This window comes from Octopus sinensis, linkage group LG6 (genome assembly GCF_006345805.1).
Source record: "Octopus sinensis linkage group LG6, ASM634580v1, whole genome shotgun sequence".
NCBI lineage: Eukaryota > Metazoa > Mollusca > Cephalopoda > Octopoda > Octopodidae > Octopus > Octopus sinensis.
The window spans coordinates 23,751,234-23,823,322 of NC_043002.1; the positions used below are offsets into that span (position 1 = coordinate 23,751,234).

General features: G+C 37.5%; 1 long non-coding RNA gene across 1 annotated transcript; it reads right to left on the bottom strand.

Annotated features, from left to right (window-relative positions):
* Window positions 1–17,020: 17,020 nt before the first annotated feature.
* On the bottom strand, window positions 17,021–51,543 carry LOC115213039. Its single transcript, XR_003881783.1, has 3 exons — window positions 51,506–51,543; window positions 29,414–29,685; window positions 17,021–17,475 (listed from the first exon to the last, which is right to left on the bottom strand). It is a non-coding gene; the product is annotated as an uncharacterized LOC115213039 (long non-coding RNA).
* Between the last annotated feature and the right edge of the window lie 20,546 nt (window positions 51,544–72,089).

Consider the following 72,089-nt stretch of genomic DNA (forward strand, 5'->3'; position numbering starts at 1 on the left):
GATGGTGTTGGAGATATATTGAGACCTATCTATAGAGAATAGCAGTGGGGAGTATAAGTAGTACAGAGGAGATAGAGGGGTATGTTTGATAATAAATGTGAAGGGAAAGGTTTAGAGATGGGCAAGACATGACTGTTGCAAATGATGGTGACAGAAAATGAAGTGGCTGAGAGGAGGTTGTGGTAGATGTGTCAGAGCATGGAGAGTGTGTGGATATACTCTTTACTCTTTTATGTGTTTCAGTCATTTGACTGCGGCCATGCTGGAGCACCACCTTTAGTTGAGCAAATCAACCCCAGGACTTATTCTTTGTAAATCTAGTACTTATTCTATCGGTCTCTTTTGCTCAACTGCTAAGTTACAGGTATGTAAACACACCAGCATCAGTTGTCAAGTGATGGTGGGGAGACAAACAGACACACAAACATATACATACACATACATATATATATACATATATACGTTGGGCTTCTTTCAGTTTCTGTCTACCAAATCTACTCACATGGCTTTAGTCGGCCCAAGGCTATAGTAGAAGACACTTGCCCAAGGTGCCACGCTGTGGGAATGAACCTGGAACCATGTGGTTGGTAAGCAAGCTACTTACCACACTGCTACTCCTGCACCTATATATAATATATATATATATATATATATAATATATATATATATATATATATATGACACTGGAGTAAGACGTGGTCCTCTGACCCATTGGATCCCATCAAAACACTCAACCCATGAGAACATGGCAAGTGATGATTGGGTATAAAATGATGATGATGATATGGGTGTTTTTTAAAAAGTGTCCAAATATATGTCTGGTTTAATGGTGTAAAGGTAGATGAAAGATAAAATATCCTCCTGGATAGGACACCAGTCTACTATAGGTAGCATACTTAAACTTTTTGCTCTTTCCAGCTCATAGGAGGCCATTGACAACTTTTCTTCATTGTTCTTTACTTTAAGCCATCTTTTCTGGTTCTCTCCAGTTGGACCCATGCTTTTTCAGCTCTTTGGCCTTGCAGCTCCTTTTTGAATTTTGCTGCACCATGTCATATGTTTCCCCAAGGTAAGGACTTCCTCTCTCAGGTCTTGTTAGTTTTGAATTGTCGTTGATGCTTCTGCAACTTTGCTTTTTCTAGGTAGAGGTGTCGATCCTACACAAACCCTTATGGCCTCTATTCTTTGACCTACACAGCATGGGAAGCCCAACCAAAAGTTTGAGCTCTTCTGGAATAGTTCTCAGCGTCATTCCACTGCACCACGATAAAGTCAGCCTTGTTTTGTACTTGAATTAGAAACGATTATTTCTTTGAATAAAAGAGCACAGTAAAGTTGACTCTTTGCCAATATGGGTGAATCGCATTGACATACAGAACAACAATTATGATTGGAAGAAGGAAAGAGATAAAACCCATACATTTAGAGGTTCCCTCGTATTGATGACATTGATACAGATAGTTATTCAAGATAACAACAGCTGTTGTGTCTCCTTAGACAAGATGTGCTACTTCATCATCGTCCCTCTAACTCTATAATAGGTACTACCACCTTTATTGGTTTTATCCATTGTGTCAAGTCACCTTAGACAAGACCCTTTACTTCACTGCACCTACTTAGATGTATCTCCACTTCCTGCTGTAGTTTCCTTTTACAAGACACTCTACTTTTACAAACTGTATAATATCTACCGTTACTTGAAAACAGGTTTGAAATGAAGGCATATGAACTAAGCAGTCCAAAACGTTATATATTTGACTACATTCTCTCTGCATTGAAGTTGGGTGGAAGTGGGGGTGGGAGAGAAAATAGAGATGATGACAATGATGATGATGTAGTTTGAGTAATATGTCAAGAAGTCACTCTCCTGTTACTGAACTCACATCTATCTGTCAGACTTGCTATTGTATTCATACTCTCAATCTGATTACATACAATATGGCGATACTCTATTCTGTATATGTGTTACTGCACCAAAATCTGTCTTTGGATTTACTTGTTGCATTCTGGGCAATGATGTCTCTTCTATTATTCTAATCCTTTTTTTTTTAAAACCTAGGCACAGCAAAAAAAAAAAATGCTTTGTTTCTTTTACCAGGATATAAAGGAAACTTTGCAAGTGAGAAGTATCAACTCCTGATCAACTAATCCTATAACAAACAGTCACTCTCTACCAAATGGATTTGTTAGCTACAAGAAAATCTACAATGACAGCAGTATTATTAAAAGGGGCATGGTGGGAAGAGGGAAAGGAAGAAAAAAACTATGACTCATATGTTACTACAGTAGGAAGCTACTCATCAATGTATTGACTTATTCTCAAACCAGAAAACAGTTTCAAATATTTTTTTACACCTGAGTGAACTCTGCTGAATACATCTCTGACAAAGTCCTGGTGGTGATGTTGACAATGACCTCAGATTAAGGTTATAATGATGCAGACTGTGACTTCCATATTAAAGGTGATGATGATGGTAGCAGCCATGATCTCTTTACTTTTTTATTTGTTCCAGTCATTTGAGAGCAACTATGCTGGAGCACCTCCTTTAGTCAAACAAATCGACCCCAGGACCCATTCTTTGTAAGCCTGGTACTTATTCTATCGGTCTCTATTACCAAACTGCTAAGTTACAGGGATGTAACCACACCAGCATCAGTTGTCAAGTGATAGTGGGGCAACAAACACAGACACACATACACACACACACACACACGACAGGCTTCTTTCAGCTTCCGTTTACCAAATCCACTCACAAGGCTTTGGTTGGCCCAAAGCTATAGTAGAAGACACTTGCCCAAGGTGCCAGAGTTTACTTCAATTGACTAAGTCTTCTTCCTAAGAAATTTTTGACCTTGAAGAAATCACTATTTTTGGACATGTTATTTGCAAAATACAATCAATATACCAATGCTGTAAATTCCTTATAATATCCACTACATTCTTGATTCAAATCCCATATGGAGTTCATTTTTCCTTACCTCTTTCCTAGGTGGAACAGGCATGGCTGTGTCGTTAAGAAGCTTATCCCTCAACCATGTAGTTTTTGGTTTGGCCCCACTCCATGGCATTTTTGACAAGTGTCATATATATATATTTGTAGAGATGCATGTGTTTATGTATACCCATGTCTAGATATCACATGATGGTTGTAAATAAGTATTACAGCCATACAAGTGAGGTTCTTCATTTCCAGTCTTCTGTAAAAAAAAAAAGGACACATCTAGCTATGGTGAAATTATTACTTTGCTTGGAAACATTTGAAAGTTGTAACAAGAAGAGCATTCAGCTGTAGAAAATCTACCTCAGCAAATTCCATCTCACCTATGCAACCATGAAAATGCTAATGCTAGTTGATGATGATGGTGGTGGTGGTGGTAGTTGTGATGATGATGATGATGAGGAGGAGGAGGAGGAGGACCAGTTAAGTACTGGTGTCAATTCAACTTTAAACCTTTCGCTACCAACCTGGCTGAAACTGGCTCTGGCTCTGAGTACAAATGTCTTGTTTTCATAAGTTCTTAATTAAAATTTTCCACCAAACCTATATCACAATTAATGTTCCTAACACTAGCTTAATGATAACTAAGTTATTTTACTAAATTCTTTGTTATATTTAAAGTAATTGAAAGAAACACAGTGCATCTCAAAATAAATACAGTAATGAAAGGGTTAAGCAGAATTCTTAGAATGTTGAACAAAATCTTTGTGGTACTTAGTTACACCTCTGTACATTCTGAATTTAAATCTTGCCAAGTTCAACTTGGCTTTTCATCTGTGTGTGTGGTTGATCAAATAAAGTACTAGGCAAATACTGAAGTTAATTTGTTTTCTTATAAGGCATCTGAGTTATGAATGGAACTATAACTGTAAGATGTACTTCCCATCATCCTGAAAATTCGTTCAGTTGTGTCTAGGGAACTCTCTATCACCATCTTATTTTTCCTCTGGTATATGATATTAATTCCTTTTAACCCTTTCGTTACCAACCTGGCTGAAACTGGCTCTGGCTCTGTAGTACAAATCTTTTGTTTTCAGAAGTTTTGAATTAAAATCTTCCACCAAACCTTTTCTCACAATTTATGTTCCTAACACTTACTTAATGATAACTAAGTTACTTTACTAAATTGTTTGTTATATTTAAAGTAACTGAAAGAAACACACAGCATCTCAAAATAGATACGGTAACAAAAAGGTTAAGCTTTCTGTCAATTGATATCTTTTGAATTTGGAGGCCTCTTGTTTTCTATTTTTAGATTAACTCTAGATTGGCCCTAATTAAGCAGATTTCTGATGGAAAGCATTCCAGTTATGACCAGCAAGTCCAAAGCGTCTTTTTTGTTAGGAGAGTAGGATGTAATTTGAGGGAGATTTAGCTGCTATTTCTATTAAGATGTGCAATGGACGGCAGAATTAGCAAGGCAACTGGCAAACAATATGCTTTGTGGCATTTAACTATATACATTTGTGTTCTGAGTTCAAAGCACACAAGACTCTACAAGGTGAGTACCAGTCATATACTTGGTCAGTCATTCAGTTATATACTCTTTCCCCTACAAACCTGAGACATTGTGAGAAATTATTATTGAAGGACAGTAGTTGTGGTTACACAGAAACACTACAGGAATGGCCTAAATGCTTTGCAATATTTACTTTGGACAAGTGTCCTTTACCATCATGTTGGTTAGACCCTTCTGAATGAAACAGGATTGATGGAAACTGTGTGGAAGCAGCTCAAATGAATTGTGCCTGTTCTTGGTTGGTAAACTTAGTCTGTCACCATGCTTAACACCACCACCACCTTGAGCCTTTGGGCACCTATAGCTAAGTTCATTCTGTTACAAGCATTCAGACTTTGTTCCAGTCTGAATACAACTTCCACTCTTAGAAGTCTTGGAGGCCTTTCAAGAAAGTCATAGGCCACTTCCCTTCCTCTTTTAATTAAACCATAGAGTACCATTATCTCATTAACATGTTTTAATGCATGAGATTTATTCAAAGGTTTTATAGATCAGCCTTTGTTTAGTTGAACGATGTCCAAAGGGGTTTCCACTATCATCATCCAGTCATTTTTATCAGTTATACAACAACAACAACAACAAAAAGATTTTAGTTTTTAGAAGGTTTAAGGAGTCTTGAAGATGATCCAAGGTCTAGACATCCTGCAACTGCCACTACCAACAAAAACATTGATTGTATTCACGACATACAGATGAATGACAGACAATTAACAACAAATCAAATAGCCAGTGCAATTAGCATATCCAGTGAGAGAGTTCAGAATATTCTACACAATGAACTTGATATGATGAATGTTTCTGCTCAGTGAGTGCTTATATGTATGTATGTTTGGATGTATCTGTTTTTAATTTATATTTGATATATTCTCTCACCTCTGCCACTATTTGGCATATACAGGTGCTTACACTTATCAAGTATTCACTCTAAATTTACAGTGCCTACTTTATATATATATATATATACATGTGTATAAATGTATATATATACACATATATGTATATATATGCATATATATATACATACATACATACATGTGTATATATATATATATATATATATGTATGTATGTATGCATATATATATATACATACATACATATATATATACACATATGTGTATAAATGTATATATATACATATATATACACATATATGTATATATATATGCATATATATATACATACATACATGTATATATATATATGCATATATATATACATACATATATATATATGTGTGTGTGTATATATATATGTATATATATATATGTGTATATATATGTATATATATATATATATATGTGTAATATAATATATTATATATATGTGCATATATATATATATGTATATATATATATATATGTGTATATATATATGTATATATATCATCATCATCATCATCATCATTTAACGTCCGCTTTCCATGCTAGCATGGGTTGGACGGTTCAACTGGGGTCTGGGGAGCCCGAAAGCTGCACCAGTCCAGTCAGATCTGGCAGTGTTTCTACAGCTGGATGCCCTTCCTAATGCCAACCACTCCGAGAGTGTAGTGGGTGATTTTATGTGCCACCGACACAGGTGCCAGACGAGGCTGACAAACGGCCACGCTCGGATGGTGTTTTTATGTGCCACCGACACAGGTGCCAGACGAGGCTGGCAGACGGCCACGCTCGATGGTGTTTTTTATGTGCCACCGACACAGGTGCCAGACGAGGCTGGCAGACGGCCACGCTCGGATGGTGTTTTTATGTGCCACCGACACAGGTGCCAGACGAGGCTGGCAGACGCCACGCTCGGATGGTTTTTTATGTGCCACCGACACAGGTGCCAGATGAGGCTGGCAAACGGCCACGATCGGATGGTGCTTGTTACGTGCCCACAGCACGGGGGCCAGACGATGCGGTACTGGCTACGGCCACGTTCGGATGGTTTTCTTATGTGCCACGTGCCACCGGCACTGGTACCACAAAATATACAAATTCCATTGATGTTCATCTATTTTGATTTGTTTTGATTTGATTTGATTTTCACTTGCCTCAACAGGTCTTAAAAAGTGTCACAAGAAGGAAGGTATGCACAGGTGGACTGACTACGTCCCAGGTAGGGGCCATGGTTATGGCCTGACTAGTCTTGCCGGGTCTTCGGATGGTGTTTTTATGTGCCACCGACCAGGTGCTAGATGAGGCTGGCGAACGGCCACGATCGGATGGTGTTTGTCATGTGCCCACCGCACTGACTACGGCACTGATGGATTTCTTGTGTGCCACAGGCACTGGTACCACAAGATACAAATTCCATTGATGTTCATCTATTTTGTCTATTTTGATTTGATTTGATTTGATTTTCACTTGCCTCAACCGGTCTTCACAAGTGTCACAAGAAGGAAGGAAGGTATGCACAGGTGGACTGACTAGTCTTGCCGTGTCTTCGGAAGGTGTTTTTATGTGCCACCGACACAGTGCCAGATGAGGCTGGCGAATGGCCATGATCGGATGGTGTTTGTTACGTGCCACAGCACGGAGGCCGGTCGATGCGGAACTGGCTACGGCCACGTTCGGATATGTTCTCATGTGTGCCACCGGCACTGGTACCATATATATGTATATATATATGTATATATATATATGTGTATATATATATGTATATATGTATATATATATATATATATATATATATATATATACCACAACAATTATTCGGTAGCCATGTTGTCTTACCATTTTTATCTATATATATATACATACACACAGTGGCTTTCTTTGAGCTTCCGTCTTCCTAATGCACTCTCAATGGCTCGCTATAGTGGAAGGCATTTGCCCAAGTTACCATGCAGTGGGTCCAAACTCAGAACCACATGGGGTTGGCAAGCAAACTTCTTGCAACACAGTCCTGTTAGCACCTGTGTGTGTGTGCACGTGAGTGTGTGTGCGTGTGTATGAATATGGGTGTGTGTGTTTGTGTCTCTTGTCATGACATCTTGTGATAGCTGTAAAATTATTGTCACTGTCACACAAGCAATGTTATTCATTTCCAATATTCTGTGAGAACATACCTGGCCATGGGGAAATATTACCTTGCTTGGAAACAGATGAGGTTTGGCAATAAGCAGGGCATTCTACTATAGAAAATCTGATTCAAATAAACACTATTGAACCCATGTAAGCATACAAAAGTGGACATTTAAATGATGGTGCTGATGAAGTGTGTAATCTGAGAGCTATTTAGCTGCTGTTTCTAGCAGATCAAATGGCCACGTAGTAGTCCCCTTGATGATTTGGTACCAGTTATACACTAGGATCAATTCATTTATCTATAGTCTCCATCTACAAATGTTTCTCCTTATGTCGATATAAGAAATCGTTATTCTAGAAAACCTTGCTATGTCATGGTGTATTGTGTCTGAGAAAACAAATTCAGCTGATTTTTTTTGTTAATATATATCTGTCGCCATAGTGATGTCATCAACTTCAGTATCATCAGCATCATTATCAATATTCATCGATATCTACTTGGTATCTACAATTCGTATTTTATCATTAGTGAATCCACCCTTCCACCACATCTCATTTTCCTTACTCTCTCTCTCTCCCACTTTCTCTCTTACACACACATATAGTCTCTCTCTTTCTCTCTCTCTCTCTCCCTTAATTTCTCTTACACACCACATATGGTCTCTCTCTCCCTCACCCTTACTCTCTCTTATGTACACATACACATAAATCTCTCTCTCTCTTTCTTGACCCACCACTACCACCACCATTTACCATTGTAACCGAAGCACTGTGCAGCCTCATACTACTACCCATGACACTCTACTAAAATTATCACTTCTTACCACTACTACCACCTCTAGTAACTTTCCACACAGCTCCTGCCCTCCCCTGTTTGCACACCACACCATGGCTTATTCAATTAGTTCCACAGTTCGATCTACCCCATACCCTGCTATCCCACACAACCCAATTGCAAACCACATCACAAGACACCGCACTGCTCAATATCACAAGACACTGCACAACACCAAAGCACTGCAGAACACTCCACCTCACTAGAAATCACACTAACTCTATAACATTTCACATAACAAGATGCTACACAACACCACAACACTTCCCAGTGCCAGACATCAACTACCCTCACACTAGATGCCACATTATCCCACATCAGAAGACACTACACAATATCACATCACATCACATCACATCACGAAACACAACACTACCTCATATTATCCCACATTACTCTTCATCACAAAACACAACACTATCTCACAACACAAGGCACTGCATAAAATGTCACAACACTACATGTCACAAGACATGGCACTATTCCACATCACAAGATGTTGCATACGATACCACAATGCTACACATCACAAGACATGATGCTATCCCACAAGACACCACATCACAAGCTGCTATACACCTTACAACATCCCTCACCACAAGACACCATGCAATGCTCCACCACCCAATAATGCTTCACATCACAAAATATTACACACCTTGCACCTCACTATGTTCCAGATCATAAGATACTATACAATACCACAGTACCCTACAACACTCCATAAGGCACTACAGAACACCTCACTACCCAACAACACTCCACACCACACAACACCTCACAACCTCCAAAACACTCCAGGTCACAAGTTACTATACAATACCACACCACATACCATCAGACACTACACAACACCTTGCCATGGCACAGCACTCCAGATCACAATACTCTACTGCCCAATAAATCTCATCGTTACAAGACCCAACACAATACCTCACAGGTGTGGCTGTGTGGTAAGAAGGTTCCTTTGCAAACATGGTTCCGGGTTCACTCCGACTGTGTGACACCTTGGACAAGTGCCTTCTACTATAGCCTTGGGCCACCAAAGCCTTGAGTGGATTTGGTAGATGGACACTGAGAGAAGGCCATCATATATATATATATATATATATATATATATATATATATATATATATATATATATATATATATATATATATATATATCATCATCATCATCATCATCATTTAGCGTCCGCTTTCCATGCTAACATGGGTTGGACGGTTCAACTGGGGTCTGTGAAGCTGGAAGGCTTCGTCAGGCCCAGTCAGATCTGGCAGTGTTTCTACGGCTGGATGCCCTTCCTAACTCCAATATATATATACATATATATATAAAATTGGAGGATATGCTAATCTCATGGAGGGATGGTTGCATCCAAGGAAGTACTGGTTCAATACCTAGTATTGTTGGGAAATGAAATTCCCTTAAAACAATAAGTATATTAAGCATATAGTTTATATCCAGTTAAAAGAAGGGGGGAAAAATGGAGATAAGGAAGTTAACAATTATTTATTATTAACAAGTTGGTCATCTTCACTTCTTACAGCTGTTTCAATTAATACTCAATAATTTAATTGCAAATTTGTATATTAAATTTGCATTTATGTGACACGTGCATCATTTCATCAGAGAATAAAAGATTTACCTTGGGATGTTATATGAAATGAATTGATAGGTCCCACATATAACATCACAAGGTACATCTTTTTTACTGATGAAATTATGCTCATGTCACATAAATGCAAATTCAATGTACAAATTTGTAATTAAAATTATTGAGTATTAATTGAAATGGCTGTAAGAAGCGAAGATGACCAATTTGTTAATAATAAATAATTAACTTCCTTATCTCCACTTTCTTTTCTTTGTTTAACTTTACACACACACACACATACGTGTGTGTGTGTGTGTGTCTACCACTACTGCTTGACAACCGGTGTTGGTGAGTTTACGTCCTTGTAATTTAGCGGTTCAGCAAAAAGACTGATAGAATAAGTAGCAGGCTCAAAAATAAAAAAAAAGTACTGGAGTCAATTCCTTTGACTAAAAGTTTTTCAGAGCTGTGCCCCAGCATGGCTGCAGTCTAATGACTGAAACCAGCAGAGAATAAAAGAGAAAACCTTATAACGAGCAAGGTCACAAAATACCACAGCATCCCACAACACTTAGCATCAGGGGACATCATACACTACACAACAATACTGTATCACAAGAAATCACAGAGTAAAGTGATTGAACATGCTACAACATATTACACTACAGTACACATCACACCACAACCTATATGCTATATATAACCAAAACATAGACCACACAATACTTCTCACGGGCGTGAGGTAAGAAGTTTGCTGACAGCTTGTGGTAAGAAGTTTGCTTCCCAACCACGTGGTTCTGGGTTCAGTCCCACTGTATGGCACCTTGGGGGGAGTGTTTTCTACTATAGCCTTGGGCCCAACCAAAGCATTGTAATTGGATTTGGAAGACAGAAACTGAAAGAAGCCCGTCCTCGTCCTGTATATGTATGTGTGTGTGTGTGTGTGTGTAGTGATTGATGTATTGTTCAGATATTGTATATTGAAAAAAATACGAAGCAGTCGGAATTTGGCATAATCCTTTCTCTCTCTCTCTCTCTCTCTTTATATATATATATATGTATGTATGCCCGTGTGTGTTTATAGTTTGTGTTTGTCCCCCCCCACCTCTTGACGATCGCTGTTGGTTTGTTTTCCTCCCCGTAACTTAGCAGTTCCGCAAAAAAGACCGAAAGAATAAGTACCAGGCTTAAAAAAAGTACTAGTGTCGATTCGTTTGACTAAAAATTCTTGAAGGCCGTGCTCCAGCATGGCCGCGATCTAATGACTGAAGCAAATTAAAGATTATAATCGCATTATACAACACCGCATAACCGCACAACATAATACCGCATAATTACACAAGCCATCCTGAAAGCCTCTAAGTGGTCACTCGATACACTAGAAATAGTAGTGAAATAGTCTTCAGATGACACTCAACCTATACATACATATATATATATTGCTGAAAAACTAAAAGGCGAGATAGTCACAGCTGGAAACCCTTTGATCATATAAGGTTATTGGTTTATGACTGATCTGGAGTTAAACAACACTACCATCACTCACCATATAGCCCATTAAATGGCAACACTACATCTCACAACACACCACACAGCAACACTACAGTCTCAAACCTCACAACTCCCCCCCCCCCTACTACACTACAAACGAAGGTAGCGTGGTCACTAGACCTGCTAGAAAAAACAGCGAAATATTCGTCATATCAGTTATATTGGATAATGCATTTCTAGATAGTGTCTAAAAAAGAAAAGCAGGGATGGTCATAGTTGGAACACCTTTGATTATAGGTCCGCTGATTAAGGGCTGACCAGGGTTAAACGACACTAACACCACTATAACCCCTCCTCACAGCACAAATGCACAAGCTATGACAGTAACTCAATACGGGAATCTCCAGCCTACATTACCATAGCAACAGCAAGCTTCACTCCAACTGTTGCAGCAGATAAAATACTTTGTCCCTCGCCACTCATACTCCACCCTTTCACTCCACACATCATTACTCCCGTCTTGTTCACTCCGCCACTCCGTGTGCGGTCGTCATGGTTACTAGGTCATGTCATCTCTGACGTAGATACATGTGAGCGTGTGTGCGCATGAGTAGCGGGGCTTTGTACTGTCAGTCGTCCATTGACAGATTGATGGCGGGATGTGTGGAGCCGACGATGAACCCATGGATGATTGACAAATCTGCTGGTTTCGTTGTTTGTTTGATGGTCTTATAATGTGACCTGAGACAACAGTTGTCCATGTGTGTGTGTGTGTGTGCAAAGTTGATATATGCTTTTATGGGTGTATGTGGTACAGAGAACGTGTTTAGCTATCTAGTTCTCTCTGTCTTTATGTGTGAGTATGCATGTATGTAGAACATACATATACACATACTAGTGTGTGAGTACAATATTCACACGGGGTGGTAGATTGGCAGAATCGTCAAAGCGGTATTTAACTACATCCCTTTACGTTCTGAGTTCAAATCCTATCGCGGTTGACATTTATCCTTTATTCTAAGAGTCAATAAAATTCAAGTACTCAAGTACTTAATCGGCTTAAATTAATTATAGCCTCCACCATCCTCAAAATTCCACTTCTTGTACTAATATTAGAAGTCTTTATAATACTTACAGAGGCGATGGCGTATCACATTGATACGGAGTAATTAAATTCATTGCTTTACATTCCGTGTTCAAACCCCCAGAAGTCGACTTTGACTTTCGTTCTCTGAAGGTCAATAAGACAACATCAATCAATTATAGTCGATCCAATTCATGACACTCTTCCATACATTACCACCATTACCTAAATTACTGGCCTTGTACCTCTCAGAATTTAGGAAGCTGATCTGACCAAGCATTTCAAACCATGCTACCACGTATTTTTTATTATCGATCGTTGCGTTTCGGACTTCATTACCCAAAATATCTTTACTATTTTAAATAGATTTGAGGATAATTTGGTTGATATTTCTAGCACATCGAGTGACCACGTTGAGCAAATTATTATAAATGTAGTAGATAACAGAATGAGTAATTAAGTATATACGCATCCCTTCCGATGTGTAGCTTTCTATGTTATAATCTAAGCTCAAGGCTTAAATTATAACATAGGGTCGATTACACTGACACTTGAAAGGTATTTTTTGAGCTAAGTACAAAAGAGGCAAAGTTGATCTTGGCAGAATTTGATTTCAGCATGTAAATAGCCAGAGAAAATATCACAAAATACTCGACATAGTTGGAAAGCGAATTTTTGAACCACAATACCTACAAAGTCAAAAAGATTAAGAATCGCTGCTCTAAGCCATGCGTATGGTTTGCAAACTGTTCACAAAGGAAATCTATGTGCACAGGAAAAATTTTTATGCTTGTACAAAATGTTTGTTGCCTAAAATACTGGAGTAATTAATGGTTATTATAAAATTCGTTTTGACTGAGACTAAGGTTTGCCTGCAGCTTATTTAAATGGGCAAAACGAAACTAAGATTTGTTCTACTTTCAGTATCGTCAGTTTCTACAATATAATTCAAGTAAAGCTGACTCAAGGAGTAAGTTAAAGTAACTCAATCTCATAATACCATACTGTCACATCATAGCTGATCAGGATCAATATACAGCTAAAACTATTACACTTTATACATGAAGTATGATGATTGAGTTGAAGTACCTATTTTTTTTATTACCCACAAGGGGCTAAACATAGAAGGGACAAACAAGGACAGACAAACGGATTAAGTCGATTAGATTGACCCCCAGTGTGTAACTGGTACTTAATTTATCGACCCCGAAAGGATGAAAGGCAAAGTCGACCTCGGCGGAATTTGAACTCAGAACGTAACGACTGACGAAATACGGCTGCGCATTTCGCCCGGCGTGCTAACGTTTCTGCCAGCTCACCTGAGTTGAAGTACATGCTAATAACTTTTGAGAAGCTTCACATGAGGGCCTTTTAGGTGGTAGGTGTAATATGCTGCCAGTTGAACATCACCACCTTGTCCTTTATTTTAGTAGAGGTCACTCTATTGTAAGCATTCAAACCCATCTACTTCCCATGTTTTACCTGCATATGTTGATTCAGACATTTTCAGGTTGGTCATCATCCACAAGCATGGATATATGACCTTTCAAAGGTCATGTCACTGCTCATCCTTCTTTAATCAACTTATTTTAAAAATGACACTGCAAGCAGTTCATTGTGTTTCTGGGCAGAGCACTTTATTCTACTTCATCATTCACCATTTGATAATAATTTAGTGACCTCAGCTCCACTGTCTCATTCATCCCTTGTCATAGAATAAATTGTCAATCTACAGTGAAAATGCAACATTATTCTCTGATTCAGCTCATAAAACAATATACACTTCTCTAGTTTCTACATCAACATACACTTCTTCAGTTTCCATTTCAAATCCACTTCATGTCAACATAGACCCTCACTACTCTGCCACAAAGAAGCTTGTCTGTGACTGTTTGGTAAACTAGAAAACTGAGCGAAAGCATAAATCATATTTTGTTGCCCTTTAAAAAGAAGAAATGTCACTGTAGTCTGAGACACAGCTTCCGGATAGATGGGGTGGCCATGGTTAGAATAGCTTTAACCACAGGAACTTGCTAGATCAGGACTGAACAGGGGATAAACAACACCAACCCTACCAACTAGTGATTATATTTATTCACAAAAAAGTGAGTTTTTTATATTATTTTTAGATCCACTTTGTATCACAAATATATTTTTTTAACTATAAAACAATCCTGTCCAATGTGGAGTGCAATTTCCTCCTGACTGATGAAGGACTGGTGTTTTTTTTTTTTGTTATTTAGATATCAGCCCTGATCAAGCTGGCTTAGGATTAAGGATTCCAGTTACGACCATCTCCATTTTTTTTGTCAGACATCATGTTCTCGGGACTACATTATCAAATGTGCCCTTTATTTGAAAGGTGAATGGATAAGGTTTGAGAGAAGTGGAGGAGAAAGAACTGATTGCAGTTTCTAGTAGGCTGGTAACCATGTAAAGGCTCTCCTTTCTTGGTTCAACTGATGAAGAATTGACAGAGTTGAATTTCAAGTTAATCTGTAATATTGTTACCTGCAAGAAAAAAGGTGGACAAAGAGAAAGATCCAGAGATCATATGTCATCATCAAAAATTAAATAACTTTTCCAAAAAAGCTAGAGGGTCCTCTGTCTTTTAGGTCCATATGCTAGAAATAGTTATTAAATTCTATCAAATCATATTCTATAGTGTAAAAAAAAAAAGGATAAACTGGACATGTCATTCTAGGTGTACAAAAAGACAGATCAATTACAGCTGGAAAGCCCTTAATGATAGACAAACACCAGTGTCTTGGCACTAAATGAATGAATACTTCTTTGGCACCCTATTAACAACTAGATGTTTGCAATTTTAATTCTCATTGGAGTCATCTTCATGTTTTCATCCACCATACCATGTGTTTTCTTGGTCAGGTACTAACAAATACACCTTACATAGCAGCAAGTACAGTCAAATGGTTAAGAAGTTTGCTTCTCATGAAGTTTCAGATTTGATTCCCCCGCATGGTATCTTGGACAAATGTCACTTTGTAAAACTTTGGATCAGCTCATACACTGAGAGTGAAATTGATTCAATGGAAACTATATAAAGCCCACTGAATGGACTGTACCCGCAAATCAAAAGTCAACCATGTCTCACTGATTCTGTCAGAATTATATTCAAGCTAGACATATTTGTGAAATGCTCAGCCACTTAGATTCTAATTCAATAAATAGAAAATCCAGTTGACTGAACAATGGAAAGGTATGGAACATTTTGACACCACTCATTTCGCATTGCTGATTCTCTACTGACTTATTTGACATCAGACCTTTTAATATTTCTCTCTTTCTTCTTCATTCTCTCTAATTATGTGAGAATATACTTCTCTTCATATGCATGAGGAGAGGGAAAGTGTTTATGTCAAACATGTTTAATTAATAAATTGTAATGTCTTTCCTTCTCCCACTCTCTCTATCTGCACATGTATCTTTGTGTGCATGTACACTAGTGTATGTATGTGTGCGTGTTTACCTCCAGTGCCAAAAAGTACTCTTACCAGAACAGACTGAATGTCCACTCAGCCATGCCAAATCTTCAGTGTCACAACAGCAGCACCCAAACATCTCATTTCAACAAGAGAAACCTTTTTGTCAAAACCAATAGAAATCCATCCATCCATTCATAAAAATTTAGTTATTCAACTCTACATTTGGAAAGATCTTTCATGTGTTCTAACAATACTAGATGGTGGCCTTTATCTCCTACCTATGGCTTTTAATTCATTATTTATATTTTAGTTCTGATTTTTAAATGTTTGTTTTATTGTTTTTGTTTAACTTCAGGTCAAACCTGATCCCAGGTTAGTCCCATGATTGAAGGTGTTGCTTTTTTTATATATGCAGTGCATCTAGGACTATACAATTGTGTCGGTCCTTTTTAAAATAATATGTTGTAACTGGAAAATAGTATGGTATAATTGAGGGATATTTTGTTGCTATTTCTAACCAGTGGAGAGACTGCTTTGAGCTTTTCATGTTGGTTCATTCTAAATGCTGTTGTCGTTGAATGCAATGTCATGTACAAAATACAGAGAAGTTTTCAGGATTATGGTATGTTAATGTGTATATGGAATGCATTTTTGTCAAAAATTAGGTTAAAAAAATATGGAAGTTTCTTATACATGGATAGTATTATAATCCCTTACAAAACATATTTTTCCAAATTTTAAGATAAAAAAATTAGGGGTTCCTTCCATTCAAGGATGTAGATTATTCTAATTATGGGTAATAGATAAAGTCTATCCCCTAGTTAGCATCATCACCTGGCTCATGGGTGTCTTTAGTAGAGTTCACTTTATTCCTAGCATTCAGGCCAAGTTTCCGGTCTAAAGATAACTACCGCCTACAAATCTCAGAGGTCATAAAAAAGGTCCTGAATACTGTCCTCTTTTCCCTGATTAAGCTACAAGGAAGTAAAAAAAATAAACAAACAAGCAAAAAAAAAAAACCCCAGCATAAATCCACTGATGTAATTATAAAAATCCATTTATGTAATTATACACATTGTTCTAATTATATACATTTCAGGGGAATTATGTCATTCTCATTTTTAGTATGAAAAGAGAAAGTTAGAAGTCACTCTGGTTATTTTCAATAATGATGGTTGTGGAGATTGACATTTCTCACTTTCAGTGTCATTTTCATGGTACTTAGGTGTCTTCAGTAACATTTGGAAGTATTTGGAACAAGCTTCAAGATCCCTCCTTGCTTGATTCTAGTTTAAAAAAATTTTTTCTCTGTAGTCATTACCTTGTAGATGTCCATTTTGGTTATCACTCAAGGGCACTACTCCCTCTGCTCTTAACAGTTACAGATGGGAATCAACCTTAATTTTACCAGTCTGGAAGTGCCTGCAAAAGAAATGGACACTGCTCTCCTCTGCTCTTAACTTCAAGGAATAAGGGAAGTTTTTGTAACATTACCTAAAAAAAAAAAAAAAAAAAAATTTATTCATTAATTAATTAAAGAACATCAAAAAGTTCCAGATAAAATGATGTTATACAGTGAGGGAGAAGGATAGGAAAGGGGAAAGTTATTTTAAAAAATGATTTCGCCAGGAATGAGGCACAGGAGAATTCAAAGACCTAGTCTTCAGTGATGTGATAGTACTAAATATTTTAAAGAAAGAGTTAGGAGAAAATACAAAGAGAAAAAGGAAAAAAGAATCGGGAAAGTAGAGATTTTGAGAAAGAGAGAAAGTAAAAGATAGATAGATAGATAGATAGATAGATAGATAGATAGATAGATAGATAGATAGATAGATAGATAGATAGATAGATGGAGAGGAAGAGAGAGGCGGCACAGTAAAGAGAATAGGAAAGAAGGAAAGAAAGGGATAAGGAGATCAGGAAGAGCTGACATAAAGAAGAGAGGGAGATAAATAAGGAGCAAAGAGAGAGAGAGAGAGAGCAATGAAAAATAAGGAAATAAAAAGGTGGAGGGATAGAACGAATGAGAGAAAGAGAGAGAACAATAGGAGGAAACAGTAAAGATATAAGAAGGTACAAGGAGGGAGAATGATAGAAGAATGAAAGATAACAACGAAGAGAGAGAGAGAGAAAGAGATGAGGAGAATAAAGAAAAGGGAGATAACTTGAAGCATCAATGGTCAGTGAAAGCTGCTTAATGTCAGTGTTGTATAAACAATAGTGAAGCGAGATGAGTTTGCTCATCTGACGGATTATGTCAACACAGAACAGACACTCACTCACACACATATATGTGTGTATATATGTATATATATAGTGTGTGTGTTTTGTATTCACACACACACGTGTTATGCATTTTGTTTTATTTTGATTTTCACTATTAAGGTAACGCACCCTCAGTTGTTTGATCAACTACAATCTGAGCTTCGAACTGATTGAATTATTGTTGAGTATTTCACAGAATACTCAAAACACTTGCAAGCTAGCCTATGTGTGAGGTGGTAAGTAGGCTAGTGCATGTCTTTTCTCCTAGTATGCACAGCCTTTTCCACACCAAGACTCCTACCAAGCTTTGCTGTAGTTACACTCAGTAACCAAGTGCTTTGTGACCCTAGCTTATTTTGTAAGGGACCTTAATACAGTAGTTGGCTCCAGAGATATAGTATGTAGGGCTACTCTAGGAGGAATATGCTTTGATATTTACCAATAACTGTTATGCTGCCTTTTACAATACTAGCCAAATTTAACCCTTGATGCCAACCTGTGTGAGAATCCTGGTTCTATGATACAAGTGACTTGTTTTAAAATTATCTAAGTTAAATCTTTTCAATCAAAATTTCATGTAAATTTATGTTCCAATCACGAATTTAATAATGACCAAATTATTTTACTAAATTTTTCTTATATTTGAAATTAATTACAACAAAGCCGGTGTATTTCAATAAAAATATGGTAACAAATGAGTTAAAGTAAGTTCCATTAGAGTGGGTCTCTAGCAGCCTTCTACAGCTAAGGGAAGGTACAAATCATCTTGGGTCTTCCTTGTCATTGGTCCTATCTCCTTTTATAGTAAAGGGAAATGTGAACTACCAATGCTGCTATTTTCTGTAATATGAATCTCAGGAGGAGTCTTTTTCTTTGCTTGTCTGTAAAACACATCTATCTTCCAATCTTTGCAAATATATAGTGCCGTAATGATTTCACTATGCTTTACTGAAGAGGTCCAAAATGCAGAAACGTATCTAGAGTTGTCCTTGCATGATTAAAATTCAGACACTTCCCACTACATTCTATTCCATAATTAATTAATATTTATTAATTAAAATTTAACGGTTGTTTCTGCTGCCTTTTTTAGTGAGAATTAGTCATTTACATAAAGATTGCTCTCATTAGTAAAAATGTAATTTCAGTTCACTGAAATTTCTTTCTTACAACTGGGTGAATGAAGTCCTCTGGCTTGCCAGCTCCTGTCAAACTGTCTGACTCATGCCAGCATGGAAGGTGGACATTAAATGATGATAATGATGATGATGATGATGACAATGCTGATGACATCAAATATACTGACCCCCAATTTATATTCTAGTTTTCACGAAGTAGACATCCTTATTCTTTTACTCTTTTACTTGTTTCAGTCATTTGACTGTGGCTATGCTGAAGCACCGCCTTTAGTCGAGCAAATCAACCCCAGGACTTATTCTTTGTAAGCCTAGTACTTATTCTATCGGTCTCTTTTGCCGAACCGCTAAGTTACAGGGATGTAAACATACCAGCATCAGTTGTCAAGCGATGTTGGGGAGACAAACACAGACACACAAACATATATATATAGATATATATATATATATTACAGGCTTCATTCAGTTTCTGTCTACCAAATCCACTCACAAGGCTTTGGTTGACCCAAGGCGATAATAGAAGACACTTGCCCAAGGTGCCGCGCAGTGAGACTGAACCTGGAACCATGTGGTTCGTAAGCAAGCTACTTACCACACAGCCACTCAGTCATTCTTTTGTATATTTATATATGAAAGTGGTGAGTTGGTGAAGTCATTAAAGTATTGGATACAATGCTTTACAGTATTCCTTCCAGCTCTCTACATTTTGAGCTCAAATCCAGATGAGATCGACTTTACCTTTCATTTTTTTCTAGATCAATAAATGAAGTACTAATCAAATACTGAAGTTGAATTTTCTTTCTCCCCTGTGTATATATGTGTGTGCATCTGCATCTTTACGTTTGTGTTTGTCCCTTACTATTCCCTGGACAATGGATGTTGGTATGTTTATCCCTCCATAACTTAGTGGTTTAGCAAAAGAGACTGATAGAATAAGTACCAGACTTTAAATAAAGTACTGGGGTTGATCACTCAACAAAACCCTTCAAGGCAGAGTCCCAACATGGCTGCAGTTCACTGAATAGAACAAGAAAAATATAAAAGATAAGAAAAAAATATATGCATATAGTCAGGAAGAAGAGGAAGAAAATGAAAGACAAAGAAGTGAATTAGGAGGGAAGAGAGAGTTTGTTTTGCAGGTGTGTATATATATGTATATATATATATATATATATATATACACGTCTAAAGAGAGAGAAAATAAGACACTGTGATAAACTGAGCCACATATACAAACACATACATAGACAATCATACATGAATATATATGTGTGTATATACATGTGTGTGTGTGTGTGTATATGCATGCATATATTTATGTATTTATGTACATATACAGTTAAACCATTGTTCAGTTGCACTTGACCGATTTTCTGGAAGTTCATGGTGATGATGAATGTATGGCTCAGACAAGAGACTGTAGAGAGAATGATGAAGACATAAACATTTGTTGTATCTCTCTCTCTCTCTCTCCCTACTGTGGTTCTACAGTTATTCACTTGAAATTCCCCAGCTGGTCAGAAGCAATACACACACACACATGCATGCACATGCTGTTACCTGCAATATGCGCAATTTCACAACTGATGTCTTGAATGAAGCATTTAGAAGTATTCATTTCTCTTTACAATCAGTATCCATCAACTATTCTGTCTATGTATGTATGTATCTATCTCTCTATCCATCTAATCATCCATCTTTTAGCCATCTAATATGTTAATGTATGTATCTCTTTCCCCTTCCATCTATCTTATCCATCCATGCATTCACCTGTCCAATTATTTATTTACTCATCTATACAGCCTTGCATCCACCTGTTCATGTATCAATCCATCCATCTATTCATTCTCCTATCTATCCATCAAGTCATCCATCCACTTTCCCACTCACCCATATATCCATCCATCTTTCTACACATCTATCTATTTTCCATCCACCCACGTATCCATCCATCTATCTATGTAACCATTCACTTATCAGTTCATCCGTCCATTCACCCATTCATGATGTCATCCATACATTCCACCATCCATCTATCCATCCAACCATCAATCCATCTATTCAACCATCTGTCCAGCCATTTTCATCCACCCACCTGTATATCCATCCATCAGGTTAGTCAACTAGCCAGCCAGCCATTTTCATCCACCCACCTGTTTATGTATCAGTCCACCTGCCCACTCATCCATCCTGACATTGATCCATTGATCCTTCAATCGATCAATTGATCCAACCATCTGTTTATCCACATACCCATTCGTCCATGCTCCTTTCCATCCATCCATCTATCCAGTTAGTCAACCAACCAGCCAGCCAGCCAGCCATTTTCATCCACCCACCTATTTATGTATCAGTCCACCTGCCCACTCATCCATCCTGACGTTGATCCATTGATCCTTCAATCGATCAATTGATCCATCCATCTGTTTATCTGCACACCCATTCATCCATACTCCTTTCCATCCATACATCCATCCATCCATTCACCCACACATCATTGTGTAGATATAGACTGAAGATGTTATAATTCTCAAAATCAAGCTAATAAATAATATTTTTAACCCTTTCTCCTTCTCCCTCAAAACCTTTTTCTCCTCATCCTCATATTACATGGTTGTTTCATAATTTTTTCTTGTGTTGTTTGTTTACTTTTTAGTTTAGCTGGGAGGAGGGATTTGTCAGTAAATGAATAAAACACTTGATTTGACATCATCTTCGTTGTCATTGTCAACATTGCCATCATCATGAGCATCATCATCATGACCACCACCACCATCATCATCATTGTCACTTCCCCACCACCTCTGCTATTGTCATCATCACCATTGTTACTGTTATTATCATTGCCAGCATTGTTGGCAACACTACCACCACCACTACCACCACCACCACCATCATCATCATCACCAGCAACAGTACCACCGGCACCAGTACCAGCAGTACCACCACCTCTGCTGTTGTTATCATCATTATCACTGTTATTATTGCTTTCATCCTCATCATATTCATTATCAGCAGCAGCAGTAGCACCACCAGATCATGATAATGACCATCATCATCATCATCGTTTTATGTCAATATTTCCCTGCTGCGATTTAGAAATGCAAAAACAAAAAGATTGCAAATTACAGTATCAACATGAATGTTATATTTAGATTCAATATTAGATTAGCATCAGATGTGTACAGCCTGGATTTGAACTAGGTACTTGTTATTTTTTTCTAAACTAAGTATAAGAATATTCTTGTCTTCCCTCCAAAGCCATTGATGCATTCATTCACCCATCCTTCCTTTATGTTATTTATTGTGCATTGATTGCCAAGCAGATCAGGTCATTGTTATTCCTAGTTTAGAAATAAAGGTTCCTTGTTTGAAGCTGGTCTCATACAATGAACAATATACAAAAATAAGACACCTGATGATGATTAACTGAAATATAGTGTTAATATAAATGTTGTCGTCTTCATCATCATCATCATTTAATGTCCATCTTCCATGCTGTCACGGGTTGGGCGGTTTGATAGGAGTTGGCAACCCTGAGGACTGCACCAAACTCCACCATCGTTTTTTAGTATAGTTTTTACAGATGGATGCTCTTCCTAATGCCAACCACTTTAGAGAGTGAACTAGGTGCTTTTTATGTGGCACCAGTCCCAGTGAGGTCTGTTTTGACATGGTTCTTATGGTTGGATGCCCTTCCTAACATCAAAAGATAGAATATATCAGTTCACTGTTGATTGTATCTATATTCATGCCAGAAGGATTTGGGGTACACTACTGAATTGTTAACCATTCTGTTGCCATATTTTCAATTCATCATCATCATCATCACCATCATTGTTGTTGTCATTATCATCGTCTTCATCAGTTTCATCTCCACATTTCCATGCTTGCATGGATTGGGTGGAATTTTGTTGAGATAGATTTTCTACAGCTGGATAACCTTGCTGCCAGCCCACTCCTACACTTGAGCTTTAGGTAATATTTCCTCATGACCAGACATGTTTTCATGAAAGATTGGAAATGAAGGATATCACTTGCATGATACTGACACTTATTTACAATTATCATATGATGTTAAGGCAAAGAGACAGTAACACACACATATGGCAGGCTTCTTTCAGTTTCCATCTACTAAATTCACTCACAAGGTTTTGGTTAGCCTAGAGCTATATTAGAAGACACCTGTCCAAAGTGCCATGCAATGGTACTGAATCTGAAACAATATGGTTGGGAAGCAAACTTCTTACCATGCAATCATGCCTGCACCTATTTTAATTAATTTTGGAAATAATAAGGAATTTATTAAAACAACTTTGTTTTTATTAAGCTGATGTTCTCATTGTTTGGAGCGTAATCAATATGTAATTTTCATTTAATCACTTTCAAACAGGAAGTTGATATCATTAAATTAGGAGCTGTCTCAGGCAAGTTGGTATCAAAAGGGTTAACATTGGTAGGCTAACATTATACTGACCAAGTACTCAGGCAATCTTAAATATTTATTTTTGCCAGCTGAGTGGACTGGAGCAATGCAAAGGAAAGTGACCTGAGATTAGGAACCATGTTGCCTAACCACTCGGCCATGCATTTTCTCATAAATATTGCATATACATTCAGTGATGAAGTTAACAGTTTGAAAAATTACAATCATATTAACATTGATTTGTCTCAGATATTTAGACATTTAATCTCCTAACTGTAGATTAATGACAAATTATTTTAAAATTAATTCTTAATTTAGTGTTACTAATGAGCAATATAAATACAATAGATTAGGTTCCTTGCTGATTATAGCGTGTGTGCATGCATGAGTCTATGTATGTGAGAGTGTGAATGTGTATAAGCGAATGATTAAGTGTAATTGTGTGTTGGTTTAAATTTCCAGTTGAAATACAAAATAACCTTTAATTTCTTAAGCTTTTAATTTTTCTTCACAACACATTTTCCATTGTGCTTGATACCCTCCACCACTGCCACCAGCACCACCATGATGACAGTATTACTATCATTATAATAATCCTACCACTACCATCACAACAGCAGCATTACTACCACCTCTAACAGCCCCAACACAGCCAATACCACCACCACCACCACCACTACCAAATCAATATGGTAGTGCCATCACCTGTACCATTACCATCCTCACCATCATCATTATCATAATTGTCATCAATATCATCAGTGATTTAATGTCCAATTCTTCAGAAATCAACATGTGTTTGATTGGTCTACCAACACAACATCTCTTTTAAGTATCTGATTTGTGTTTCATTATATCAATGAGAACATTCCCTTGTCTGTCATAACTAAATATACCTACATCAATCTGTCTGTCCACCTATACACATACAAACACTTATATATAATGCAGGTGACATAAACATGCACATAGTACATGGTGATAGGAAGGGCATTCAACCATAAAATGCATGTAAAAACTGCTATGTTGGAATAAGAGATGGTCCTTTGATCTGTTAGATCTTGATGAACTCATGCCAACATGAAAAGCTATGTAAAATGATGATGGAAGATATATATATATATATATACATATTGGGCTTCATGGAGACAAAGTAGCTGAGTTCCTTTCGAGCATTGGGCCTCATGGAGGCAAAGTGGCAGAGTTCCTTTTGAGTGTTGGGCCTCACAAAGGCAAGGTGGCTGACTTCCTTTCAAGTGTTGGGCCTCACGGAAGCAATGACCAAGGCCTTTGGCATTATGTCGTGCTTGAGAAGAAGACCCATCAAGCTGAACAAAATTGCAGTCGTGGTAGATACTGGTGTCATGCAAATTGGCACCCATGCTGGTAGCATGTAAAAACACTCATTACACTCTTGGAATGGTTGGAAGGGCATCCAGATATAGAAAACCATGCCAAATGAGACCGAAGTCTGGTGCAGCCTTCCAGCATGCTAGCTCAGTCAAACCGTCCAACCCATGCCAGAATGGACAACGGATGTTAAATGATGATGATGATGATATGAGGGGAAGTCAAAAATTATCCGCCCTTTTGCCATAATATATCTTTATCATTGTCATATTCCCTTCTGCACATGCGTGCTTATAGTTGGTACTATTGTGGTCATGTGATTGAAGTTTGAGCCAGATCATACCATTTTTCTTTCTGGCTTTACAGTGTAAGCATGGCCGCTCCACTAGCAATGTGCACCAAAGAAGAATAAAGACAAGTGATCTGAGAGATGGTAATGGTGAACCAGTTCACCATTACCATCTCTCGAGTTTGCTGAATCTTCTCATCAGTAGTGTAGATTGACAGGCATCCTGCTCCCTTTTTGTGTGTCACACTTGTCCGGCCACTTTTAAACTTCTCAGTCCACTCATACACACTTTTACATGGTAGTGCATTATCCCTGTATTGTGCTAAAAGCCTCCGATGATTTCAGGACCTGACACACCTTCCGACCAGAGGAATCGGATCACCGCTCTTTGTTCTTCTTTGGTGCATGTTACTAGTGGAGCAGCCATGCTTACACTGTAAAACCATAAAGAAAAATGATATGATCAAGCTCAAACTTCGATCATGGGACCACAATAGTACCAACTATAAGCACACATGCCCAGAAGGTGGTATGACAATAATAAAGATATATTATGGTGAAAATGTGGATAATTCACAGTCAAACACAAAGATCATCACTGCAGTAACTGTTCAGAAAATGTACTAAGTTGGGCTATGAATTATGTCATCAGGCAGTAAGGTACATTTCTACGTTGTTATACTTCATCAGCTACAGATACTGAATCTCTCATTCATAATTAATTCCAGCTCAACAAAAGCTTTGCACACATGTGCATATTTATTTTTTGCTGTTTACATAAGAATGGCAGTTTTTAGAGGGCTATGAGTGATGGATTTAATATCCATAGCTGACGAGGTGTAATGATGTAGAAACATGTGACCTACAGTCCAATGATATCATTCATAGCCTCATTTAGTGTTTTCATACAGACTATCTATAAGAATTTCTCTTCTAAGACAGTTACTGCAGCAAAAGTCTTTCTATATCCTTCGTTGAAACCAATACGAAATTCATTAATATTTAATTCAAATATAGAATATGTATCGTTCAACCCCAAGTCAGTCATAAAGAACAGGCTAAGGATAAAAGGTATCCCAGTAGAGATCAGAGTATAAGGCCAAAAGTATCCAGGACTACATTATACAATGGGGCGAAGGTTTGGAATAGTTATCCTAACTTCATGAGGAAGGGAAAAAAGGTATGGAAATGGGGGAGAAAATTTCAAAAAATTGAAATTTTTGGTAAAATTTTCAGGATCGCAATTCCAGTTGCAACATAAAGATGCTGCAGTAAACGGGAAAAAAAATCCTTAAGTATTGAGACTTGTTAGTGAATCACTTCTTCAAGCCTGTGGGAGTTTGAGACGTTTGGAGGAGTGGGCCACAAACAGCGAAGTTCTTGTCAACGTTTGCAGCTCGCCTTACCGAAATGTGAGGTGATACCCGTGAGGGTGCTTGGCTGTTCCAATCCCACCAGCTTCGCCATCGCCCGTGTTAATGCCGCGAGTATGTTCAGTAGGTTCCGTTGAACCTTGTGTGCGACCAACTGAGGCACTTGATGTTGCATTGATATTTTTTTTCTTCTTTTCTTTCTTCACTCATGTTTGTGTTTTCCTTGGTTTTCTATTTAATGCGATTTTGCATTACATATGTATCATGTACGTGTTATATATGTAATAAAATATAGTACCTAAAGAAGAAAAAAACCAAAACAATGATACTGAGGAAAAAACCCTTCAAAAACTACCACTTTTCTTTTTCTAGGGATATGGGATTCGAGTGATAGCTATTCTTAAAGTTCGCCGACTAATGTATCTTTCCTTTTTTTTAAGCAGTACGCTGTGATATAAAGGAGATTTGGCTGTTATTTCTATATGGTTAAAGATTACATAGAAGCTTTTTATGGTTGCTATTTCAATAAAAATTCGATGTCGAAGAGACAGAGTGGCTTCGAATCGAATTAACTTGAGATTTGAAACTTCTTGCGAGAATTTAATCATTGGGACCGTACCTCGTGTACGTCTGTCAGAGAAATTCGTACACCATTCAGAATATGGTTCTTAGTTGAAAAGGCTGGTTCCCGAGAGCTCAGAGGCTTCCTCGTTGACTCATACGAAATATATTTGGGTGTGCGCGCGCACAATAACTGTTTTTTTTTTTTATATATATATACTGAAAGAGAGAGAGGGGGAGTGAGGGCGAGGGAGATGAAGAGAGACGACACTGTCCTGGAATCTTTAAGGGGCTGATGTTAGCTGACCGCTAAGGGACTAGTTTTCACGTAGTGTATGAAAGTCAAGTGAACCTGGTAGAAACCCCCTCATTCACTTCAATGAAGAGAGTTTTATCGTCCATGACCGGAAATCGCAGGTAAACAAAATAACAGAAGAGAAGTGGTTCGGTTGAGAATTGAACTTGCGCCGAGCACAATACTGGGGCTTCCGGTAACTTAACATTCCATCGCAATTTTAGTTATTCACGAGTGGGGATGTGCCAACGCCTATTGCCTATTAATAAACAAGCCAGATCAAACTTGACGAAACAAAAATATGAGAGAAAGCAAGAGACAAAATTTTCGAAGAAAGAGAAATTAAAGGGTAAAGTGATAGAAAGAGAGAGAAAAAAAGAAGAGATAGAGGGAAAGAAAAGGAATAGTTAGAGAGAATGAAAAGCTGAGGAAGTGAGAAAGAAAGAAAAACAAAAGCCAGAAAAAGTAACATACAGAAAATGGGGAAAGAGCAGAATGTTGCACTTAATGTAAAGTTCGCTTTCATTGATCAATACGAGATCTCATTACAGTTAACCTACTCAACACAGGATGGCAATATCTATATGTTTTTGTAAGAGAAAGAGACAGACAGAGAGGCTAAGAAAGAAAGACTCATAAGCAATCATATGGTGGTGGTGTGGATATATGGCACAGGTTCAGGAAGACAGACCGATAGATTAATTAATGGCCCAATTGATAGAAGAGAGAGAGAGTGATTGGGAGAAAGATTCGATGAATATATAATCTATCAATGTATCAATGGATATATAAATAAAAACAGGTGAACAGATAAGAGAGAGGGAGAGAATGGAGTGTGAAAAATATATAAAGAATCCAGAGGGGAGAGAGAAGGGTTAGTAGCGAGACAGACGGAAGAGAAGGTCAACTGAGTGTGCGTCATCAGTGACCTAGCTCCGCCCACAATAGGTCAGGTCAAAGTTCAACATTGATAAGCTTCTTAGTAAGTATCTGGTTAAACAAAACACTAAGTATTAGGTGCAGCATTTGTTTGTGCACGCACACACATATATGCACACGTGTGTGTGTTTCTGAAAATCATTCGAGAAAATTAACGAGTTTTTACATTGTCGCGAAAATACAGTCAATTTAATTATGGAGAATGTATGAATGACGTTAAACATTAACCGCAGCGAACTCTCTACCAGTGCGAGTCAACGAGGAAGCCTCTACTTAGTCGCTCGACCTGCTAGAAGTAGAAGCCAAATCCCTCTTTTTCAATTACACCCTTTGTGTCACAAAAGGGGGACACATTGGATAATGTGATTCTAGATACGTTACATGTGAAAAACATGAATGATGGAATGGTCACTGCTGGAATGTCTTTTGATCAAGCATCTTTTAGAACAGAGCTGACCTGGGACTAAACAACAACTGTAGCAGATTAAAAATTCAAGCCACCGACAGACTACACACAATTATTCAATTTGCTAGAAACAATAATGTCAGATTAGTCACGATAGAAACGACTTGGATCATGGCCTATTGGTTGAGGTCTGATTTGTTATTAACCCTTTAGTGTATAAACAGTTCATACCTGGCCCAAATATTCTACCTGTTTTATGTGCAAACCGGCCAGCTCTGGCCTCTCATACCTACTCTACAATTTCAGTCTAAAAACAAACGACCACATCATCGAAATGTCATAAGTGCAAAATAATGCATGATTAATTCGAAACAATGTGAATGAATTAGCCTTACATTTGAAAGAGTAATCCGGTTGCTAAAGGGTCAAGTGAGATACAGTTACCGTCAGATCTTCCACTCCTCTTATCAAAACACTAGCCTCATTTCTACAGCCGCCGCCATCACCACCACCATTAAGGTCAATGAAGTTATGAATCAACGAGGGGACTTCTACGTGGTTAGTCGACCTGCTAGAAACTGTAGCGAAATCGCCATCAAACCACATTCTGGCCAGTCTTACAAAGAGTAGGGAGACATTGGATGGTGTAGTCCTCGATAGACTGTGCCTGGAAAAATAAAGATAGAATAGTTGCGGATGGAATGCTTCTTGATCATAGGTCTGCTTGATTTGGGCTCACCTGGAGCTAAGCAATACAACAACAAAGCCATACTGTTGTCATAGAAGTCACTATAGTAACAACCATCACTACCTCCATCACCATCAATACCACAACCACCACTATTAATACTACCACCATCACCGTTGCCATTAGTACCTTTACTACTGCCATCATCATCATTAGTTTCTCTACTACTATTAGCACCAGTTCTATTAGTGTCATTAATACCATCACCAACACAATCATTACCACTACTATAATAATGACCACTGCTACCACAGTCAAAATCACCACCGCTTCCATTACCATCACTAAAGATGGTTAGAGCAGCGGACTTGCGGTCGAGGGATCGCGGGTTCGAATCTCAGACCGGACGATGTGTGTGTTTGTGAGCGAAACACTTAAGCTCCACGCAGCTCCAGCAGAAGGTAATGGCGAAACTTCTGCGGACTCTTTCGCCACAACTTTCTCTCACTCTTTCCTCCTGCATCTTGCAGCTCACCTGTGATGGACCGGTGTCCCGTCCAGGTGGGAAACCTATACGCTAAGAAACTGGGGAAACCAGCCCTTATGAGCCAGACATGGCTCAAGAAGGAACAAAAAAAAAAAACCCAAAAAACAACCTATGACTATGGTCTTGGGATGGCAGCATTCATTATCTACTGAAACCATGACCACTTCAATACTATTACGATAAGCATGACATATCTATGACCATCACTACACCGACATCATCATGGTGTCAATGTGAATGAACAGTAAAGTTTGGTTTAACAGGGAATTGATCTCTGTACATTCCAGTATGCACATTCTTGGGTATCATTGAGGTTTGTGGTAGCCAAACATTAACCATTCGCCATCAAGATACTCCTTTGTGGAGGCACATGGCCTAGTGGTTAGAGCAGTGGACTTGCGGTCGAGGGATGGCGGGTTCGAATCTCAGAACGGATGATGTGTGTGTTTATGAACGAAACACCTAAGCTCCACGCAGCTCCGGCAGAATGTAATGGCGAAACTTCTGCTGACTCTTTCGCCACAACTTTCTCTCGCTCTTTCCTCCTGCAACTCACCTGCGATGGACCACTGTCCCATCCAGGTGGGGAACCTATACACCACGAAGCCGGGAAACCAGCCCTTATGAGCCAGGCATGGCTCGAGAAGGAACAAACAACAAAAAAAGATACTCCTTCGAACTAGCCTATTGTGTACCTTCTTACCCATTTTCCTCTTATTAATTTCTACAGTATCTCAGGGATGGCTGTATGGTTTAGAAATTTGCTTCCTAACCATGTGATTTCCAGTTCAGTCCCATTGCATGGCACCTTGGGCAAGTGTCTTTTACTGTGGCCCTGGGTCAACAAGTCTTGTGAGTAGATTCAGTAGATGGAAACTAAAAGAATGCTAATGTTGGCATTAGGAAGAGCATCCAGGCATAGAAACCAAGCTAATACAGGTTATGGTACCTGGTACAGTTCCTGGCCTTGCCAGTTCCTCTCAAGCATCCAACCCATGCCAACATGGAAAATGGACATTAAATGTTGATGATGATGATGAAACACACACACACACATACAGGGTGCAATGGGTAAATTGTTGCCATTTAATATTTTTAATTTCTTGTATGCATATTGATTGTTTTTGATTTTGTTGACTACACAGTATAGTAGGATCAGTTGGGCACTGTCTGTGAGAAAAACAAATTCACTCTGCCAGAAATTTGGAAATGACATGCTGTACTGCTTGGCATTCACACCGGAAGCTCCAATATGAACATTTCAGAGTGTTTGGGTGTCAATCTGAGGACAGTGCAGAGGATTTGGAAAGAGTTGGATGAGTCTAATAGTGATTACAAAGATATGGTAGCTCAGAAAACCCACTCTAATTGTTCTGATAAGAAAAGGACTCCTAAATTTGTTGGTGAGATCCAGGCCGTGATTGACTGATCCTTTCAAGTCAATCAGGTCCATAGACCTGAGAGTGTCTGAGTTACTTATTAGGCAGGTAGCGCATGAAGACATTTGGTATTCCTCATGCAAGATGAGAAAATGCCAATTTTTATCCTGAGCCATCAAGGAAAAGAGGAAAGACCGTGCTACAAAGCTTTTCAATAAACTTAAGCACCTGATCATCCAACTGAACATCCTTTGGTTTTTCTCAAACAAGAAAAATTTCTGCCAGGATCAGATGGTGAACACACAGAACAACCATTGGCTTGCCGTGTCCAGAGAGCAATAAACATGTATCGAGAGTAATAAAAATCATGTATTGAGAGTAATGAAAATCAAACATCCAGTCAACATCATGGTGTTTGGAGTGATCACTAGTGATGGTGACGTTATGCCTCCATTCATCTTCTCCTATGGCCTCACACTCAACACAGAGGCCTACATCAAGTATCTGGAACAGGTAGTGCTGCCTTGGGTCATTTTCCTCTTATTAATTTCTACAGTATCTCAGGGATGGATGTATGGTTTAGAAATTTGCTTCCTAACCATGTGGTTTGCAGTTCAGTCCCACTGCATGACACCTTGGGCAAGTGTCTTTTACTGTGGCCCTGGGTCAACCAGTCTTGTGAGTAGATTCAGTAGATGGAAACTAAAAGAATGCTAATGTTGGCATTAGGAAGAGCATCCAGCCATAGAAACCAAGCTAAAACAGATTATGGAACCTGGTACAGTTCCTGGCCTTGCCAGTTCCTCTCAAGCATCCAACCCATGCCAACATGGAAAATGGACATTAAATGTTGATGATGATGATGAAACACACACACACAGGGTGCAATGGGTAAATTGTTGCCATTTTATATTTTTAATTTCTTGTATGTGCATTGATTGTTTTTGATTTTGTTGACTACACAGTATAGTAGGATCAGTTGGGCACTGTCTGTGAGAAAACCAGCATCATGATGTAATTCACTCTGCCAGAAATTTGGAAATAACATGCTGTACTGCTTGGAATTCACACCAAAAGCTCCAATACGAACATTTCAGAGTGTTTGGGTGTCAATCTGAGGACAGTGCAGAGGATTTGGGAAGAGTTGGATGAGTCAAATAGTGATAACAAACGTATGGTAGCTTGGAAAACTCACTCTGATTGTTCTGATAAGAAAAGGACGCCTGAATTTGTTGGTGAGATCCAGGCCGCGATTGACAATGATCCCTCCAAGTCAATCAGGTCCATAGACATGGGAGTGTCTGAGTTACTTATTAGGCAGGTAGTGCATGAAGACATTTGGTATTCCTCATGCAAGATGAGAAAGGGCCAATTTTTATCCTGAACCATCAAGGAAAAGAGGAAAGACCACACTACAAAGCTTTTCAATAAACTTAAGCACCTGATCATCCAACTGAACATTCTTTGGTTTTTCTCAAACAAGAAAAATTTCTGCCAGGATCAGATGGTGAACACACAGAACAACCATTGGCTTGCCGTGTCCAGAGAGCAATAAATGTATCGAGAGTAATAAAAATCATGTACTGAGAGTAATGAAAATCAAACATCCAGTCAACATCATGGTGTTTGGAGTGATCACTAGTGATGGTGACGTTATGCCTCCATTCATCTTCTCCCATGGCCTCACACTCAACACAGAGGCATTCATCAAGTATCTGGAACAGGTAGTGCTGCCTTGGGTCAAGATGGTGGCTGCTGGAAGACCCTATGTCTGGCAACAAGAGTCTGCACCAGGCCACATTACCCATAACATCTAGCCACTTAACTCCCCAGACTGCAACCCCCTTGATTATTATGTGTGGGGTGCATTTGAGTGAGAGACCAACAAAATTTCTTGTAACACCAAAGATAAACTGAAGGCAAAGATTATGGCAGCATTCATCAACCTAAACAAGTCGACCATCCAGAAGAGTTGTAGGAGATTTCATAGTTGTCTGGAGGCCGTGGTTGAAGCCAATGGCGATTTTATTGAAAATATTTACTCTTTAGTATTTCAAGATATTTTTATGGAATTTTAGTAAATATATCTGTTAAAATGAAATGTCAGTTTAATTTCATTTTTGTGTAACACACATCTGTCAGGTAATGTCCATATTAAATAACGAAAATAATTGATCAAATTTTGTGTTTTAATGAAACTTAATCATCAATATAGTTTCTGTGATTATTTATGACATCTTTCCATCTACTTGTAAGATTTTTAATCCCATTAGTGAAAAACTCTTTCGGTTTCAAAGAGAAGAACTCTGAAAGGTCAGTTTCGATTTATTCAGTTGTTTCAAGAGTTAATCCATCCAAATGATTCTGTACACTGTGGAACAAATGGTAATCTGAAGGAGCAAGTGCTGAGGAATAAGGTGGATGAGCAATTTTCTCTCAGCCAAGTTTCTTGATCATCTGTGATGTGATCTTGGCAATGTGGGGGTCTTCTATTGTCCTGATGAAACATCCCCCTTTCCTTTCAATTCACTAAGATGAGCCTTTTTTTCTTCAAAGCAGCTTTCAAACACACTAATTGCTGACAGTAGATTTGAGCATTGATTGTTGCATTAGTTGGTAGCAATTCAACCAAACAGAGAGAAGAACATTCTTCGCCTGGAGTTCCCTTTTCGGTTGTAGTTGGGTCTTTTCCCTTTCACCAAGCCAATGTCTACAACACTTAACATTTTGACAAACGACCAATATTTTATCACCGGTCACCAGTCTGTCCAATAAGGGTGAGATGAGTTCATGAGAATGAAGAGAAAAGCAGATGTCCATTCAGTATTTGCAATTGGCTTCAAACAAATCATGAGGCACCCATTTTCTGAATTTTGGGACCTATCCAAGCTGTTGATGATGATGATGGTGAACAGTTGTATGGCTTGAACAAAGCTTGCTTGCCAATTCTTCAACTGAAACTGCATGATCTTTTTCAAGTTCTGCCAAAAGGTGCTTATCATCAAACTCAATTGGACATCTTGTTCAGACCTCATCTTCAAGGCTGACATCTCCACTTCTGAATTTTACAAACCATCTTCTGCAAGTTCTTTCATTCAGGCACCCTTCTCCATAAGCTGAAGGAATATTTTGAGTCACTTCAGCTGCAGAGTTCCTTTTTTTAAACTCATAAAGCTTTATGTGCCTCAAATGCTCCTTAGACATGTTTGAAGAACTATAATTAGTGAAATTTCAATTAGACTATCCTGCAAAATGAAATTTAATTAGTTTAAATATATCCAAATACATATAAACATTAATTGATGCCATTTAAACATTCTAAAATACTGCTAAAGCGTTTACAAATTGAAAATATAGAAGTGTGGACATTACTTACGGGATGACCTGATGTTTATATATTCATCGTAACCATCATTTTTTAACACCCCTCTTCCATACTCACATGGGTTAAGTGGAATTCATTGAGACAGATTTTCTACAGTGAGATGCCCTTCTTATTGCACACCCTTACCTGTTTCCAAGAAGTTAATAGTTCTACATGGCCTGACATACTTCCATAGAAGACCGGAAATGATGAATACTGTTCGTATGACACTGATGCTCATTGACATCAACCAAGTGATATCAAGACAAAGAAACACTAATGTTGTGCAATCTTTGGACACAAAAAAAGCTCATTCAAATGGTGGCATTTGTTTCCAGTTCTCTGCATAATCATATCCATACTGTTTGTTGGCTGCGAGATTATTATCTTGCTTGAAAACAGATAGGATATGGCCTCAGGAAGGGCATCTGGCCATAAAAAATCTGCCTCAATGTACTGTAATCTGACCCATGTAAGTATGGGTTAGAAGACAACAATGAGGATGATCTCACAACATTCCATACTTTGCATCAAATAAGAGAAGCTTCTCAGTGGTTGTTCAATATACTGAAAACAGTAACCAGATCTCCCTAGAATCGATCCCTACTATCTTATAACACGAGGAACACATTAAATACACTATATTTGGAAAAAAAAAATGAAATGGTCACAGCTGAAATGGTTTTGTTTGTAAGTGTGTTTAATCAGGATTGACTTAGGGGTTAAACAATAACAACAACAACAATTTTTCATTAAATACTTCCTTCAAAACTATAATCTTCTTTAACCCTTTAGCATTTAGACTAACCATATCTGTCCAAAATATCTTACCTGCTTTATATGTTCAAACCAACTAAATCTGGGCTCTAACACTTACCTTACAATGTCATTCTTAAAACAAACAGTCACATTGTTGAAATCTCAAAGCTATGAGATAATGCGTGATTAATTTAAAATAATATGACTAAGTATGCTTACATTTGACAGAGTAATCTGAATGCTAAAGGGTTAAATTCTTCTTTAACCAGCATTTCCCCTCACTGTCATTGATGTGTAGAACTTGAGGCTAAACATTACTAGCCACAGTGAACTCATTTGCCTGGGTGAATCTGTAAAGGCTACAGGCACTCTGTTGTCCACTTAGTCTAATCAATATTTTCAAAAAGTGTTGGTGGAAACAGTTATTTATTTGTCCACTGTTTTCATTATGAGTCCCAAATTGCTTTCTGAAAATTCTAACAGAGTTTCCATAGAACAATCTGAAAAGGTACAAGATCTTGTGTTATAAATTGTATAGCTTAAGGCATAATATCAGGTGGACAAGATGCATTGAAAAAGTCAGCTGGGGAAAATATACATAGTATGTTTAGATACAATTACAGTAGTGAGGCTGAAGAATTTGCATCCTTAGAAAGAAGCAGTCTTAAGATTTTATCACTGTGGACAACATCTTTTTAAGTGTGCTGATTGTGAATTATGAAAAATGTAAAATACACCAATCTGACCGTACGACAGGCACCCATGCCAACCCCATTGCTTGCGAAGACATGTTGGGGCAAGCGAAATCGAAATCGAATTGACCCAGCCAGGATCCCTGGTCTGGTGGTACGTAAAAAGCACTATCCGACTCGTGGCCGATGCCAGCACCCCCTCGTTTGGCTTCCGTGCAGGTGGCACATAAAATACACCAATCCGACCGTGGCCGTTGCCAGCCTCGCCTGGCACCTGTGCAGGTGGCACGTGAAAAGCACCCACTACACTCACGGAGTGGTTGGCGTTAGGAAGGGCATCCAGCTGTAGAAACACTGCCAGATAAGACTGGAGCCTGGTGCAGCCTTCTGGCTTTCCAGATCCCCGGTCGAACCGTCCAACCCATGCTAGCATGGAGAACGGACGTTAAACGATGATGATGATGATGATGATTGGAAGCTTAATGTAGGGTATCTTAAGGAGTGCAAATATGGACGGCAAAAATCATTCAGGCATGCCTGATTGGTTGAGAAAGTTCCGAAGTACTTTGTGGCACCTTGGGCAAGTGCCTTGTGAGTGAATTTGGTAGATTAAAACTGTGTGGAAGCCCACTGTATATATGTATATATATATATATATATCAGGTCATTAAGAATGAAATGTCTAATTTTGAACTGAAAGTTTATTTTACTTTATCTCAACAAAAAGCAATGCAATTAATCAAAGTATGCACCTAAATTATCAACATAATTTTGCCATTTTATCAGTAGCTTATTTAGCTGGTAGTGAAGAATTCTGGAGAGCAAGAGGTGATGAATTCCTGAAAGGCTGTTTTTGCATCTTTTTCAGATTTGAAGTTTTTTCCTTGCAAAGAGTTGTCTGGTGCCTGGAAAATGTGATAGTCAGTTGATACAAGGTCTGGTGAGTATGGTGGATGACACAGTACTTCCAAGTTCAGTTCCTGTAACTGGAGTAGCATTCTTTGTGCAACATGTGGCTGAACATTGTCTTGCAAGAGAATTGGCTTGTCTCTATTGACCAATCTTGGTTGTTTAATTGCAAATTCACTCATCATTTCATTCAATTGTTTGTATACATCCACTGTAATTGACTTAACAGGTCTCATGAAGCTGTAGTGGATGACACCAACCCTGGATCACCAAACAGACATCATTACTTTATTTTGGTGAATATTCTTGTTTAGATTGTGTTTTGGTACTTTGCCTCTATCCAGCCACCATGCAGAATGCTTTCTATTGTTGAAAAGAATCCATTTTTCATCACACATAACAAAATGATGCAAAAATGGTTTGCTTTTATGCCGTGACAGCAAAGAACAGCAAGTTTCAAGACAACATGTCATTTGATGCTTGTTCAGTTCATGTGGTACCCACTTGTCCAGCTTCTTTACCTTGCTTATTTGTTTCAGATGGTCCAATACAGTTGGAATGGAACTATCAAACCTTGCTGCTAACTCACACGTAGTCCGACATGTATGTGCTTCCAATACAGTTTCCAGCTCATCATTATCCACCTTGGTCCCAGATCTACCATGGGGCTGATTTTCTAGGGTAAAGTCAACAGACCGGAACTTCTCAAACCATTGACGTACATTGGGCTCATTCACCACATATTCACCAAACACCTGATTGATGTTTCAAGCTGTCTGGGATGCATTGGTTCCATGGCAGAACTCATATTCATAAACAACATGAATTTTTTATCTATCCATGGATTCACAGAAATTGATTTACAAGAGAAAACTCACAATATAATCAGACACCATGAACTGCATTTCAAAAAGTGATGATGTAACTCTTCAGTGTTCTAAAACAAAGAAGAATTGTCAGGATAAAAAAATTAGAGTTAACGACTGTCAAACTTGGGGCATAAGAAAACCAGACATTTCATTCTTAATGACCTACATACATACATACATACATACATACATACATACATACATACATACATACATACATACATACATATATATATATATATACACTTGCGTCAGAAATTAATTAGCACTTCTCAAATTTCTACATTAAATAGGTTAAATCAATTACCTATGAGCTGTTCAAACCGTCTTACACGCGATGAGAAAACTTAGTATGGTGTGATTTCGGTCCTTGCGAGGCGCTACCTATATCTATTAACAAAGGAAGATTGTCTGCATCCGCACTCCAATTTGTTGCACTGCTATGTCAACATCATAAGGCTGTAGACTCTCAAACTGCTCTGCAAACAAAGTTACGTCATCGTTCTGCGCAACAGTGAACTCGCAACAAAGCAATAGTTCGAGATATGGCCACTAGGTGACAGCACATACCTTGAGTGAAGAGCAAATCAAGGGTGCTATTAATTTCTGACGGTAGTGTATATATATATATATATATAATATATATATTATATATATATATATATATATATATATATACATATATATATATACATATATATTAGTCAATTTAGGGTAGCAAAAAATTCAATAGAAATTTATCGCTACCAGCGGCCTGGTGGAAAAGAGAAAATAGTCAACGACTAAATATATAAATATAACAATTTAGGAGTGACCCTAACAGGTCATTCGTCCACCAGAAAGAGCAGCCATAACTCACACCGCCAAGTAGTAGTAATTCAGAAATTAGGTGAAAATTTAAAAACATTTACCCTAATTCATCTTTTAGACGTTGCAACGTTTCTGTGTCATTAATGATTAAATTAGCTTAATTAAATTAAATTAAGCTAATCTACCATAGGTTACACTTCATCAGTAAAAAACCTGGGAGAGACAAATATACACGAGGCGTCTGTATCGATGCCTACGGAATATCTGTCTTAAAATTTTCAAGACTGACGTATTCGCGCCAAACTTATCAGCAGTAAATATAAACTGCCGATTCAATCTCAGAATTATTCAGAAAATTATCAATTAGTCAATTTAGGGTAGCAAAAAATTCAATAGAAATTTATCGCTACCAGCGGCCTGGTGGAAAAGAGAAAATAGTCATCGACTAAATATATAAATATAACAATTTAGGAGTGACCCTAACAGGTCATTCGTCCACCAGAAAGAGCAGCCATAACTCACACCGCCAAGTAGTAGTAATTCAGAAATTAGGTGAAAATTTAAAAACATTTACCTAATTCATCTTTTAGACGTTGCAACGTTTCGGTGTCATTAATGATTAAATTAGCTTAATTAAATTAAATTAAGCCAATCTACCATAGGTTACACTTCATCAGTAAAAAACCTGGGAGAGACAAATATACACGAGGCGTCTGTATCGATGCCTACGGAATATCTGTCTTAAAATTTTCAAGACTGACGTATTCGCGCCAAACTTATCAGCAGTAATATAAACTGCCGATTCAATCTCAGAATTATTCAGAAAATTATCAATTAGTCAATTTAGGGTAGCAAAAAATTCAATAGAAATTATCGCTACCAGCGGCCTGGTGGAAAAGAGAAAATAGTCATCGACTAAATATATAAATATAACAATTTAGGAGTGACCCTAACAGGTCATTAGTCCACCAGAAAGAGCAGCCATAACTCACACCGCCAAGTAGTAGTAATTCAGAAATTAGGTGAAAATTAAAAACATTACCCTAATTCATCTTTTAGACGTTGCAACGTTTCGGTGTCATTAATGATTAAATTAGCTTAATTAAATTAAATTAAGCCAATCTACCATAGGTTACACTTCATCAGTAAAAAACCTGGGAGAGACAAATATACACGAGGCGTCTGTATCGATGCCTACGGAATATCTGTCTTAAAATTTTCAAGACTGACGTATTCGCGCCAAACTTATCAGCAGTAAATATAAACTGCCGATTCAATCTCAGAATTATTCAGAAAATTATCAATTAGTCAATTTAGGGTAGCAAAAAATTCAATAGAAATTTATCGCTACCAGCGGCCTGGTGGAAAAGAGAAAAGTCATCGACTAAATATATAAATATAACATTTAGGAGTGACCCTAACAGGTCATCGTCCACCAGAAAGAGCAGCCATAACTCACACCGCCAAGTAGTAGTAATTCAGAAATTAGGTGAAAATTTAAAAACATTTACCCTAATTCATCTTTTAGACGTTGCAACGTTTCGGTGTCATTAATGATTAAATTAGCTTAATTAAATTTAATTAAGACGCCTCGTGTATATTTGTCTCTCCCAGGTTTTTTACTGATGAAGTGTAACCTATGGTAGATTGGCTTAATTTAATTTAATTAAGCTAATTTAATCATTAATGACACCGAAACGTTGCAACGTCTAAAAGATGAATTAGGGTAAATGTTTTTAAATTTTCACCTAATTTCTGAATTACTACTACTTGGCGGTGTGAGTTATGGCTGCTCTTTCTGGTGGACGAATGACCTGTTAGGGTCACTCCTAAATTGTTATATTTATATATTAGTCGATGACTATTTTCTCTTTTCCACCAGGCCGCTGGTAGCGATAAATTTCTATTGATTTTTTTGCTACCCTAAATTGACTAATTGATAATTTTCTGAATAATTCTGAGATTGAATCGGCAGTTTATATTTACTGCTGATAAGTTTGGCGCGAATACGTCAGTCTTGAAAATTTTAAGACAGATATTCCGTAGGCATCGATACAGACGCCTCGTGTATATTTGTCTCTCCCAGGTTTTTTACTGATGAAGTGTAACCTATGGTAGATTGGCTTAATTTAATTTAATTAAGCTAATTTAATCATTAATGACACCGAAACGTTGCAACGTCTAAAAGATGAATTAGGGTAAATGTTTTTAAATTTTCACCTAATTTCTGAATTACTACTACTTGGCGGTGTGAGTTATGGCTGCTCTTTCTGGTGGACGAATGACCTGTTAGGGTCACTCCTAAATTGTTATATTTATATATTTAGTCGATGACTATTTTCTCTTTTCCACCAGGCCGCTGGTAGCGATAAATTTCTATTGAATTTTTTGCTACCCTAAATTGACTAATTGATAATTTTCTGAATAATTCTGAGATTGAATCGGCAGTTTATATTTACTGCTGATAAGTTTGGCGCGAATACGTCAGTCTTGAAAATTTTAAGACAGATATTCCGTAGGCATCGATACAGACGCCTCGTGTATATTGTCTCTCCCAGGTTTTTTACTGATGAAGTGTAACCTATGGTAGATTGGCTTAATTTAATTTAATTAAGCTAATTTATCATTAATGACACCGAAACGTTGCAACGTCTAAAAGATGAATTAGGGTAAATGTTTTTAATTTTCACCTAATTTCTGAATTACTCTACTTGGCGGTGTGAGTTATGGCTGCTCTTTCTGGTGGACTAATGACCTGTTAGGGTCACTCCTAAATTGTTATATTTATATATTTAGTCGATGACTATTTTCTCTTTTCCACCAGGCCGCTGGTAGCGATAAATTTCTATTGAATTTTTTTGCTACCCTAAATTGACTAATTGATAATTTTCTGAATAATTCTGAGATTGAATCGGCAGTTTATATTACTGCTGATAAGTTTGGCGCGAATACGTCAGTCTTGAAAATTTTAAGACAGATATTCCGTAGGCATCGATACAGACGCCTCGTGTATATTTGTCTCTCCAGGTTTTTTACTGATGAAGTGTAACCTATGGTAGATTGGCTTAATTTATTTAATTAAGCTAATTTAATCATTAATGACACCGAAACGTTGCAACGTCTAAAAGATGAATTAGGGTAAATGTTTTTAAATTTTCACCTAATTTCTGAATTACTACTACTTGGCGGTGTGAGTTATGGCTGCTCTTTCTGGTGGACGATGACCTGTTAGGGTCACTCCTAAATTGTTATATTTATATATTTAGTCGATGACTATTTTCTCTTTTCCACCAGGCCGCTGGTAGCGATAAATTTCTATTGAATTTTTTTGCTACCCTAAATTGACTAATTGATAATTTTCTGAATAATTCTGAGATTGAATCGGCAGTTTATATTTACTGCTGATAAGTTTGGCGCGAATACGTCAGTCTTGAAAATTTTAAGACAGATATTCCGTAGGCATCGATACAGACGCCTCGTGTATATTTGTCTCTCCCAGGTTTTTTACTGATGAAGTGTAACCTATGGTAGATTGGCTTAATTTAATTTAATTAAGCTAATTTAATCATTAATGACACCGAAACGTTGCAACGTCTAAAAGATGAATTAGGGTAAATGTTTTTAAATTTTCACCTAATTTCTGAATTACTACTACTTGGCGGTGTGAGTTATGGCTGCTCTTCTGGTGGACGAATGACCTGTTAGGGTCACTCCTAAATTGTTATATTTATATATTTAGTCGATGACTATTTTCTCTTTTCCGCCAGGCCGCTGGTAGCGATAAATTTCTATTGAATTTTTTTGCTACCCTAAATTGACTAATTGATAATTTTCTGAATAATTCTGAGATTGAATCGGCAGTTTATATTTACTGCTGATAAGTTTGGCGCGAATACGTCAGTCTTGAAAATTTTAAGACAGATATTCCGTAGGCATCGATACAGACGCCTCGTGTATATTGTCTCTCCCAGGTTTTTTACTGATGAAGTGTAACCTATGGTAGATTGGCTTAATTAATTTAATTAAGCTAATTTAATCATTAATGACACCGAAACGTTGCAACGTCTAAAAGATGAATTAGGGTAAATGTTTTTAAATTTTCACCTAATTTCTGAATTACTACTACTTGGCGGTGTGAGTTATGGCTGCTCTTTCTGGTGGACGAATGAACTGTTAGGGTCACTCCTAAATTGTTATATTTATATATTTAGTCGATGACTATTTTCTTTTCCACCAGGCCGCTGGTAGCGATAAATTTCTATTGAATTTTTTTGCTACCCTAAATTGACTAATTGATAATTTTCTGAATAATTCTGAGATTGAATCGGCAGTTTATATTTAATGCTGATAAGTTTGGCGCGAATACGTCAGTCTTGAAAATTTTAAGACAGATATCCGTAGGCATCGATACAGACGCCTCGTGTATATTTGTCTCTCCCAGGTTTTTTACTGATGAAGTGTAACCTATGGTAGATTGGCTTAATTAATTTAATTAAGCTAATTTAATCATTAATGACACCGAAACGTTGCAACGTCTAAAAGATGAATTAGGGTAATGTTTTTAAATTTTCACCTAATTTCTGAATTACTACTACTTGGCGGTGTGAGTATGGCTGCTCTTTTGGTGGACGAATGACCTGTTAGGGTCACTCCTAAATGTTATATTTATATATTTAGTCGATGACTATTTTCTCTTTTCCCCAGGCCGCTGGTAGGATAAATTTCTATTGAATTTTTTTGCTACCCTAATTGACTAATTGATAATTTTCTGAATAATTCTGAGATTGAATCGGCAGTATATTTACTGCTGATAAGTTTGGCGCGAATACGTCAGTCTTGAAAATTTTAAGACAGATATTCCGTAGGCATCGATACAGACGCCTCGTGTATATTTGTCTCTCCCAGGTTTTTTACTGATGAAGTGTAACCTATGGTAGATTCGCTTAATTTAATTAATTAAGCTAATTTAATCATTAATGACACCGAAACGTTGCAACGTCTAAAAGATGAATTAGGGTAAATGTTTTTAAATTTTCACCTAATTTCTGAATTACTACTACTTGGCGGTGTGAGTTATGGCTGCTCTTTCTGGTGGACGAATGACTGTTAGGGTCACTCCTAAATTGTTATATTTATATATTAGTCGATGACTATTTTCTCTTTTCACCAGGCCGCTGGTAGCGATAAATTTCTATTGAATTTTTTGCTACCCTAAATTGACTAATTGATAATTTTCTGAATAATTCTGAGATTGAATCGGCAGTTTATATTACTGCTGATAAGTTTGGCGGGAATACGTCAGTCTTGAAAATTTTAAGACAGATATTCCGTAGGCATCGATACAGACGCCTCGTGTATATTTGTCTCTCCCAGGTTTTTACTGATGAAGTGTAACCTATGGTAGATTGGCTTAATTTAATTTAATTAAGCTAATTTAATCATTAATGACACCGAAACGTTGCAACGTCTAAAAGATGAATTAGGGTAAATGTTTTTAAATTTTCACCTAATTTCTGAATTACTACTATTGGGGTGTGAGTTATGGCTGCTCTTCTGGTGGACGAATGACCTGTTAGGGTCACTCCTAAATTGTTATATTTATATTTAGTCGATGACTATTTTCTCTTTTCCACCAGGCCGCTGGTAGCGATAATTTCTATTGAATTTTTTGCTACCCTAAATTGACTAATTGATAATTTTCTGAATAATTCTGAGATTGAATCGGCAGTTTATATTTACTGCTGATAAGTTTGGCGCGAATACGTCAGTCTTGAAAATTTTAAGACAGATATTCCGTAGGCATCGATACAGGACGCCTCGTGTATATTGTCTCTCCCAGGTTTTTTACTGATGAAGTGTAACCTATGGTAGATTGGCTTAATTTAATTTAATTAGCTAATTAATCATTAATGACACCGAAACGTTGCAACGTCTAAAAGATGAATTAGGGTAAATGTTTTTAAATTTTCACCTAATTTCTGAATTACTACTACTTGGCGGTGTGAGTTATGGTGCTCTTTCTGGTGGACGAATGACCTGTTAGGGTCACTCCTAAATTGTTATATTTATATATTTAGTCGATGACTATTTTCTCTTTTCCACCAGGCCGCTGGTAGCGATAAATTCTATTGAATTTTTTTGCTACCCTAAATGACTAATTGATAATTTTCTGAATAATTCTGAGATTGAATCGGCAGTTTATATTTACTGCTGATAAGTTTGGCGCGAATACGTCAGTCTTGAAAATTTTAAGACAGATATTCCGTAGGCATCGATACAGACGCCTCGTGTATATTTGTCTCTCCCAGGTTTTTTACTGATGAAGTGTAACCTATGGTAGATTGGCTTAATTTAATTTAATTAAGCTAATTTAATCATTAATGACACCGAAACGAAACGTTGCAACGTCTAAAAGATGAATTAGGGTAAATGTTTTTAAATTCACCAATAATTTCTGAATTACTACTACTTGGCGGCTGTGTGAGTTATGGCTGCTCTTTCTGGTGGACGAATGACCTGTTAGGGTCACTCCTAAATTGTTATATTTATATATTTAGTCGATGACTATTTTCTCTTTTCCACCAGGCCGCTGGTAGCGATAAATTTCTATTGAATTTTGCTACCCTAATTGACTAATGATAATTTTCTGAATAATTCTGAGATTGAATCGGCAGTTATATTTACTGCTGATAAGTTTGGCGCGAATACGTCAGTCTTGAAAATTTTAAGACAGATATTCCGTAGGCATCGATACAGACGCCTCGTGTATATTTGTCTCTCCCAGGTTTTTTACTGATGAAGTGTAACCTATGGTAGATTGGCTTAATTTAATTTAATTAAGCTAATTAATCATTAATGACACCGAAACGTTGCAACGTCTAAAAGATGAATTAGGGTAAATGTTTTTAATTTTCACCTAATTTCTGAATTACTACTACTTGGCGGTGTGAGTTATGGCTGCTCTTTCTGGTGGACGAATGACCTGTTAGGGTCACTCCTAAATTGTTATACATATATATATATACATATATATATATATATATATATATATATACACACACATATATATATACACACACACACATATATATCATCATCATCATCATCATCATTTAGCGTCCGTTTTCCATGCTAGCATGGGTTATATATATATATCACGTGACTGACCAGGCTATCAGATGTTGCTACACATCGCTGGTCACAATGCACTTCGCATTGTTTTAGCCTTCAAATGACGCCACCCCGCTGGGCAAGTGGGCAGGCCAACAGAAGAAAGCGTGAGAGAAAGTTGCGACGAAAGAGTACAGCAGGGATCGCCACCCCTCCCTGCCGGAGCCTCATGGAGCTTTAGGTGTTTTCGCTCAATAAACACTTGCAACGCCCGGTCTTGGAATTGAAACCATGATCCTACGACCACGAGTCTGCTGCCCTAATCACTGAGCCATTGGTGGTGATATATATATATCACCATCATCATCATCATCATCTAATGTCTGCTTTCCATGCTGGCGTGGGTAAGATGGTTTGACTGGAACTAGTAAACCAGAGAGCTGTGCCAGGTTCCAGTCTGATTTGGCATGGTTTCCATGGCTGGATGCTCTTCCCAATGCTAACCACTCCAAGAGTGTAAGGGGCACTTTTTATATGCCACCAGCATAGGTGCCATTTACATGACACCAGCAACAGACATGATGTATGTGTGTGTCTTTGTGTTTGTCCTCCACCACTGCTTGACAACCAGTGTTGGTTTGTTTATGACCCTATAACTAAACATTTTGGCAAAAGAGACCAATATGACAAATAACTGACTTAAGGAAAATAAATACTGGTGTTGTATTTACTTATCTAAACCCTTCAAGGTGGTCCTTCAGCATGGTTGAAGACTGAAACAAATAAAAGATAAAGGATATGATACTTTAATTGTATGTCTTCTTCTTCTTCTTCTTCTTCTTCTTCTTCTTCTTCTTCTTCTTCTTCCTTTTTGCCCCTTGTGGAGCATAGGACCTCAACAGTTGTTTTCCACTTTTTGTGGTCATTGGCATGTTTCTTGGCTGCTTCCCATGTCAGGCCGGTGGTCCTGAGCTCGTCCAAAATGCTCCGCTTCCATGTCTGCTCCGGACGTCCTCACTTCCTTTTCCTCTGCGGATTCCAGTCAAGTGCTTGTTGTGTCACATTTGAGGGTTCTTTCCACAGTGTGTCCCCGATCCATCTCTATTTCCTTCGTCTCATCTGAACATGTATGGGCTCCTGGTTGGCCCTTTCCCACAGATCAGTGTTTGGCACTCTAGCATACAAAATTGCAACTTATAACAAAACATTAACTAAAATCAAACTTTGACTAAAGGCAGCTGCAAACTTGCAGTCAAACATTGGCTAATGGTAGAATGTAACTAAAACAATTAAAGGTCTATTGAATATAACTGAATATAATCCTCTTCCATAAAGAGTAGAAACTGAGTGATGGACTGATGAGCTTACAAAAGTCTAGCATATTTCTATAAGACATCTAAAATACAAATGGAATCATAACGAAAAGATAAAGATACAGAAATATAATTTATCTTGGAATTAAAATTTATCAAAGAAAATCACAGGAATTTCATTAAAATATTGTAAAAAAGAAAAACTGCATAAAAATCAATGAATATTGTAAAATAAAAATCTGATAAAATTTTTCTCAAAACAGCTGATTGTTTATTTTATCAAGTGTCATTTCACAATCAATAGTTGTAGGTCAGCCATAACGACTGACCTAGCCTACATTGCCAATATTGATTTCTTTTTACGTTGTCACGAGGTCACAAATTTGTAATAGGGGAGGTTGGAGGTGCAGTCAATTGAATGAAGGTCTGGTACTCGACTGATACTTATTTTATTGATTTCCCCCTTGGACAGATGAAACTAACTATTTTTACAACTCTATTCCCCTTGTACAATACAAAAATTAATTACTGATGCATTAACTGTGTTCTCTGGCAATGCTGTACTGTGTACTGTGAAATATATCTATAGATTTTTAGTCATCACTGTGCGCATAGACAGTGTGGTTAAGAATCTTGCTTCCCAACCATATGGTTTCAGGTTCTGGCCCACTGCATGGCACCTTCTACTATAGCCACTGGTTCCTTGTCAGTGAATTTGGTAGGCAGAAACTGAAAGAAACGGCAAGCTGGCAGAATCGTTAGCTTGCTGGGCAAAATGCTTAGCAGTATTTTGTCTGCCGTTACGTTCTGAGTTCAAATTCCGCCGCGGTCAACTATGCCTTTCATCCTTTTGGGGTCGATAAATTAAGTACCAATTATGCACTGGGGTCGATGTAATCAACTTAATCCCTTTGTCTGTCCTTGTTTGTCCCCTCTGTGTTTAGCCCCTTGTGGGCAATAAAGAAATAAGAAACTGAAAGAAGCCCATCATACATATGTATGTATATATATATATATATATATATATATATATATATATATATATATATATATATATTATATATATATATAACACAATTGCAGCGTGGAAGGTGTTTATAAGCCATTTGCGAGTACATCTCCGTAATATATATATATATATATATATATATATATATATATATATATATAAATGACTGTTGTAAATGAATGTCATTCATTTCCAATATTCTGTGAAAACATGTCTGGCCACTAAGGAAATATTACCTTCTTTGGAAATGAGTGGGGGTTGACAACAGGAAGAGCATCCAGCTGTAGAAAATTTGCTGTGGACATTCAAGCAAGGATGCTGATGAGTACAAACTGTAGCTTTGAAACAAAACACTGCTAATGTAGCACTAATTTATTCATCAAACTAGCTCCCCAGAATACATTATATATAGACATTGGTCTACTGAACTTAATTAAGCCCTAAGTAATTGTGGATATATAAACAGTGTCTCTGTGACTAGTTAAAGAGTACTCAATAACCATGTTTGCACCTCCTTAGCCACACATCTATATCTGTAGAATGAATTCCTGCTGCTTTTTGGATGCAAGCACACCTACTTTGAATAACTCTTATATCAGTGAAAATGAGAGCAGTTTATTTTTATTTTTCCTTGTAGTACGTGAAAGCAAATTTTCAACTGGAAATATTTTATTGTCATAAAACTATAAAAAACTTGAGTTAAATTTGAAATCTGGATTAACATATGATGGTTTAGTTTGGCAACAAATAGTTTAAAGAAAAGTCCATATAAGTATAATTGCTATAAGGAGAATTTATGGGTTTGGGACCCTGGTTCTTCATCTGAAAATTATCTGTTGCCCAGGTTAAAACCACAACTAGGTCCTTAAGTGCTTTTAGCAGAGTTCACTAAGTAGTACTCAAACTTGTCTCTTCAGTTTTCTTCTCTTTCTCCAACAAACTTTGAAAGATTCTTACTCAAATGTCATGATGCTGCTCTTTCTCTTTTGACTAAACCATAAAAATGTTTATGTCATATATTTTATAGAATGTTTTGAACTGTGTAAAACACCACAGAGTGAAGTTCAACTGCTTCTTCTACAAGTCAGCACAGGAATGCATGTGCCTGGTGTACCCTTATCAGACGGGTAGTCATGATGGGTATATTGGGCTTCGTATATTTTACCCCAGTGTCACTTTGATGGCATGCACTGCTCTCTCACTCAGTAATAATTATAACAACAACAATAATCTGTTCTACTAGAGGCACAAGGGTCTGAAATTTTAGGGGAGGGGGCTAGTCGATTGCATCGATTCCAGTGTTCAACTGGTACTTATTTTATCAACCCTAAAAGGATGAAAGGAAAAGTCAATCTTGGCAGTATTTGAACTTAGAACCTAAAGACAGATGAAATGCCACTAAGCATCATGTCCAGCTTGCTGCCTCAATAGCAATAATAATAATAATGATGATGATAATAATAATAGTAATAATAATAATAATCAGAATAATAATAATAAACATAATAATAATAATAACAATAATAATAATAACAATAATAATAATAATAATAAAAAGAAGAAGAAAAATAATGTGTGTGTGTGTCTTTGTGTCTGTGTTTGTTCCCTCATTACCTTGACAACCAGTGCTGGTGTGTTTACATTCCTGTAACTTAGCACTTCAGCAAAAGAGGACAATATCATTGGTACTAGGTTTAAAAAACACAAGTCCTGGAGTGGATTAGTTCAACTAAAAGAAAACCTTTCAAGGCAGTGTTCCAGCATGGCTGCAGTCAAATGACTGAAACAAGGAAAAGAATAAAAGAACATACACACACACACACACACACACACACACATATATATGAGGCTAGTATGCACGACAGAGTGTAAGCATCCTGAAAGAAAAGTTGAACATAAGAAGCAACAGATGTGGTGTGCAAGAGACAACTGCATTGGTGTGGTCATGTGATGCATATGGGTGAGGAGAGCTGTGTGAAGAAGTGTCACACTCTAATGGTGGAGGGAACCTGTGGAAGGGTTAGACTCAGGAAAACATGGGATGAGGTGGTGAAGCATAATTTTCGAATGTTGGGCCTTACTGAGGCAATGACAAGTGACTGAGACCTTTGGAGATATGCTGTGCTTGAGAAGACCCATCAAGCCAAGTGAGATTGTAGTTATGGCTGATGCCAGTATTGTTTAATTGGCCCTTTAAAAGCACCACATGTGTTGTGGTCTCAAGAAAAATGGCAAACGGTGCATTTCAGTGATGAATCTAAGTTTATGTTATTTGGCTCAGACGGGAAAAGGTACGTTCGTAGAAAAGTAGGTGAAAAATTGTTGCCTAAATGCCTTAAGACTAGTGTTAAATTCGGTGGAGGAAGTGTCATGGTTTGGAGGATGATATCTGGAGATGGTGTGGGCCCTTTGGTGCGATTACATGGAAAGGTAAATGCAGGAGTTTATAAACAACTTGTAAAAGATCATGTCTTGCCTGTGCTGAGAAATTCAACTAAGCGACCACCCATATTCATGCAGGACAATGCCCCATGTCACAAGGCTAAGGTGGTCATGAACTTCCTCAAGGCTGAAAAGGTTATTGTTATGGATTGGCCTGCTCAAAGCCCAGATCTCAATCCTATTGAAAATGTGTGGAATATTCTAGGAGAACGTTCGAAAGCCAGAAATCCTAAAACAACTGAGCAATTATGGAATGCCCTTCAGGAAGAATGGAATAAGATCACCCAACAGGAAATTGAAAATTTAATTTCCTCATGCAGTCGAAGATGTCAGAGTGTGATTGAAGCTAAAGGGCTTCACACTAAATATTAAATAATTCCAGTATTCTCTGTCATTTTTGATTATTTTGTTATTTTTTCAACCGTTCTGATCATTTTGGCCGCCATGGGTTTTGCAGTAAATCACTAAATCATCCATCACTTTTGTATTATCCTCTCAAATTACACCAAAATCTCAGACAATAACAATTAATATGGTATTTATTGTCTGTGAAAATTATAGAATATAAAACTACTTTGATAAAAACTTATACTTACTTTTCTAACGAAAACAATGCCGTTCTGAACATTTTGGCCGCAACTGTATATATATATATATATATATATATATATATGTATATATATATATATCTTCAGTATTTCTCCTTTCTCAATAACTATCAATATGGCTTCTGTAGAGGCATAATAGGTAGACTTTTTCTCCTAAGTCACCCATGAATGGTCTCTCACTCTTTCTAAAACTTTGGTGAAAGTAATGTTATTGCACTTGACATCAGCAAAGCCTTCGATTCTGTCTACCAGCTACCCACTTACTCTCTCCACCTCTCTCTCATTTCTTTTATAGGAAGCTTCCTGTTAGACTGAAGCATTGACATTCCAGAACTCCCTCCATTCCATTACATCTGTTACATACCGGAGCACTATGCTTCCTATAGAGCTTTTCAGCCCTGTTCTGGACTCTGGTCTGTCTCTTCTTACTCTCTCCAATTGGATCCTTATTTTTCAGCTTCTCTTTCACACCCCCCCTTATCATTTCCATCCTCACATTAAACTTCAACATAGGTTTCAAGCATGTTTCCTTGTAGGACGACCTTCCCCTCTCAGGTTTTGTTGGTTTTGAATTGTCATTGATGCTTCTACTACTACTACTACTACTACTACTACTACTACTACTACTACTGCTGCTGCTGCTGCTGCTGCTGCTGCTGCTGCCGCCGCTGCTGCCGCCGCTGCTTCTGCCCCCACTGCCACCACCACCACCACCACATTGATTGCCTTTTTCTAGATCAGGGTACTGGCCCTATGAAAATCCATTTTTACCTCAAGAAAGATGTGGTCCATATTATTTTGGCCTCTATCCTTTGACTTGTCCAGCATAGGAAGCCCTACCAAGTTTGTGCCCTGCTGGTATAGCTCTCAGTATCATTGAGATACACAAGCCATCACACTGCCTGCAAGAAAGACTGGACCTTGTGGTAGTATTACTTCTATTAATTCATTAATACTGTTCCACTCACTAATATTTTTCCTCATGTATATTAATGAATCTCTTGCAGTTACTTCTAGCAACAATGCATTCTGATGCAGGTCATAGAACACTTCAGTCCTCCTTAGCATTGTGTATGCAGCTGTTACATACACATAATCTAAACACATCATGCAAGACATACACTGCCTCAATGAAGACAGAAACCTTAAGAAAACCATTCAGAACGGGAACATACCAACACTGTCTTTTGCAACTATACAAAGACCTGATCACTACACATATCAAGATAAAAATCTTGTATAGCCTTTTCTCTAATCAAAAACAGTGCACAAGTAAAATCCTCAAAATTACAACAAAGGTTAGGCCTCATTGGCAGATCATAAGACCATAAACTTCACCATACTAATAAGACTGATATTAACCATTGATCTAATACTGATTTTTCCTTTACCACAATTATTTCTAATCAAATTTTCTAATGCATGCTATATTAAATAAGTTAATAATGAATTAACTATTGTTTTTCATGTGGATAGCACCTTTTTTTCCTCTTTTATTTCTTTATTTGTTTCAGTCATTAGACTGCAACCATGTTGGGATACTGTCTTGAAGAATGTTAATTGAATGAACTGACTGCAGTATTAATTGTGTTTAAAGCTTGTTATTTATTCTATTGGTCAATTTTGCCAAACTGGTAAGTTACAGGGACGCAAACACACCAACACTGGTTTTCAAGCAGTGGTAGGGAACACACACTCACATACACACAAACACACACACACACACACAATGAGCTTCTTTCAGGCTGGATGGGTTGAGAGGAACTGGCAAGGCCAGGGGCTGTACCAGGTCCCATAATCTGTTTTAGCTTGGTTTCTATAGCTGGATGCTCTTCCAAATGCCAACATTAGGATTCTTTCAGTTTCCATCTACTGAATCCAACCTGGAACCATGTGGTTAGGATGGGTTTTTTTTTTACAAATAACTTTCAATAAATAAAAAAATATATTACTGACTTTGTTTAACTCCAAATGAGAAACAATAGAGCAGGTCTATGATCAAAGGTGCTCTTACCCCCCCCCCCACACACCATTTCGAATATCTATGACAACACTGTCCAATGTATCCTTCCTCTAGTATTGTTTTGTGTTGTTGTTTAATCCCAGGTCAGTCCTGACCAAGAAACAAGCCTATTGTCAAAAGTATTCAAACTATGACCATTGGCATTCAGAACTACATTTATCAATGTGTCCATCTACTTTTAAGGGAGCAGGGTGTGTGGTTTGGCTGTTATTTCTAACATATTGAGCAACCATGTAGAGGATGCTGCAGGTTCATGATTTATGTATAGAATCCTGTGGTCACCATTCATCAATTTGTAGAGGGGAGGTGGTTATCCTTTACGATATATTCCATAATACACTTCTGTTACTGTTGTTGTTGCTGTTGAGTGAACAGTCTTCGTCCCAGAGCTTGCAAGATGGGAGAAGTCTGAAACGTGGTCCTTTGCTATTCATAAGACCCGCAGAAGAGAAAGCAGGTCAACCCCCGACACCGAAAGCATCGACGGATGGATGAATGTGCATCCAGGCTCAGTGGTTGTGTAGGAAGTCAGGGACAAGAAACAGGAAGAAAGAGTGAGAGAAAGTTGGGGTGAATGAGTACAACAGGCCCCTCCTGCTGGAGCCACGTGGAGCTTTAAGTGTTTTCGCTCAATAAACACACACAACGTCCGGTTTGGGAATCAAAACCACGATCCTCCGACCGCGGGTCCACTGCCATAACCACTGGGCCATTGTGCCTCCACTACTACTGTTGCTGTTTAACCTTAGGCTAATCTTGATTGAGTAGAACTGTGATCAAAAACATTCCATCCATACCCATTCTATATTATATTGGTTTGATCTGGAAGAATAAGCTGCAGCACGTTGACTTTACAGGCCCTCTGAGACTGGTGAGATTGATTCCATTAATGTTCCTCTTCAATAGGATGTCATCTGATCACAACAGGGAAGATATATTCAGAGCTGGGAGAGAATTCCAGAAGGCTGGAAGAGGAAGAACAAAACTTATTGATGATTATGGGATCTGGGAGGCACCACAGTGTGATGAGAGAAGGAGAGATATGTGTATCAGAAGAACCTGAGTAAGGATGGTAATGCAATGGTCAGCTTCAATGAGCAAAGGCCATTGTAGTAGTGGTAGAAAAGGAAGAGAGGAGACAATACATCTGTGAGCCAAAGGTGGTGTTGAAGTATGCTGGTGAGTGTCTTCATGTCAGTCAGGTGGCCTTTTTCTGGAAGTGGTTAAGGATGTCTGTGTGAGAAACAATAGTACCACTCTGGTGTGAAAAACAGTACTCCATTGTGCGGTTTCCCTAAATTTTAGAAAAGTTTTGGTAATTGTTCTGAAGAAGGAGGCCAGTCTCTTCGTATTTATTTGATACAATGACTTCCTTATCTTTGAAACAGTAGAGTGTGACTTGAATGAGATTTAGCTGCTATTTTATTGTAGGTGAAGCGATCATGTTGAGCAGTGTTTCTCAACATTTTGTCTCATACCCACTTCTCCTTGATTTTCCAAAAACATGTTTGCTTTCCTGTCTATCAACAGACAACGTCAGTATATAGCATGCAAACACACACACACACACATGAAGTCATGTGACCTAGTAGTTAGAGAGAGTTGGTTGCACTCATGACCTCTAGCTGATGGGTTCAATTCCTAGACCAGGTGGTATGTTGCCCTGTTCAGCTAGCCAGTAAGGTGGCATTGTTTGAAGGCTGAAACAATGCAAAAATGCATTGTGACCAGCAATGTGTAACAACATCTGATAGTGTGGCCTGGTACATAATCACATGATATATATATATATATATATTATATATATATATATATAATATATATATATATATATATATATATATATATATATTCGAAAAGAGTTTTAATTAAAACTTTATTACCAGATTTATTCACTTAGAACCCATTTCAAAGTAATCCATGCTCAACCTAAATATTGCTAAACACCACTGGTGCAGCATGTCCCCAACCTTGAGAAATACTGATGTAGAGATTCATTCATTTGCTTATAACACTCTTTTGTTGTTGTTGTGACTGTTCTGAGTTTAACTCAGACAGTCAATCATCACCACATTAACTGATATATTCCTTTTTTTCCAAGATGGTAGAGTATGGTTTGAGGGAAATTTGGTTGTTGTTTCTAATTGGGACATTGTTTTCGTTGCAGTTTAGACCCTAAAACAACAATAATCAATTACATTGTTACTGTTGTAGTAGGTTAGGCCCCTGTATTTTTTTTAATGCCTAGACTGGTTTTAGATTCAAGTAGCTTATGTTGATGACTACAGCAGAGGTAAGCAAGGTGAAGCTGGTCAGAGCACAACAGTTGTTTTTCCAGGGTCTTTATCTCTGGTGACATACATCCCAGTACTTTGGGATAGTGAGACTATTGATTGTTCTGCTGTTTAGGTGCATATTTGTTTCTTTTTATATTTGGGCTCAATAGAAGAGGTTGTGTTGTAGTAGTGTTCTGGGGGTGTTGCAGATGTGTTTAGGCTGAGTGGGTGAGATGATATTGTTAGGATTGTGTTTTAGTAACCTTTAACCCTTTAGTGTTCGCATTATTCTGCCAAAATTAATGCTTTTTCATCCACATTGTTTTGAACTAATCATGCAAATTTCTTGTAACTATGAGAATTTGATGAGGTAGCTGTTAATTTTTAAAACAATATTGTAGGGTTGGTGTGAGAGACCAGATCTGGCCAGTTTGAACATAAAACAGGCAGAATACTTTTGGCTGGATATGGCCGATTTAAATGCTAAAGGGTTAAGCGGTATTGTAGGAGTGTCTTGCTTGAGTGGGATGGATAGTGAGGCTTGAGTGGGACAGATAGTGTTGCTTGGGTAGCGCTCTGGGTGTATCTGGACTGAGTGTATAAGACAATGTTGTTAGGGTAGTGTATAATCACGTTCTGGAGCATTACAGTTGTAACTTGGCATTTGGGGAGATTGAAAATATGGTAAATATTATTTTTGCAAGTCCCAGTAATGATGTGAGTCATTCTGTTGCTGATGGTATTGTTGTTGGTGATATTTCTTGTTGTTGTTGCTATTTAACTACAAGTAAGCCCTAGTTATACAGATGTATAACCAAAGGTGTTCCAGTCAGAACTATTTCTCAGGTCTACATTATCCAATATATTGTTCTTTTCTCAGAGACAGTAGATTGTAATTTTGAAAGAGATTTGGCTGCTATTTCTAGCCAACTGAGCGACCACGTAAAAAGCAACTTTGTTGCTATTGATGATGGTGTTGTTGCTATTGATGATACTGTTGTTGCTGCTGTGCTTGTCGGTGCTGTCCTTGTGTCATTGTCGTTGTCGTTGTTGTTGTTGTAGTTGGCAGAGTGTGTCATTGCTGTTGTTCAACAACTGTGCTGCAGTGACGTAACTTATCAAGTGCACCAAAAGGCCACGTGCAGATGCAGCAGTGGCGGCAGATGATTGTTGTAGTAATATTGGTCAAGTGATACTGCTACTATTGCCATTACTACTACTACTACTACTACTACTACAAATGCTGGTGTTGGTGGCAATAGATATTAGCAGCAGCAGCAAAAAGAAAAGAAGCTGCAGCAATGCATCACTCACAAGCTTGGTACTGTGGTGTGTGAGTGTGTGTGTGTGTGAGTGTGCATGTGTGTATGTGTGTGTGAGTGTGTATGTGTGTGTGAGTGTGTGTGTGTGTGTGAGTGTGTGTATTTACACACACACACACATACATATATATATCTATTATATACATATTATTTCTCTATATATGTATATAATAAATATATTTATATAGTACATATATTGTATGTGTGTACACATACACACACGCACATTGATTGATAGATATATACGTGCACAGACTTGGTTGCATATACAAACCCGAAAAAAATGTACTCAATACATATAAAAGGGTTTATTAATTTTTTGGTAAATGGAGGCTGAGATTTTCTGTCATTGTTACACAGAATAGTGACAGAGAGAAACCTTGCCTTTAAATAAGTGTTTGTGTGTGTGTATATGTATATATTTATGTATGCATGTATGTATATATGTATGTATGTATGTCATCATCAACATCATTCAATGTCTGCTTTCCATGTTGGCATGGGTTGGATTGTTTGATAAGAACTGCCAAACCAGAGGGCTGCACCGAACTGCATCAATAAATATATCTTGTGGCAAATAGTAAATTGAATAATAAATCTTTCTTAAACTTTCATACAATTCTTTATAACTGCTGGATTACAAGTAGATCAGATGTTATAATTAATTTTTCAAGTCTAGCACACTCATTTGACAGTGATTAAATTAGAAATGATGCGTATTTTGTATGTGATATCTTATAAATAACCTTGTCCATCTAACATATGATGATTTGTAGAGGGAAACATGCCTTATGAAGTCATTATATGTTGTGGATTTGATTTCACTTATTAAATAAGTAGAAGTATGTAAGTTGAAGAAAACCACTTCCTTGATTTTTACCTTTTGTTTAAATCTGCAGCAATAAACTGGACTTTATTACAAATGGTTAATGGAGAGTAGAGTAATGCTGGCTTAGTGGAACTTTGAACATCAACAATGACATCTTGTGCAAACTCTGCTGGAGGATTTTCAGATTATACCTTGCAAACTCTCCAGGATTTTCAGATTATGCCTTATAAATATCTCCCAGAAGTCCTTGGTCTACAGTGCTATCAAGAGTCACTATTAGATCATAACAAGCTGTACAGGAATGCATTTAAACAATGAGGCATATCTGAAATGTGAGAGGACAGACAAGACTGTCCCACTTGCAATTTTCATATGACCATGGCTTACTTATAGGCATATATCAAACATTTGCTGTCATGAAAACTTTTTCTTCACAGTCTTCTACTAGTAAAGAAGGTCAAACATTTTTTTGTGTCTGTAGCTATGATAAAAGCGATGATAACCTGGTAGTGAAAGCTGAAAGGTTTGGAGTCAGGTTTTTTTTTTCCTTTTGAACAAAGTCTTCTGGTCTTACACAAAATGAAAGTTGTTATTGTTTAGCCCCAGGACAGTTTTGTTTCATTCAAATGTATCTAATTGAAACAGTAGAATCTGAGAAAACTAGTGATGTTCTGTTAGTATATAGTCAATATGAACAGGCTTGCAAAGAGGTGTAAACTATTTTGACATGAGGAAAAGGAGATGTCTAATGTTTCATGCAGGGCCAATAACGGGAGTGTTTTCATATGTCTAGGACTATATTATCTATATTTTAACTTGGCAAACTTAGTTGCTGTTTCTTGCCATTTGAATTGAAGGTGAAGGCAGAGATGAGAGTTCTGTTCTTAATTTAAGTTATTCCCCAACAAAAGGTTCTGATTGAAACATTAAATTTCTGTTTCCTCACAATATACTGTTCATTTCACTGTTCTAGCATCGTTGGACAGCATGATTTTGTCATTTGACTGACAACAGGAAGAAGACATTGTGTTTTAAAGCGTCATCTGATCAGTCCTAAGAAACTCTCATTATTATTTTTGGCTTCTGTTAGTTAGGGTTGACTATTTACCTACACCTGTATGCAGAGGCCAAGGCAAGGTTTTCTTTTCGTAAAAAAACTGACAGTTTCATATGCATCCATGTCTCTTCTTTGATGTTGTCTAAGAGAAAGGCTATCACCAAAGGGTTGATACAGTTTGACATTATTGTTATTGCAAGTGTTGCTGTAAGAATACAAAAAACAGAAGAGAGAGTTATGCAACTCCACCATCCTGGATTGGTACTTTTTTTTATCAACACTGAAAGGATGAAAAGTACAATTGACCGTAACAAGATTTGAACTCAGAACACAAACCATCAGAAAGTATATCTTCTGATGATCTTCTATCCAATGTGCTGATTGTCCTGCCAGCTTACTACCTTAATACATTTATTGTATTATTTATAACATGTTATCCATATATTCTTATTACTTGTAATTTTAAATAAACTAATACATACATACACACATACATATATTTTCAACTGATGTAACAGTGACATTTTTATATCTCAGTTGTTTGTCTTTCCAATGCCCCCTTTTACTGAACCCTTGTAGCAAATAAAGAAAATACTATTATAATTATTGTTATTATCATTGGTGTTGTTTAAGTGATAGAGCAACAGAAGTAGGGAAGTGTTGGACAAAATGCATCGTGGTATTTATTTTCATTTCAAATTCTGTTGGGATTAGCTTTGTCTTTTTCTTTTTGGGTGTTGATAAAATAGCATTCAAGTATTGAAGCAATTAAATTGGCCCAATGTCATCCCCAAATTTTGTGGAAGGGAAATAATCGATTATATTAATTTTGCTTGGAAACAGGTGATGGTTGGCAATAGGAAAGGCATTCGGCTGTATAAAATCTGCTTCAATTAACTCAATCTGACCCATGCAAGCATGGAAAAGAGGACATTAAAATGATGATGATGATGATGATTAAGCTCAATAATTGACTGACGTTTGTTTTATGGGCCCTGGAAGGAGATAAAGCAAAACTAAACTTAGCAAGAATTGAATTCAAAATATAAAGGAATGTAACTAAATACTGCAAGACATTTTACCCTTTGGTCAAATTTATGGCATTATGCTACTGTTAGAAATCTACTTGCTCAACCTCAACCACTAAAGATCCAAGGTTCTAATAATAATCAAAGAAATCAATATTGTAGTTGTTGTTTCATCCATGTTCAACCTTTAACTGAAAGACCTCTGATTAAAGACATTCAAGTTGTGACTCCACCACTTTAATCTATTCATTGTATTTTGGCTGTTATTTCAGGAAAGTCAAGTGATCCTGCTGAAGCTACCTAACTGGTTTGAGGTACTACTGGTGTTAATTTAATATTAACAAAAATTAACCTAAATTTAAAGATTTCATTGAAACTTGAGGTAGTGTGCATTGGCCAAAAAATTATACACTGAAGTTTGTCAATTTGAATAAGTTTTTATTCTATAAGAAGAGGATAACTACATAATGGGTCTGACCCTTCGTCTGAACTCGGTAGCAAGCTGGCAGAATCGTTAGAGTGTTGGAAGAAAAGTTCCAAGTTCAAATCTCATTGAGATCTATATTGCCTCTAATCTCTCCGGGGCCGTTAAAATAATATACCAGTCAAGCTCTGGGGTCAATGGTATTGACTGACCTTACAACTATTTATTGACTGTTTTTGTGCCTAATTCAGACACCATTATTTTTGACTAGGTATAGATTCTCAGATATATAGTGAGAGAGAAAGCTGTGGTGTTAGTAGCGTGGTAAGGTATCTCAGTGCCTGGGGCCACAGAAAGTTTTGGCACCCTCACCTTAACAAGCAGGATAAACAAGAGGAAATTTACACATTCCACCTTTTACACCTGCGTCCGGGAGATGACTACACCCAATTACCTTCCCTGCTTCGCCTCTGCATGGTGTTAATGCTTCCCAATTTTTCAGTCTTTATTTCTAGTCTGATTCATGACGAAGCAGACAATCCAAAGTCTACCAACTATCGTGACTAATCTTGTTTACTGTTTCTGGCACACAGCCAGTATTTAGTCTGCGGAAGGATGTTCCATCGATCGAATCAATCTCAGTATAATATTGTGCCTCGTGTTATCGACCTTGACAAGATTTGAACTCTAAGACATGAGGGTTGAAGTAAATGTCACAAGACACCTGCTTACCTACTGTTTTCACTTAACGCTCTGAATTATAGTCTCTTTATACTGTCACACTGTCACACAGCTCAATTGAAACAGTACATTACTGGCACGTATTCAGGTGCCAGTAAGTCGACCCCCAGCAAGTTTAGAGGAAGGGGTTGTACCCCCGTTTTTGTTCTTTGAAGCCTCCATGAAACCGAGTTTGAACTTGTAGCCTAGAAGAATGTGTTCAAATATAGCCGAGATCAACTTTGGTTTCATCATTTCCGGGTAGATAAAATATATAAACAGTCAAGTACTGGGGTCGATTGACCCCTTTCCCTTAAAACTGCTGACCTTGTGCCTTAATCAAAAACCATATTTGATAATACTAGAGTACAGGAGACTAGATAGAGAAAGACAAAGCAGGATTTGAAGAGAGAGATAAAGATAAATAGATGGATAGAGAGAGGGGGAGATATAGAGGGGGAAGAGAGAGAAGAGGAGATAAAGAGCGGGGGTGAGAAACGAAAGCAAATTACAGGCAAAGTAGAACGTTCTACTTTATCCGTTATTAACTAAGCAAATTTTAATGTCATTGTGTAGGTATATGTATATGGCAGTGAATGTCTGTATATCTGTATCTGTGTGATTGTGAGCCGGCTGTCACACCCATTTCAACAACAGACACCCCACTCTCTGTCAGTCTGTCGTGTGTTTCATAAAAAAGGTCGATGAGTCACACGTCTCTCCCCCTCCTCATAACGTATATCACCGATCTGTTATTCTAAACATCTATAGAGGACTGAATACAGAGACTATATAGACACCTGCTATACACCCGGTCATACTGCTACTGTTTTTTTGTGTTTTTTTTTTGGAAGTGAATTAGGTTATAGTGGTGTGTGTACTATCCTCTACGTATGGTCTGTAGTTCACAAACACACACACATATATATATATACAAATTGAGATAGGGGTTGCAAATTCAACCCTCCATGGGATAACATATATTTTGTATATATATATATAAGAACGTGGAGTAAATTAAATGAAGGGCCCAACCAGGATTCGAGCCTGCCTATTAGACTCGGCTTACTGGAGAAGTTTATCACTTTACAGCATTCGGTATATATACATGTATGTATATATATATATATATATATATATATATATATATATATATATATTATATATATATATATATATATATATATATGTGGTTAACCCCGAATCAACCCGGGACCTACATATATATATATATATATACATGTATGTATATATATATACATGTATGTATATATATATATATATTATATAATATATATATATATATATTATATATATATATATATATATATACATGTATGTATATATATATATATATATATATATATATATATATACACATACATGTATATATATATATATATATATATATATATATATATATATATATATATATAGATATATATATATAATATATATATATATATATATATATATACATGTATATATACCGAATGCAGTAAAGTGATAAACTTCTCCAGTAAGCCGAGTCTATTAGGCAGGCTCGAATCCTGGTTGGGCCCTTCATTTAATTTACTCCACGTTCTTGCCAGAATGATGGGCCCTGTCAAACTAATTGTCTTGACCTTCTCACACACACACACACACATACACACTACATAAAGACGAAGCTTTTGTAGTACTTATCCAATAACCTCATTAATGTTTATGAGAAGTGTTCTTATCTTCATTTGCAATATCAATGATTTCTAACACAGGCGCAAAATCGTACATTTTTTCTATGGATTAAATCAACTCCAGTAGTTAACTGCTTAAGTTACTGTCAACTGGATTTGAACTCAGAGCTAACTTTATAATTTTCTTTAGCTCTCTACTGTTTAACTAATCCACCACTCAACGTCCCCTATCTATCTGTCTATCTATCTATAACCATTCGTTGGAGAAATAAATCGTCGATTAGCCTGATCTCAGAATATGACTGGTGCCTAAAGATTAAGAGCAAATGAAATCAACAATAGTTTCAAATGTTTTGAGGTGTTTCAGTTCGGTACACAACATTTTGTCAACTTCACTGCCTTCATTCATAATTTGTTTTTTTATCACAGGTGCAAATGTTAGAAATTCCTAAGTGGTTGGTATAGAGTCAGTCACGTAGTGGCCACCTTGTGTCTATAGTAAAAATTTGAGCGCCTGTGCTTATTTTAAATCCCGGAGCTAAACCTGGTTCCGATGACGTATAAGTGGTCGAAATTACAACGCTTTTTTCAGGGCGATGGTCGCAAGGTTAACTTTTTGGCTATTGCTGGAACAAGTTTACAGCTGAGTGGACTGGGGCATCATGAAATGGAGTGTTTGGCTCAAGAACACAACGCACAGCTTGTCCAGTAATCGAAACTACAATCTTACGATCACACTTTCACGTGTAAAAGATAAGGAAAAAAAAAAATTAAATCGATATGAGTCCGATGGAAGTTGAACTAAAAACGTTGAAAAACTAAAATACCCATTCAATATTTTCAAAGTATTTTATACGATCTGACCTTAGCAAACCACGTGTAAACGAAATGCGACCAGGAATCGAACCTCTCTTCATAAGAATTGCCCATATTACACAGGTATAGATAAAACTGTGTTTCTGTAGCTGATTTCGCTATATGTATACGTGCTTAGACTTGCGAATGTAAGTGCCTCCATGTGAAAGAATCGGTGGAGCAACAGACATTCAATTATCTCCCTTTATATTTTCCGCGTTCGAATCCTGCCGAGGTTGAAATTATTAGTTATTTCAGAGGGATGATAAAATAAGCACCAGTCAAGTATTTCGGTCAATTTCATACATTACATCTCCGAAATTTACAAATCATTAATAGTGTTGCTGCTGTTTAACCCCAGGTCAACTCTAGCTTTTCTTAGTTTAGAAAAATTGGTTCAAAATTTTGGCGCAAGGTCAGCAATTTCGGCGAAGTGGGTAGGTCAATTACATCGATCCCCAATGTTCAACTGGTACTTCTTTTATCGACCCCGGAAAGACGAAAGACAAAGTCAGCGAAATTTGAACTCAGAACATAAAGACAGGCGAAATGCCGCTAAGCGTTTAGCCCGGTGAGCCAACGATTCTACCAGCTCACCGCCTTTCCATTGTAGGAATATTGAATCGACCTAAGTACTGGATTAGTATATTATTTTATCGACTCTGGAAAGATCAAAGTATTTGAACTTGGCAGGATTTGAACTCAAAACGTTAAGGGCTGTAGTAGCATTTTGTTCGAGGCTCTAACTTGTTCCTGGTGGGATTGTCAAATCTTTTATTAAAGCATAATATATTTAAAACTTCATTGTTCATTTTTTTTTCTTTTTGCACACCTTCCACTATGCGATTTGACTGCTGCTATTTATAGCAGATCGAATGATCCCCCTCCCGTACAAGTTTCCTCTTTATGTGTAATAATCAGATAATTAAAATTTTCAAAAAGAAAAGAAAAAGTGTTAGTGTTTTAAACACTAACACTTTTTCTTTTTAAAGTAGTTATTTCTCAAGATTTATGATGATATGAAAATTCATTAATTAATCTTCTTTTCGTACCCCAAAGTACTGCCTATCATAAACATACATGCACACGTGTGTGTAACACGCACTATTCTTTCACACTTTTGATTATTATCTCCGCCTAAGTGGGGGTATTGTTTCCAGTCATGTTTGTCTGTGGATAAGATATCTCAAGAACTGCTTGATGGATTCGGATGAAACTTTCAGGGATGTTTGGCTTCGTGACAGGCATGAACTGATTAGATTTGGGGATCGATCCGGTACCGGACTAGGATGCTGAATTATTTTTCCTGTTTTTTCACTTAATTTTTGGGAGCGGTCGTGTTCATTTATTTCAGATATTCTCATTTAAAAAATCATTTCTGGCTAACATTGGTGTTGCTTTGGCGGAGGTTTGCGCTCTCTGAGTGCTCTTGTTATTATTAAATTGTTTTTACGTTATCTCAGAATATTTTCGTTCCACTTCTGTAACCTTGTCATATAAATTTTCACATTCAACTGTCTTTTGCAAGAGTAGGTTCTTGTTTTTCAGTTGCTAAGCATTGCCAAAAATGTGAAGGAAGAGTGCATGAGTTGCATATTAGGCAGGACTGTGGACTACCAGAAAATTTAACTAATTATCGATTTCAATGCACGAGATGCAATCAACTAAAATATGAATTTATCAATTATTCATAATATAAGAGGACGATATATATGAGAAAAAGAAAGAAATGTTGAAGTCGGATATCCTAGCTTTTACGATCAGAAAAATCGATGACCTTAAATGGTTTGAACAAAAACTAAATTTAAAATATGTTCCGCTCATGTTTTTCATACAACGGAATTTACGATTTTAAAAATTTCAATTTTTTTCATTCTTGTCTTCTATTTCCGTACCTTTTCACTTTTCCATTAGGTATGGGACTTCTTTTAGGGATCGTCGCTTCTTGGATTTAGGACCGTGAAAACGAGAATAGCCGTAGATATACACTGGTTTACGGAGCATGGCTTACAAAACTTAATTGTTATTGTTGTGTTTTCTGGGTCGAAAATTTCCCGCCTTGACTAGACGACAAACTAAAATTTCCCACGCATTCATTCAGTATACAATAACATTAAAATAAATAAATACCATAAAACTATTTAAAAAAATATTACTTTTCCCCCAAGAAATGCTAAAAATACAATAACTCAATTATTCTGTAGTGACAAAGAATGATGGTTAATACAAGTCATAGAAATAGCAGTTTGAATCAGAAATATCATTAGCTCCACAAAATACTGTGCCGTGCTGCGTAACATCAAAGATTAAATGCAGAACCGGTCAACGAGGCAGCTTATAAAGAGTTGCACAACCAGTTAGAAATAGCAGCACAATCTCCACAAAATTTCACCCGTATTGAATATTCGGGCGAAGTTTCGCATGTCGTAGCACAGATTTCCGTCGATTTCCGTAAAAAACTTTTATTTTTTTACATAAGTAATGAGAGCGAAAGAGACTAAGAGGAAGCGATTTTACGATGAGAAGGTTTCTCTTTGAAATCGGCCTGTGTGTGTTTGATGGGGTGTGGGAGACAGACAGTATGTTGTGTAAGTGAAGTGCTTCTGTTAGTGTGTGCGAAGAGGACAGAGAGAGTAATGTGTGAAAGAGAGAGATAATGATTTTTTACTCGGTGTATGTGTTATATGTATGTATGCATGTATGTGTGTGTGTGTATGTATCTATGTATGTGTGTGTGTGTAAGTATGTGTAGTATGTATGTATGTATGGCCGATTCATCGTAATTTTTTACTCGGTGTATGTGTATATGTATGTCTGCATGTATGTGTGTGTGTGTATGTTATGTATCTATGTATGTGTGTATGTGTATGTATGTATGTGTGTATGTATGTATGGTCGATTCAGTGTAATTTTTTACTCGGTGTATGTGTATATGTATGTCTGCATGTATGTGTGTGTGTGTATGTATCTATGTGGTGTGTGTAAGTATGTGTGTGTGTATGTATGTATGTATGTGTGTGTGTGTATGTATCTATGTATGTGTGTGTGTGTATGTATGTATGTATATGGCCGATTCATAGAATTTTTTACTCGGTGTATGTGTATATGTATGTCTGTCTCTTCATACACACTAACAGAAGCACTTCACTTACACAACATACTGTCTGTCTCCCACACCCCATCAAACACACACAGGCCGACTTCAAAGTGAAACCTTCTCGTCGTAAAATCGCTTCCTCTTAGTCTCTTTCGCTCTCATTACTTATGTAAAAAAATAAAAGTTTTTTACGGAAATCGACGGAAATCTGTGCTACTACAACCGAAACTATGCCAATATTCGTATCTACTCTAGGCACAAGGCCCGAAATTTGGGGAGAGGGGGACAGCCGATTAGATCGACCTCAGTACACAACTGGTACTTAATTATCGACTCCGAAAGGATGAAAGGCAAAGTCGACCTCGGCGGAATAACCGTGTTGAATATTGGCGTATTGATGCACAGTCAAGAAGTTCGCCTCACAACTACGTGGTTTGGGTTTCGACCAGATTACGCGGCAACCTAGGAAAGTGTTTTCTACTTACGTTCGGGTCGACCGAAGCATTGCGAGCAGTGTTGTCTTCACATCATTATAACCCCACCCCTCTCGGTTGACAAAACAATGCACAAGACTTGTATTTGTTCATCGACAGCAAACTACAGTACACATAGATTGGCATACGGACCCCTAAATCCGTGGACCCTCTGAGCAAAAACCCACCGTCCCATGATCTAAGATAACACAGCTTGTAAGTAATGTTTAACAGACGATCTTCGATGGTAGGGCCAGTGCCGGATTAAGACCCATCGAGGCCCTAAGCCCTTTTGGTGCCCCATAAAAGATTATGTAATTCAAAATATAAACAACAACAAACCATAAAATAATTTTTTATTTTTCAAGACGAAACAAAACAGTAAGAGGGAAAATAATGTTTATTTTTGTATACTTCCACTTTCTTTATATTTGAAAAGTTTCCTCCTACTTTTTTGAATTGCAAAGTCTTTAATCATCATCATCATCATCATCGTTTAACGTCCACTTTCCATGCTAGCATGGGTTGGACGATTTGACTGAGGACTGGCTGCACCAGACTCCAATCTGATCTGGCAGAGTTTCTACTGCTGGATGCCCTTCCTAACGCCAACCACTCCGAGAGTATAGTGGGTGATTTTACGTGTCACTGGCATGAGGGCCAGTCAGGCGGTGCTGGCAATGGCCACGCTCAAATGGTGCTTTTTATGTGCCACCTGCACAGGAGCCAGTCCAGTAGCACTGGCAACGACCTGGTTACACCCCTGGCATAGGCCATAAGGTTATGGTCTCACTTGCGCTTGCCGAGTCTTCTCAAGCACAGCATATTTCCAAAGGTCCTGGTCACTAGTTCTACCTCTTCCTACAGGTTCCCTCAACTGCTAGGGCGTGACACTTTTTCACACAGCTATCCATATCCATTCTCGCCACATGACCATACTAGCGCGGTCGTCTCTCCACATCTGAGATCCGCAAAATTAATCTTAGATAACACATCTGCATCTATACTTGGTAGAGATAAAGGCGTCTCGGATATTATTTTAGCAAGTTTAAAGTGATTTCTTTTGTATTGTAAACCATTTACCATTTCTGTGCTACCCCCTACTTCTCTTGATGCCCTAAACACGTGCTTATTTTGTTTAATGGTTAATCCAGTGCTGGGTAGGGTTCTGTTGCAAGAATTCTGGTCAGGTCTTTGAAACTTCTCCCCTTCCTTTGTAGCTATCTCAGAGACCTTGAAATGAGATCATGGACGCTATACTTCCCCTTCTGAATAAATAGCAGCACTCCTGACCCACTGAATAAAAAAGGGACTCACTAGACTGATCCTCTATCTGCTCGTTCATAGTGAACACGGAACTAAACAGCATGTGCAAAAGATCAGAGCCTATTCATCATCATATCACACCCTGCTGACTTAAAGGTAAAGTACATATAGAATAATGTAGTAACTGGTTTAATTATCCTGAGAATAAATAAATAAAAATCAAATAAAGAATAAGACAGTACGGTCACGGTTGGGATGACTTTGATCATTGGTCTACTGAATCATGGATAACAGTAGGCTAATAATAATATTAACAAATGTACACACAAACAACTGGTTAAGCCCACAGGGAAGCTTTTATGTCAGTGGTTCCCAACCTGTGGTCTGCAAAGGTAGTACCGGGGGTTCATAAACTAAATTCAAAATTTCATATATATATATATATATATAAATTCAGCAAAATTTAGATTCAAATGAATATGGTACATAAGTCAGAGGCACCAGAATTTTGCATGGTATTATCCATATAAATCCATGGGGTGATTATAATCAAAATAAGCAACAAATATATCTTCGGTAATTTGGTATGATCGTTTCATGGTACTTCATTTTATTAAATATTGTAAGTATTACATCAGTTTTAAAATGTTGAGCAATCTTCAGCCATTTATAGAAGTCTTATATATATATATATATATATATTCACATGCTACTGTCATATCCTGTCCCCCCCCTCCCGCTTCCATTGGTTTTAGATATTCTATGTGCTGGATAAGGGCTAAGCTACAACAACAAACAGATTGGTCAATGAAAAGCACACATGTCCACACTAGCACACTACAATCTTTAGGATAGCAGAAGAGGCTTCTACATACTATGAGATGATACTGAGAATGAGAGGAAAAAAGGAAACAGTTTCAGTGAGGGTGAATGGATGTGCAAAAAAAGGTAGGAGATGAAATATGTTCAGTTCTGCTCCCATATAATTACAGTAGTTGAGTGAATATTGCCATAGTCAGAAGAATGATAGTGAGGGTATTAGGAAGATGAGTTATGGGGAAGAGACATGTCAGCGACAGATGGATGTAGTTGCATAGACATGAGTGGTAATGCTTTTAGGACATTATTTGTGTTGAGAAAGACAAGTTTTCTTGAGAATAGCAGATCACCAACTATTTCAATCCTTTGTCCTCTTCTCTGTGAGACTCAACATCTGGAGGTCATTCTTCCTAACTTGTCCCAGATCTTCCTAGGTTTCTCTCTTCCACAACTTCAAGCTACTGGCACTTCTTTATGCAGCTGTCCTCATCCATACACATCACATGGCCAAACAAGCACAGTTTTTCTCTCTTACACACTTCATCTGATTCCTCTTTTGCCCAGTTTTTCACACTGATGTTGCACATCCAGAAAAACATGCTAGCTTCATTTTTTTTCTTGCATTTGCTGTCATCTGTATTTGCAACCCACATTTCACTACAATTAACATTGCTCTTCATAAACAAGCTTTTACTCCAAGAAAGAAGTCTTTATTTACCAACAGAGGTAATAGCTCTCTGAACTTTCTCCAGCCAATTCTTATTCTAGCAACTCTGCTTTCTGAGCATCCTCCTCCACTGCGAATTAGATCACCTAGGTAACAGAAACTGTCTACTACCTTTAAGGATCCTCCCGTGCATTTGAGAAAATCTATTTCATATGGATTCTTACTGTGTATTGTTCCTATGTTTCTGCCATATACAAAACTTATTTGCTTTGTTAACCTTCCTGTGTTTCCGCAATAACTCTTATTTGTCTATATTGTGTACCTGGTAGGACAATATAGAATTTCTACCAATGCTTTTTCTGCATATTGAGCAGGGTCTTTTTTCTGAAGTGATTCATGGTTTTCTGTTTTCCCATTTACTAAAACTTTGGCTTTTTCTAAGTTAATCATAAAGCCTTTAGATTCCAGGTTTTGCTTTCAATATCTGAAATTTTATTTTAAATTCTTCTATAGATTCAGCTATAAGAACAAGGTCATCAATATAGAGAAGCTCCCACAAGCAACCAGTCTTAAACTTCTCTGTTATGGACTGGAAGACTAAGATAAACAAGAGGCCATTGAGAACTTGGGCCTTGGTGAACTTCTATCTGTACACTAAATTCCTTGCTGTGCACATTGTCAACTTTCAACTTACTGTACATAGCTAGCAGAGCTTTCATCTGCTCCTAACTTCTGTATGTGAGTGTGTGTGTATATATATATATATATATGTACACACATACACACACATAGAGGCAAGCATGCCTGTGTAGTTGAGAAGATAGCTTCACAACCACATAGTTTGGGATCAGTTCCCACTGCATGGCTTCTTCATCAAGTATCTTCTACAGTAGGCTTGGGCTGACCAAAGTTATGGCGCATGGATTTCGTAGAGGGAAACTGAAAGAAGTCAGTCTTATATGAATATATATGTGTTTGTGTGTTTATGTATGTATGTATGTGTCTGTTTGTGTGAGTGAGTTTTTATTTCCTAGTCTTCATATGTGTTTGTCCACTGATTGCAAAAAATGGCTTTGCCAATGCTGCCATTTACTTGCCATCAACCAAAGTCAACTTCTGTAGAATTTGAACTCAGAATGTATGATGGATGAAATGCTGCTAAGCATTTTGCCAGGTGTGCCAACAATTCTGCCAACTTGCTGTCCAAAAATGCTTTCAAAATATTGTTTGATTTGATTCTGTTATTATATATCGTATGACTTCAAGCCATTACAAGCAATCCAGTCCTTTATTTACACAGATACTCTAATAGGGATTTGGAGTGGTTTGTTCTACTAAACATTAGTCTAAACATTCTGGTTAAGTGTATCGCTTCTAAGCATAAATCACCTGGCAAGACAAGGTCCCAGACACTGAGATTTCTTGAGCTGATCTGCCTAGCATTTACATACTGCTGAGGAGAGTACAAATCAGGTGGGTAGGCCACCCTGTTCAAATGCCTGACTTGTGACTCCACAAGAGATTGTTTTACAGCAAACTGGCAAAAGGCAAATGCATGCAAGGTGGACGGAAAAAGCAATTCAAGGATACACTCAAAGCCTCACTGAACAGATTTGAGATCAATCCTGATATCTGGGAAGCACAAGCACAAGACTACCCTGCCTGGTACAGTTGCACCAACAGAAGTGCCACCTCCTATAAACAGAACAGGATAGCAGGGGTCCGAAGGAAACACAGGCTGCACAAGTCCAGAACCAAGTCTTTGTCTTCAGTCCCAACAGACAAGTGCCCGACCTGCAGTAGAGCTTTCCAAGCACACATTGGACTGATTGGTCATAGCGTGACATGCTGTGCCCTGTATTCTACCATGTGAAGACTTTGGTCATTGTTGACAACAGTGGATGAACTAATAATAATAACAATTTATGCCCTGATGCAGTACCAGGCAGTGGCTCATGTGGCTTCTGATCTTAACTGATTAGAAGTGTTATCATGTACATTGTTCTGTCTTGGGCTACAGCAAATATTCTGCTCAATACC